General features: G+C 46.1%; 2 protein-coding genes across 3 annotated transcripts; both read left to right on the top strand.

The window, feature by feature from the left end:
- Positions 1–11091: 11091 nt before the first annotated feature.
- LOC132074776 (transmembrane protein 151B-like) lies at positions 11092–14330 on the top strand. Its single transcript, XM_059474794.1, has one exon. The coding sequence runs from the start codon at positions 11119–11121 to the stop codon at positions 12514–12516; it is 1398 nt and encodes a 465-aa protein (XP_059330777.1). The 5' UTR covers positions 11092–11118; the 3' UTR covers positions 12517–14330.
- A 4049-nt stretch (positions 14331–18379) lies between these two features.
- Positions 18380–59706, top strand: TYRO3 (TYRO3 protein tyrosine kinase). 2 transcript variants are annotated; one of them, XM_059474616.1, is made up of 19 exons: positions 18380–18790; positions 22047–22230; positions 24293–24393; positions 28370–28540; positions 31208–31294; positions 35232–35347; positions 38165–38342; positions 38804–38946; positions 40227–40371; positions 44458–44587; positions 45417–45517; positions 46452–46547; positions 48260–48340; positions 49986–50078; positions 50787–50908; positions 51283–51392; positions 52812–52971; positions 54300–54436; positions 57273–59706. In XM_059474616.1, exons 1-19 carry the CDS (start codon positions 18703–18705, stop codon positions 57646–57648), a joined length of 2619 nt encoding a protein of 872 aa, XP_059330599.1. In that variant the 5' UTR covers positions 18380–18702; the 3' UTR covers positions 57649–59706. The 2 variants fall into 2 exon arrangements, with proteins under 2 accessions (XP_059330599.1, XP_059330600.1); XM_059474617.1 differs by lacking the exon at positions 22047–22230.
- Positions 59707–60948: the final 1242 nt, after the last annotated feature.

A 60948-nucleotide genomic window follows, 5' to 3' on the forward strand; every position in this document is an offset into this window, starting at 1 on the left:
ATGTCCCTGCAGTGTAGGACCAGGGGCAAGGGCACCTGCCTGAGCACCTCTGTGCAGCCTGGCTGGCTGTAGGGGGGGGGAAGGGGCTGCCTAGGCATGAGGCAGGCTGCAAAATACCCAGTGACACGGCCAGCTATCACTCATGTCATTCACTTGGCCTTACTAATTCAACAGTGGCTGGGAACTGCATCCTAGGAGCATTCTTGTGGTTGTGTGGTGTTTTTATCAGTTAACTGATAAGCGTTGAGGCAAGCCATTTAGTTATACCTGTGAAATTTACCCCCTGTCTACTGGAAACCACCAATATTCAAGGCAGGGGAGTAGGCAATATGAGCTAAGTACAATGGGTTCTTAAAGCGTAGAAAAAAGAACTGTTCTTGCTCTGAGGCAGCTTGAATCCCAGCTTTCCTTTCCTGATGAACTCATACCCAGTATTGGCATTACTGGGGAAAATCCTCTGCTTCCAAATATGTTTTTTAATTGATACAGAGTCAAAAGCCAGTGGCAGCAACATCAGCAATTTGGGGGGGAAAGCAGTAATTTTGTTAGTGCAGCATTTTCGTGATCTTGTAAAAAGCTGCCACAAAAATAGCCCTGATTTCTATTTTGTAAATCTTGATCATTTTGTTGCTAGGATTCCTTGGCACTGAAGATGCAACTGCACAGTTTTCCTTAGAGCAGAGTGAGGAAGCATCACTTATGGATGTGTTAAGGGCCAAATTCTTCATGACAATCACATATGCACCCTTGTATTGTACTAAGTGTCTTTCCCATCCTGCTGTAATAAGCAGCATATATGTTGGCAGGGATCCAAATGGCTTCTCTTTCTTGGATTTCCTTTATTTCTCCCTGAAGAACTCAGATGTATCCTGCAGGAACTAATCCTGAATCTGACATTTTACAGTACTGTAGACTCCTTCTGTCCTGACTTCTGCTTTCCTCCCCTTCAGATGCTGGCTTGAATTCATGAGGATGATTAGTGTGTGAAACAGCAGACTGTCTTTGTATGGTATTTCAGGGACATCCTAGCATCTGAAATTCAGGTGGATCAGCAAGATTTGTGTCTTTTCATAGTTCTGACTTGTCCTGCAGTAGGCTCTGCTGCAGAAAGGATTTAACGCTACCATTTTGTGCACCTGCCTACCCTGAGGTGTTCCCCCTGACAGCTCCCTTGATGGAAGGAGGAGATTATATCTCCACAGGGATTTAAATCATGAGAAACCAGACAATGCCTGCTCACCACAGGAGGGCACTTGCCTACGCCTGAGCCAGTGATGCTACAAACACGTGGAGTGCATGATGCAGGTTCTTATTTTCAAACCTAGTAACAGCATTTCTGCTGCACACTGACATCATGGCCCTGCCTGCAGGAACTTCTTATTCTCACAGTTTTGTGGCAGACAAGCAAATAGATGTGCAGCAACCAATCTATGTGTTCAAGGGCTGGAGGGAGATTATCTTTGATGCAAAATGGGGTTTTTTTGGTTGCCTTCTATCTCTTGTACTTCCCTTTCCGTGCTACTGGCTCAGCAGGAGCTGGGGGTAATGGGCTTCATGCCGTTCAAGATGGATGGCAGGAGGCGTTTTGTTTCAGGCTCCCCAGGAGGGCATTGATGAGATGCCTGTTGTAATATCTCCCTTTCTCCTGACCAGGCCTTATTACTGATACCCCATGTGGTGCCAGGATTTGGTCACATGGTGGAGGAGCGCTTCTACCTACCATTACACCGGGGCCTGGGTTAGCACAGCCTGTCGGGCTCCTTCTCACTGTAGTAATGAGCATCTGACTTGGGAGTTCATTTAGCCCTGGAAAACAGTGAGAGGTTGCATTTCTCCTGCAATTGTCATCTCCCTGGTCACCCCAGATTTCTTAGGCTGGTTTTTCACTAGGATCAATTAAGGAGCTGGAAGATGATAGCTGCACCCACATCTGTTGTGGCTGCTTGGGGACAGTGGATAGAAATCTCCTTGTTCTTGCATCATCCCTGTCCACTGCAGAAATGGTGAAGCCCTTCTCAGCGCCAGAAGCTGGTCCTGGTGTAAGGGCTCTCCTCAGTTTTGATTAATAGCACAGCCTAGGGCTTGTCTAGCAAGGACTCAGTGGTCCTCTCTGTAGTATATCCTGCCATCAGGAGGTGGAACATCCTCCCCTGCCCTGTCTTGACCAAGATTGAGGAGTCTGTCATAGTTAGAGACAAAATTCTGCTTTCATCCAGACTCTGGTCACCACCTGCTAAAGTGTATGACTTGTGGTTATTGATTACTCTTTCTCTCTCAAGTATCTCATTGGGATATATTAATTACAAGCATAAATCCACAGGGCCAAATTCAGTTATGACTGATGTTCATTTATCCACCATTTTTTCTTCTTTCTTTGCTGATTTTATCTCTTTTTTCTCAGTCCTCTGTCAGTGTTTCCCCCATTCCTTTTCCCCCATGGTCAGGAAGATTATTCTTTCTAAATAAGACGAAAAAAATACAATATTAACTCTTTGCTTACATGAGTAATCAAAAGGAGTGGGGTTGTTTTGTTGTTGAAAACAATCAAGTCACCTTGTAGCCCCAAAGCCAGGTTTTGGCAGAGAGCAGGAGCATGCTGTGATGCCACATCCTGCTGAGACACAGCTGCAGCATCAGCCCTGCAGTATGCTCTCACCTCTGTGGAAATCCCTGGTTCAATTTAGCACAGCCTTGTCCTTCCAGGCTGTGGGGAGGAGAGAGGGGCATAGATCTGTTTCTGGAGAAGTTGCCAGCAGTGAGAACGCAGCCATTCAGGAGTATCTGCTTTCCATGGATGGGCTGGGGGAACTGCTGGCTCAGAGGATGCTTTGGTGCTGTCAGGCTCAGTGCTGCCTCCATTAATCTTCACCCAGGTCCTTTCTCTGGGTGTGATTCCCTCCTGCCCCTGCCCAGGCTGACTGGTCTCTATCCTCACCTGCCAGCACCCTCCTCCTGCCTCAGTGGCACTGGCATTTGGAGCATGTCCTGGCTATCCTTTTCCCTCTTTCACTTCTTCCCACCTTCCGTGTTTCCCCCTCATTTCTCTAATTCCATTCAGGCCACGTCTTTGCTACTCTCTGTTTTCTCTCATTCTTTCATTTTAGACATGATAGCATTTTCCTTCAGCAAATTTGCAGCTCTTGAGGTCAGCCACCAAGGACAAATGCATGTGGGATTTAAAAGAACAGGAAATGCTTTTGACATGATTTCCCCAAAGGAGAATTTTAATGCTTTTGAAATTGGGGAACACAGGTACCTCTCTGTGAACCAGGCACAGACAGTCAAGCTTGGCCCCAAACTGTCCACAAAACAAACAGAATAAACTCGTGCTGTGACAGCATATTTTCTGCTTATACAGCTCATGCTGGAGCTTTCAAGGAGACTGAAGAATAAAGTCTGACAGAAGAGGAAAAAGTCCTTTTGTCAATAAACACATATGAAGAAATAGCAGGGATAAGTCAAAATTATAGATCAAATGTTTAAAGAATGTGACTCCAAGATAATCTGGCATATTTCTTTTAGACATCACAGGCTATTTCTTCCCCTTCTATTGATGTCAATTTGGCAACTTTCCGTTCAAATTTATTGTGCTGGTCGAAATCAGCAGGGGGAAAAAACCAAGGGATTTTTCAGTGTAACTGTAACCATTTGCATGCCATCAGCACTACTGAGGCACCTAGAACAAGAGATGCTTCAAGCCCACGCTGCTACACAGCTGCTTCTGGAGTAAAATTCAGCTACTGCTGAAGGTCACACATAGCAATCTAGGTGATAATGTGCTCTACTGAAGCTTTGGGAGGTTCTCTTAGTATTCTATTCAGAGCTGCTCATGGAATTATTCCTGGCAGTGAACACTGGAAATGTGAGGAGCACCTCAGTGTCCACATAATGCTTACAGCCTTGTTTTTGTGATTGCCACTTAGTTTTGTGAAAACAGTTGTCTTGTATAAGTTAATGGGGTATTTAGCTATTAGACTAGCAGAGTTCTGCAGGAATAATTACCAGATTTGACACTGTTCACTGGAATTAGGCATAAAACCACTGCTGGTAGCATTTACAGTTGGCACAAACATTAGCAGGCAGGTCTATAATGATGAGATGAGCACAATTCTGTTTAGAGATCTCCTTAATTTGATAATTTAGTTACTCAATCCGAAGCCAAATCTGAAGTTACACATTTCAGGGTGGAGAGTACAGCCAACCTTTCAGCTGTCCTAAAAAAGAGTGACTGAAAAAATCCCTGGGAGCCAAATGAGCGAGGGGTTGAGCATGAACTCCTGGGATGTTGCTGGGCAGAAATATCTTAATGCAACCCTTGAAGACAGTAAAAAGGGGGAATGAGTCGAAGTGGAAGGTAATTTTATTTCTTGGTATGATGCCAGAGAAATAAGTGCTGGAGTCCTGTATTTACTTGCAAGGTACAGACTTAAGAAGGATCTCAAGGTGAAGAGAGAGCAGAGCTGAAGAGAGAGCAGAGTACTAGAAAGAGGTAGAGCAGTGAAGTGAAGGACTTGAAGACTTTGGCTCCTTTAAATTGTCAAAAAGAAAGCTGAGAGATGTCATAATGAGAATGGAGAAGTCTCTTCTGGGTGAGAAGGCAGTCATATAAAAAAAGTCTTTCATCACTTGGAGAATGGGCATCCTCCTGCCATGAATGGGGGGCTGAAGCCAGACAAAACTACAAGAGCGATAGAAGTTCATCACCAGAACAAATTTCAAAAGGAATGGCAGATTCTTCATTTCTTTTAGGCTATCAGTTGAAACAGAGTTTTTTTGTGGAAGATGATCTATTACCAGCCACTGGTTTCTGGGCTGTCCATAGGATGGCAGAGTGAAGTTGTGTTGCCTGTGAGACGCAGGAGATGTGAGGAGAAGGCATAGTGAATCCCAGTCCTAAATTTAAATGTAAATTGTGTTGTAATATAAGCTGAACCTTCCTGACCCACCGTAACCTTGCAAAGTTGGTAGGAGAAATTTCTGTGACTACCTGGAAGGACTGAAGAACTGTCTGGTTGTTTATTCTCTAGTAGGAATCCCTGCCACTAGTGAATGGCTGGTGGCTGAGTCCTGCTCAGTCCACACTTGTATCCAGAGGCCAGGGAAAGCAGCAAGCCAACACTGGCAAAACAGAGGCACCAGAGTTTCAGGTTAGGCATTCAAAAACCTGGGCTGGTGGAATCAGTCTGGGCTTCTTTGAGTGTGGCCCTTCCTCCTCCTGCTAAGTGGGGAGCTCCTTTAGAGGAACAGGAAGAGCCAGACCACCTTGGCTTCTGCCTGAGGAATGAATTTGTTCTATGTATCCATCAAGAGAAAGGGGACCTAGAGTCATTAGCACAGTTTGCTTTTCCAGAAATGTGTTGTTCTCATTCTTTAGCATCAGTGTTACATTTTGAAGATAACTTTTAAGGAAAAGTCAGGGTTTGAGGGAAAGTAATTTTTTTTTCATTCTTGGCCACCCCCAGTGCAGTCACTTTCAGGCTGAGTCAGGGTGGTTACCAGGTACAACTTACCTACCAGTGTCCTAAATCTGGTCACTTGTGAGGAGTCAGGGGGTGGGTTAGAGAGCCAAAACCCTGACCACCAGGCCTTTGCTCCTGGCCACCAGAGCACGCTCAGCTCCAGATGTTAAGCAGGGGATGTGCCAGGCTGTGCACACCCCCTTGACTCTCTCTCTCTACCTCTTTACTCTAGGCAAGATTAACAGCCCAAATATGCACCCTCCTGTAGCACAGAGCACGTTTGAATGGTTTTAATTATGGTTGCTGCAGCCAGAACCTGACCTGCCTGCTGTTGAGCCAGGAGGAGCTGGGTGGGTATGCCTGTGCAAAGGAGGCTTCACCTCAGCCCTTGCAAACATGCTTTTGATCTTGGGCATCTGCCATCAGAGGGTGCCTTTGAAGGCAATTGCCCTTTCAGCCACTGCCTGGATGTTTTATCATTTGCAAGCTGAGTTTCTTAAAGAAGAAATAATTGAAATGTTACCAGCCTGGAAACTCCTGTCTCCTACAGGTGTCAGTTGAAATTCCAGTTCTCCATCAACAGGTAGGGATTTCCAGACTGTTTTCCAGTGACTATGGCCACAAATTAAATAGCATCTATCATTGTAGTGTCTCAGAGTGCTCTGCACCACCAGAGAGCAAAGAAACCATATGGAGCTGACTGAGTGGTACACAGCCTTTGCTCTGTCTGAGATTTCTAGAAATGATGGGCCAAAGAAATAAAGCACAGAGCAGCACTGTAGGGCTGACTGACTGCCTGGGGCTAGGGACAGCTCAGGGCAGGCTATCCCTAAGCCTTGTCACCCTCCACAAGGTTCACAACACAGACACCCACAGCCCTCCCCACTCATGCCACCTCTCACTCATGGCATTTTCCTCATTCATGCTGACATCTACTAAAGAATTTGGAAAATATTTTTGGTTACTGTTTTTAAGTGAGGAAGAGTTAAGTGAATTTTGGCATGTGATTATGGATAGTTTCGGTAAGAGTTACCCAGAATTTCCAATCCAGTCAGGTGCAATGAGAAGGGAGGCCTCTGAAAGCAGTTCAGCAGCATGCCAGAGAGTAGCAAGATGTTATTAACAGCATGTGTATTTAATACAGCTTGAAATTCATAAACAGTGATACTGACAGCTCAGCTGTGCTGCTTCGTGGCATTCCATTCATAACAGGGGATTTTTACCATTTGTACTGTCATCAGAGTTGGTTGGGACCTTTTGGGTGAAACACTTGATTTGAAAAATCCATTCCTCTTTGCAATATGTGGTTGTGGAATCACAGAACAGTTTGTGTTGGAAGTGGCATTCAAAGCCCCTGTCGTTCCAGCCCCCTCCCATGGGCAGGGAGATGCTGCACTAGACCAAAGTTGCTCACAGCCTGTCCACCCTGGACTTGAACACTTCCAGTGATGGGGTATCCACAACTCCTCTGGCCAACTTGTGCCTCATTTAATATGTCAGGATGTTTCTCAGGTCAATGCAGGAAGCAAAGCTCAAAGCAAAGCCCACCATAAGCAGAAGAGGGAGGACATCTCTCTTGGTTTGTGTTAGAGAACCAAGCCCTTTAGTTTTAGCTTGCAGACAAAGTGCCTGAAAACTGATCCTCCTTCTATTCTACTCTGTTTGGTTCTGGCTTTCTGCCAGGCTCTCTATCTTTTCTTTCTTCATTTATTTCTTTGAGTTATGTTTCTCTCTTAAGATTTTCCAGGGGTTATGCTTTTATTCCACATGAAAACAACACAGATGCCACAGTATTCCTCAAAGAATGCAACTCCTGTTTGCTGGCTAGCCCAAGTTATCATGGAAATTATTGGTTTCCTTAATCTTTTATTGTACTCATCCAGAAATACAAGCTTGCCCTGTTTCAATCTGAAACACTATGTACAGAAAGGAGAAAATTCCACACAGTACCACAAACATAATTCTTGTAAGAAGGTGGTATGTTAATTAATAAAGTATGAGAGCCACTGGTTTAACATATTAATGAATTTGTTATGCAGAGAGAGATAAAAAGATATATTTCCTTATTAGGTTTTTGAATGTCTGAAGCTTTATTGTAGTTATGTTCTATTTCGTGTCTTTCTTGCAAGTTTCTGATAGTATAATTGTGTTAGATAATTAGTTCAGCAAAGAGAAATAGAGGGTTATAGGCCAGATGAACTTGCTCAGAACTTGAAACAGGCAGGACAGCAGGGGAGGTAGACCCTGGAAGAGAGATCTTTTTATAACTGAGGATCTGCAGAGACTGGGCTTTGCTTAGGAACAACAGCGGGAGCAACACAGTGGGTCAGAAAAGCCAGGTGAAAGAACTTGTGTTTTTTACCAAAGGGTTACGAACATGAGGGCCCTGCTGAACTGGACTAGGTGTGTGAATCAGATGTGGCAGTGGGCTCTATGGCTGCATGTTTTCACTAATGCAAGGAGGGGAGAAGCTGCCTTTTTTGCAGGCTGCTGTGAGAATAGTGGAGAAAATGTGTCTTGGGCTGATCACGCCCTTTCAGTGGGTTTAAGAACCATTTTGAAGTGCCTCCAGAGAATGCATACAGAAATGTCATCTTGAACCTGCAAACCTCTGAGCTACTGCCAACTCAGCTGGGTGCTGCTCTAGGCCTGGTGGAACCAGAGCTATCTCATCCCCCAAAGGGGACATGGCATTTCATGGAGATGAGCACATTAGGAGGCATTTGCCCACTCTGATATGGCCTCTGATAGCCCTAAGCAGCAGGGCTGGTTGAACCACCCCTTGGGCAGAAGCCAGCCTGTGGGTTGCAGGCTGGACCACAGAGAAGTTGTTAGTCAAAGCAAGTGAGATAAAGGGAAGGTGGGGTTGCAGTGCCTTTGGCAAACAGTCATGCCTAACTGGAATGGGACAGCCTGCCTGTGCCCAGGGCCAGGCTGACAGTGCTTCCAACAAGTCATAGAAAAAAATGGGGCTCCTGGAGCTGCATGGACGACTTGAGCACTCTCCTTACATTAAAACTGACTGCTGGGCATTTTTTGGTGGGTCCACTGGCGCTGTTCACTGTGTGAACCATAAGTGTCTTTAAATGAGAGGTACCTGCAGAAGCCTGAATGAGAACACAAATTCATGTCTTAGGATATTGTCCTGCTGTTCTTTCTGCACAGTCTCAGGGCCTGGACTAGAGAGATGTCACCTCAGAAAACCTTCAAGGGAGGAAAAAAAAGGATAGACCTTCATTACACTGTATGTTGTGCATTACTATAGAAGTTGAAAACTCCAATTTCATGTCAAAAAGAGACAAAGAATAAAAGTCAGTAATTTCCAGTGAGTTTTCCATGAGTCAGGAGAGCCTGGGGCTCTGACCTGGTCCAGCGTACAGCTGGAGCAGAAGCCTACAATGGGGCAGTAACCACACTGAGACTGAGCAGTGGGCATTTGATGAGAGTTTCAAGAGCTGAAACTCTCCGTGACTGCACATAGGCTGCACGTGGAGGATTCACTCCCAAAACTTCTCTAGTTATTTTTTAGCTGATTTAGGGACTGCCTGAAGCCACCTTGTAGCTTTCCTCTAAGTTTCATGCAAAAAGCTAAGAAAAACAGCTTATTCTTACCTATACTGAGTTTTTTCACTGCCCTACCTACAGAAGTTATGTACTTTGTACTTTATAACCCACTGAGCTTCTCTACATCTGTTTTACCTGCTGTTAAGAGAATTCAGAAGCCAGAATAAAGCTCAGAATAATTATACTTTATTCTGACACATGTACAAAAGTTTTGGGATAAGAATATAAACTTTTTTACAGATTTCTTCTGAATGCATCAGGAAGAATCAAGGGCCAGATTCTGCCCCAAGTCCCTGCAAGTGTATACTGGTGTAACTTCTTAAAATCAGCAAAATTACTCTGCACTTACACAGTGTCAGATTAAAAGCTATGAAATCAAAACCAAACCCCATGAAATTTAATTTTGCAGTGTTCACAGTAAGTCATAAACCCTCTGTGGTTACTTAGGAGTGGTTTTCTGTCTCAGGGAAAAAGAAAAAGAGAGAAGCAGTATTAAATCTGACCCTAAGGCCCTGCAAAGTTAGATGCTAATGCTTCCATCTTATTGGGAAGACAGCAAACTCCTCTTTCCAGTGGCACCATGCTATTATTTCCTAAGTTACAAGATTCTGCTTCTTAAATTCCTTGCTGGTTCAAGATCACTTACTGAGTCCTAACCACTGTAGATCCAATATAAGCTTTACTTGGGGAGAAATTTGTCTGTGGAGAAAGAAAGAGAAGACATTTCCTGAACCTAGCATCTGTTGGCATCTACAGAGCAGTTTGATGCATTAGAGGTAGGCCCTTGGGAGAAGGAGTGTGCTTCTATTTTTGCATGAAATCAGGCTCGGCAGAGGGCATGATGATGCATGAGTATCAGTGTGTATCTGCTTTCTCACTGTCATTTCCTCACTTAGGCGAGAGGCAGGGGATGGCAGTAACCAAAGGGATGCAAACAGCCCTCCTCATTGCCGACTAGGGCAGTGGGGATCTTTCTTCCTGCACTCTCTACAGACACACAGCTGCCAGCCAGCGGTGTAACTCATGCTGCCGCTGCTCTTTGCAGGGACACCACTCTGCTGGAGCTGCTTGGCTCCATTTGGCATTTTTCTTTATAGCTGAACATTGCATGACAATGCAGCTGATTGACTGCACCAGGCTGGGGTAAGGACTGCAATTGTGCCCTCTCAGGGGACGAAGTGGGAGTACAGGAGTGTGAACCCAGCTCTGCTCCCAGCCTGACTTTTGGGACTTGAAAGAGGGGGGTGTGCTCTTTTAAATATTCACTCATACACCCTTAGCTTCAGCACTGAAGCTTGCAAGTATTTTAGGTCAGAGCTGGTGTAACCAGCCTGAAGCAATGCTGCATCGTGCAGTAATCTTGACCATTTTTTCAACTAAATGTGCTTGAATCTAGTCATTTTCCTGATGGCTCACCTCCAAGAAAATGGTGTCGATCATTTGGTAGGTTTCAGGGCTGGATGTGAGTCAGCTCTGAGTCAGGCAGCAGCTTTAGCTTCGTGAAGTGCTGGTCCTCCTGTGCTGGCACAACCTGTGGGGCCGCAGCTCTGCAACAGACACTGCTCCTGAGCCTCCCCAACAGCAGCACGTGGGAGCCTAAGCATGGGGCACTCACAAAGCAAAGGGGCAATTCCACAGCCCCACATTTTTGGCTGTTCACCTGCTCAGCACTCTTGACCTCTGAAGATGGCAGAGTGTGTAAATGATGCTGGTGGCAGGCAGGGAGAAGGAGATGGGGACCTGTCTTGCTCCCCGCAGAGGTGCCCATCTGACCAGGGTGTGGGCATAGTGTGTCACTGCTGCACAAACAACTTCCCTCCCCAGAGCCAGAAGGAAGCAAGGAAAGAGCTTTGACCAGAGTCCTCTGTCCCTAGCAGGATGTTTCTGTTTCTATTGACATTTTATTAAGTAGGGTGGTGTCCCAGTTCTCAGGGAGTAGAGAGAAAAGCCAGACACAGCCTTGATGGCAAGCAGCCACTGTGTGTGTTGTGCAAAGCAGCGTGACTGACGGGTTCCTCGCTCTCTCTTTGTCTTTCTCTCCCCTTGCACGGTGTGATTGAAGCAACGCCCCGTGAAACAGTCCCTGAGCGCTTGCATGTGCCGAGAGTCCCACTGGAAATGCCTCCTCCTCTCCATCCTAATGTATGGCTGCCTGGGTGCAGTGGCCTGGTGTCAGCTGGCCAGAGTCACCAAGCTCAGCTTTGATAGCTCCTTCAAGGGCAAGTCTATGATCTACCATGACAGCCCATGCTCGGACGGCTATGTTTATATCCCGCTGGCCTTCCTCTCCATGCTGTACGTGGTGTACCTGGTGGAGTGCTGGCACTGCCACGTCAAGAGGGAGCTGCAGTACAAGGCAGACGTGGACAGTGTGTACGAGTGCATCAACCGCATGCAGCAAGCCACTCCATGCATCTGGTGGAAGGCCATCAGCTACCACTTCGTACGGCGAACCCGGCAGGTGACCCGGTACCGCAACGGCGATGCCTACACCACCACGCAGGTCTACCACGAGAGGGTCAACACGCACGTGGCTGAAGCTGAGTTTGACTACTCTCACTGTGGATACAAGGACATCTCCAAAGAACTCCTGGGCTTGGAGAGCTATACAGCCACCAAGCTGAGGTTCACCAAGTGCTTCAGCTTTGCCAACATTGAGTCTGAGAACTCTTACCTGACTCAGAGAGCTCATTTCTTCACAGAGATCGAGGGGCTAGATGACTACATGGAGGTGAGGGAAGGCATGCAGCTCAAAAATGTGGATTTTAAAGAGCTTATGATGGCCTACGGAGACCCAGATCACCTCCCGTGGTACGTGTCCCATTATGCTTTCTGGGTGGCAGCTATCCTGATGATCTCATGGCCACTCAGGGTACTCATAGAGTATCAGACTGCGTATGTCCATTACCACGTGGAGAAGCTGCTGGGCCTGGAGTACACGGCGCCCGTGGCGGCGGAGGAGCCCCTGTACCGGTACCGCATGCCCCGGGACAGCACGCAGGACAGCACCGAGCTGGAGTGGCACATCTGCACCAACCGGCAGCTGATCCCCAGCTACTCGGAGGCCATGCTCATGGACCTGGCCAGCTCCCCGGCCTACAACAGCTACACGGTGTGTCGCTACGGCCAGACGGCCCATGGCTGTGAGCGCTGCAACCGCGCCTCCAGCACCTCCTCCATCTTCTCACGCCACGCTTTCCACAGCTGCAGCGGCAACTCCCGCCTCTCCCTCAACACCAGCCGCTTCTCCCTCTGCCGCGTCCATGGCTCCCACAGGACAGGCCTCTGGAGGAGCCGCAGCAGCAGCATTGCAGAGCGGGGCTGCCAGGACGAGCAGTGCTGCTCCTATTCCAGCCAACTGGCTGTCAACGAGAACCCCCCCACCTACCACGATGCCCGATTCTTCCCTGTCCTGATCGTGCACAGGCCGGAGGGGCAGGACAGGCGGCATTTCTACGTCAGGCGCTCCTCCTGCCTAGAAACCTCTCTGTGACAGAACTCTGTTGTCACTTGGCTCCTCTGCTCTGGGACAGGGATTGCAGAGGTGACACCCGTGGGGAGCCTGCAAGTGTCAGTCTCTACAGCAGGCCAGCAGGACAAGTTTCAGCTCTTCCCCCTGCCATTGAAAGAGGACATAGAGACTCTGACCAACACCTAACCTCATTTTCAAGATTTTCTCCCCCTCCACCTCATCTCCCATGTCTTCATTCCCCATTCCTCTCACTCTTTCACTCCTTACCCTTCCCTTCCTCTGCTCCTTGATTTCCTGCCTCTCCTGCCATCCCACCCTCATTCTTTTCTTTGCATTTCAGTCACAGCATTTGGTTGTTGTGGCTGCTGGAGGATTTTAAATGCTTGTGCTTTGCCAGTACATTTGCCCTCCTGGATGCTTTGCAAGGTAAGAACCTTAGATAAATCAAGGCACAAGGCACACAGCCAGCCAGAGTCAAGTCAGAAGGAGAATTCAGATCTGCAGGTGCTGAGTCACCTCCTGCAAACCCCAAACGAGGTGCTTTTTAAAAAAATTATTTTCCCCAGTCTTTTTTTCCTCTTCTTTTGTCATTCCTTCTGTCCTTTATTCATGCTCTTCTCCTCTCTCTTTATCCTCATCTTCCATTTTTTTCAGTTCTTTCATTCTGCTTTACAGTTCTTCTGGGGTTTTGCCAGTGAGGATATCTTTTGGGGTGTAATTATCTTCCATTGGGCAAAAGTAAGGTTTTCATGGCACAAATGTCACTGACTGCTCACACAGCCACAAATGAAGCCCCTGAGAAGTGCTGAGGGCTTCTTTCAGGAGCAGTGTTGTACACCGATATAGCGAAATGCCCTTTACTCACACTGCCCTGCCTGGTCTGCAGCAGAGATGCTGCTGCATTTCCAGCTGTAGTTTACCTTGTCCAGCTCCACCCCTGATAGCAATCAGCGAGAGCCATAATGTAGATTAGTGCCCTGTTAATGCCACTATTTTTAGGACAGTAGGCCTGGTTTGTGGTTGTTTCATTCCTTCGACTTGAGTGCAGCAGCACAGGCTTGACAAGGGGAGAGGGGCTGGAGAGGGAAAGGTAAATTTGGTATTAACCCTCCCACAGAGAGTCTGGGGCTGTTAGGAAGCTCTTCCACCCACAGTGTCTATTACAGCAGTTGTAGGACTGCCTACATTACCTTTCAGCTTTCTGTGTGCCCTGAGGAGGGCTTTTGGTCTGCAGCCCACTTCACCTTCCCAGGCGAGATGTGGTGGCACCCCAGCCCCAGGCAGAGAGCACAGCTGAGAGCCAGCCCCACTGGCCGCTCCTGCTGGGGCTCCGAGCATTTCCTGCAAGGCTTCCCCTGCAGCAGGTGTAGCACCTTCCAGAACTAGTGCCAGCCTCTCCAAATCCACAGGGTGTCTGGTCCTGACAGAGTGTGCCACTGCAGTCTGGGCTGTGGGCTCTGCCCCCTGGCCTGGCCCCCTCCGAGCCGGGGGCTGCTCTGAGAACCTTGTGGCCACACTGAGGACCCACCAGGGACCTCGCACCTGCCAGACCTCCGTCCCACAAGGGGTGTTGTATGCCGAGCAAGCTCCGTGCCCCTTTGTCACATGGCTGGTGGAGATTATTATCCACTCTGACTCACAGGAAAATGCAATACGATCACAGTACATAGGTCACTTTCAAAACCAGTGTTGTCTCACCCTACCTTACAAGTAGGTAAGAAACTGAGCCCCCAGAGGGGCTGGAAACAAGTGCTTCCTCCCAAGTCCATTTTGTGTGTATCAACATGTAATATGAAATTTGTAAATTCATATTGATATGTGTAGATTATATGTAACTCTGCATACTTATATGGTGATTTCTTATGGCATTGACTGTTGCACCATGTTAAATACATTTTGGTTTTGTTTGATGACTCTGTTTTGATGTGCTGTGTTTATTTCAACTCCAGAAATGGAAACATTGGCAATACCTGGTTAACCTGCTGCAAATGACGGCACCATCAGAAAGGTTTTTAAAATTCTTATGAGTTGATCTTTTTTAATGTAAATACTTCATGTGTGATTTATGTGACATTTTCAGTCTGACAGCTTGGCATTTATCACAAAAGACAGATAACACATATGATGTGTTAGTTTATCACTTCTAAAAAAAAAATAACCATCCCAGACATGTGGAGGAACAATGTTTGGGCTTGGGATGATGATTATGATTGAGCTGGGGCCAAACTGGATAACCTTGAAACTTAGAGAAAAATCCAAATTTAGATCCACCAATTTCCACCTAGTTTCCCTCATCTATACCATGCCACCTGCCACACCCAGGTAGAGCTGGGAGAGTTTGGGAACTAGGAAAGGATCAGGCCAGAACTCAAAGCTCAGACTCATACCTGATATCCTGGTATTCTGAAGACAAAGTAAATGCAGATCTTTAATAGAGTTCCCTGTCCTTCTTTGTATTCACACGGAAAGTTAAAACCAGCACATATGAAAGATGTAAGAGCTGGACGAGGCTGAAACAGAGAGGCTGGAATATTTCAATACAGTTGCTTGGTGAAGAAGGTGGTTGAGAGGAAGACAAGAAAAGATAAGGGAGGAGATGGTAGAATAATATAGATTCAAAGAGAACAGAGTTCAGCTGTATCTAAGAGAATTCCTAAATGAGCAGCATAACTCAGTTATGGCAAGCTTAGCCCAGACAGAGGCAGTATGAGTTTCAGCCTTCTTGTGAGCTGCTGTTGCTGCTGCAGCCACACATGGCTTTAAATACCATACCCAAGGTCCTGGGATGGCCAGTTTTGTCCCACATGTACGCCAAGATGAAGAGTTATATTTGGGGCCTCAGAAGTGGCTACGTTAAACACTATTATTATCTGACATGAACAATCCATTATGATGGGTTGGACAGAGAATGGAGATAGTTTATTCTCAGTTTAGTCCTTCAGTGACCTGAAATGCCATTGCATTATCCAGTAGCTCTCAAGCTGTGTCCTTGTCAAATTTTGGAAAGTCCTCAGGGTTTGTGCTTCCTCAGTCACTGCATTCTGGGCCAACTTTGGGCCATTAATTTGAGAAGCCATCCCTAAGCTGCAAAAGCCTTCATACTCAGGGAGCTTTCTCCCATCACTTGCTGTAGCCTCTGGTGGTGACCAAAAAGCTGGGAGCAGCTCTTGTTCTAGCCTGGGACTAAATATGCTGGCTTCAACAGATCTCCCATTCAGGAAGCACCTGAATATCCATCCTGGGTCTACTACATTGTAGAGCAGAGCTCCTCCTGTACTCCTGCAACCCTTGAATGCCACTTCATCCTTGTTCTTGCCATTGCCACGGCCTCCCAATGCAGGATGAGGGATCTGCCCCCTAGCAATGGAGGGGTTAATGCTGCTTTTCAAATTCCACCTCAGAGGATGGAGCAGACAAGTTCTTGAATCCCAGTGCAAACCAGGCAGCTCTATAGAAAACACCTTGTATAAAACACAAGGATTTTCTATCCAGTTGCAGACTGACTACTTTGACAGTGGAGCAGTGGTATATGCCAGCAGCTTTTGTTGAACTTTTAGGGCTATGGCTTCTTATGTGGAAATGGGGATTTGCTTTCTCACTGGGATAGCCTATTCCAGATGTCCTGTTGGGTCTCAGCAGTTAGAAAAGGCTTAACAGTAGAAGAAGGTGAGGAAGTCCAGCAAATACTTCTCTTCCTTCTACCTTCTCACTTTTCCCTCCCTCCCTCCCTTTTGTCCTTTTTTCTCTTTTTCTTCATCTTCAGAAGTCTCCCAGCACTGGGCATTCACCTCTGGATTATGGTATAATAATAATAGGTATTCAGGCATTTTCTGGAATATACTTACACTTCCCAGCGTGTCTGGTGAGATGTGGCAAAACACTATTGCAGCAGAAGTAAGGAAAGAATGTAATCCAGAGAGCCAACAGCTGTGTTCTGTGTGTGTGAACAGTGAGCACTGTCACTGATGTTACCACCTGAAGAATAAAGCCATGGTGCTAATTCAGTGCCACAAGAGGCCAAGAGAGTTTATTTTTCTCCAGTGCCTAAAAACATTTAAGATTCACCAGTTCCTTTGCTTTCTGCATGGTGATACTCCACTCCTCTGTAAGTTTTCCCACTGCAGTTTGCACTTCAACTGGCAGTGTGCGCAGAATTTCAGTCCAATTTTCATATGGCTCCTCCTGCCTATCACTGTTAACACAAAGTCCTTCTCAGAACAGCTGAAGTCAGATCTTTTGATGGGAAAAATCCTCCTTGGTCTACTGCTTCCAGCAAAGCTTTGCTCTCTTACACCAGCCCTGAATCTGGCCTGTGCCATGCTACAACTGGAGCACTTCCTGAGCCCATGGGACCAGTGTAGTGTAAGCCTCTGTAATTGTAGGGCTGGAAGAAATCCTTAGAAGGAAAACACCATAGAAATATGTCATTATTCTAATGGCCATTTTTTTTTCTCATGAAACAGCTAAGATCTGCAAAAGTAGCTACCTTCTGGAGGGTGCTATTGCCCTAAGTGCAGGCACAGACCATGTAGCTGGATGGATGCCTGGGGGAGAGGCAGCAGCGACAGCAAGTGTGCATGAAGCTTTTAGCGAGCACCAGCACAGAACCTCTCAGCCCAAGAGCTGCAGTGATCCCGGCGATTTCCTGTCCCCAGGTGCAACTAGACTTCCCACAAGCACTCGAATGGATGGCTTTGTCAGTGTCTCCTCCCAGCTACCTCATTGCAGCAGGAGGCACTGGGGAGGGAGTGACATTTCCATTCCAGTAATGAAATCTTCTTGGCATTGCTTCAGTCCCCTAGGAATTCCTATCAGAAATGCAAATTATTTGGGAGGGGGAGTGAAGATTAGAGTTTGGAATGGAATTATATGAGCTAGTTGTGCCTCAGTTTCTCCTTCCCCCTCCTGGGGATGGTGCAGATTCCCTGCGTTCCTCCGTTTAGCCAGGTTTCCACAGCGTTTCGGGTGCTGCTGGGCAAGTGCTGCACGCTGATGGCTGTGGCAGAGCTGAGAGCTGCATCGTGTTGTAACGATATTGCTCCTTATGTCGCCTTTCAACCCAGATTCTCACCGTAACTCCTACGAAAAAGCAGCGCTAGATTTTTAAAAAAACTGTTTGTAAGTGACTTTTCCCACGCCGTTCCACTAACCCTGTGGCAGCAGAGATCTCCCTCCCGAGCTCTCTCCCTATTTTTCCGCTAGTGGAAAAATGGTCAAGGCCGAGCCGATCCTGCCTGAAGGGCGCGGGTGGATCTCCTCACCTTGCCGGTGCTCCTCCACAGCTCAGCTGCCGGGATGGGGTGACCGACATCCGCGGAGCAAGGGGCCGAACGGTGAGGAGAGTGTGGCCGAAGCGAGGAGCTGGAGCGGGCCGGCCGAGGGAGATGGGGCAGGGGGTGCTTGTGCATGAGGCGGGGCTCTGCTCATCCCGGCAGAGCCTCGGCTCGGGGGGGCTGAGTCCCGGTGGTGGCCCTAAGTCCTCCTCCCCTGCAGGGCTGGATGGTGCGCTGGGGCTCCAGAGGGGCCACATGGCTGTAGGGGGATGACCGTGCCCCGGCAGCTCCCGCGGATGTGGGTCATCGCTCCCGGCGCTGTGGAAACCAGGCCGCTCGACGAGCAGCCCTCGGGGGGCGCCGCCTCCACACACCTCCCGACCGCCGCCGCTGCCGCCCCGCCCCGCCCCGTCCCGCCCTCCCGGGGGCTCGGAGCCCCGGTCCCGTCCCGGGGCGGCGGAGCGGGGGCGGCGGGCGCGGTGATTCGCCGCTTCGGGGGCGGTGGGCGCCCGGCTCATGCATATTCATGATGTGATGTCAGAGGGGGAGCACAGCGCGCGGTGACCGCCCGAGAGCGCCATTTCCTGAAGGAGGCGGCGGCGGCGGCTGGGCAGGGACGGACGGACGGACGGACGGAGCGACCCACGGAGTGGCGCCGCGGCGGCCAAACCGGCAGGGGGAGATCGCCCGGCGGCGGCGACCGGAGCGGAGTGGATCTGACCCGACCCCACCGACCCGCGCCGTCGCCCCGCAGCAGGTTCTCCCGAGGCTCGCCCCGGCCGGAGCAAGAAGTTTGAGCGTGCCCGTAGCCTGCCGGGCGAGCCCGGTATCGGGCGGCGACGCGGGGCTGCCGCAGCCGCTGTCGCCGCCTTCACGGGCGGTGGGAGCCCCCCGCGGCGCCGGGAACAGGGGAGAGGATGGTGGTGCGGGAGAGATGGAGCTGAAGCGGAGCATGGCGATCCCGCGGCTCCTCGTGCTGGGACTCTGGGCTGCGGCACTCCGGGACGTCGCTGCCGTGGCAGGTGAGCGGGGCTGACAGCCCGGTGGCGGCGGGGCACTGCCCCCCGAGACCCCGGGTGCGGCGGGAGGGGCTGCGGGGCTCGGCTCCTGCCGCCGGCCGAGTCTCCCCGCGGGCAGCTCCCGCTCCGCCGCCTCTACGAGTGTCGACAGCCCGCTGAGGGTCGCCGGGCAGGAGCGGCCGGGGCGGCTGGTCCGCCCGGTGCGGCGGCCGCGGGGCCTCGGGCAGCCACAGGTGGGGTCGGGGCCGGCGCATTTTGCCCCTCCCGGCCGGGCACGGGCGTCTCCGCCGCGTCTGTGGGACCAGCGACGTGGCGCTCGGGAGCCGGCGGGGAGCCCGAGCTGTGCGAGCCTCGCCTGGCTGCGAGTAGAGCAGCGAGTAATCCTCGCCGGGTTCGCGGAGGCATTGCTCTGGCGTGTGCCTAGCGCGGGCCGTCGCCGAGGAAAGCCGGGCGCTAGCGCATTCCTCAGCGGCTTTTATTGTTGTTTTCCGTCATGAACTCGTTTTCCGAAGTTTCACACCCCGGTCGGCAAGGAAAGCAGCGTGCTGGAGCGTCTCGGCGCCCCGGCCAGCCTCCTCCCGACTTGAGCGGGAGTTGGGGCTCCGCGCTGTGTGTGGAGCGATGTGCGTGCAGTGGCACGGAGCTGGGGAGGCTGTGGCACAGGCTGGATCGCTAGATCAGCGTCCTAAGGAATCTGAGAAGCAAAAAGCCTTTACCCTGCATGCATGAGCAGACGTCTTCCTCTCCACTCCCAACATCACAAAAAACATATTCTGTTCCTAGGAATTAAAATATTCAGAGATAGCAAGTTTAAAAAGCAAACAAACAGATGTGTCATGTATTTTGACAACTAGTGTGTTCACTTGCTGTCAATTCAGACAATTGCTTGATAAGTCATTTAAAACAGTTCTGTTTCCTACCCATACATTTCACAATCTGCAGCTCTTACAGGTAGGCTTGGCGGAACCTATTTGGATGAAATTACTTCTTGCACAGTTGAATCAAGAATGTTGTCAGATGAGAAATAGTGAGTGGGAGAGTAAAACGAGGAATAGGTGGAAATTAAAATTCTTATGTGATTCTTCCTGGTACCTGCAGGAAGAGATGCTGCAGCCAAAACTGCGTTACTGACCTGTGAAGTTATTAAAAATACCTGACCTGTAATTCTTCATTTCGGTTGAAATTGATGGAGGGATTATACTTGGACAATATGTACAACTCTGACTGAACACTTGTACTGTATGTTAATTTCCTACATCATTGATTCCTCTGCTAACTGAAAACCATATAGAATCTCTAACAATATTTCCTGTTTTAATTTATGACTAACTCTTTCAGCAGGGCAGTCTGAAGGATGTTGAGTAGTTTGATTTTCCATGAAGGCACCTGTAATGAAAATGTCTGTCAGTTTCTGCATGTGTAGCAGCCTGGCTATATCAGTTTTCTGTAACACAGAGAGAGCTGCTATGAAGCTTTCATGTATTATTCCAGTGCTTTGAGTGGTGAAAGGGAGGATGCTTTCTGGCATGCACTGGGACATGTAGTTTGTGTCACATTTAAGTAATGCGAGGTTAGATCATCCTCACCCAAGGTGATCAAATCCTTAGCCCAGCAAATGAGCTGTAGCAACTAAACTCAAATGATCAGCTTGCCCATTTTCCAGTGCTCTCCGTGAATTTGTTAAATGAATAACCGCAGATAGAAAGGCAAAAGACTGAGTGTCGGGAAACCAGCTGGGGAATCTCATTAAGGAAAGGAATAAAGCTCTTCTGCCTGTGTTCTGGGTTTTCTCCTAGACTACTGGTACTCATCTGGGTACAGGCTGCTGGTGGCAGAGCTCTGGCTGGTCCCACAGTGCTGGCTCCCCTTCTCCCAGCTGTTACAACCACGCTGTGAGCTCCTCTGCTGCTCCTCTGCCCTGTGAGGTGGTGCCCTCGTGGCTGTGGGAGGGTGGCGTTTTAGCAAGAAGGAAAGTGGCAGATCTGAAATCTGTGTTGGATTGCTGGAAAGGCTGTAACAGAGTTTGAGAGCAACAGGGCTGCTCACTAAGCAGCACTTTCTGACTGGCTCTGTGGGTAGCAAGGCATTCTGTGAGAAGCTGACCAACCAGTGAACTGCGTGAAGTTGTAATGTACTGTGATACGTGGCCAGGCAAGAGTGATGGAGTAATTTTTTTCTGAAGGACGTGGAGTCCACTGCCAGGGCATAGTACTGGACTAAGCTAGACCTGTTCTGGTCTGTCAGTCCTGTGCCACTGCATAGGAAATAGCCACTCTCCCTAACAAAACTAACTTTACATTTATTTTCTACCTTCCTGCTTTCCCACGGTCTCCTTTGATCTTCTGGTTCCTCCTTTATATGCCTGTCTTTCTTAAATGTGCTTAGATAGTTGGCTTCCGTGTCTTCTCATGCTAACAAATTCCATACATTCACTTCTGCTTGAGGGAAACACTCCCGGTCCACCCACACACGTAACAGTGCTCCGGGGCAAATTCTGATCACTTCTGTGTCCATAAACCTGAGCAGCTTCACCAGCTCTGGCCCTGCTGCTTTGGGGTGCCAGTGGTGTAGCTCTGGGTACAGTGGGGTCCTTTGGCTGGACTGAAGGGTCCTCCAGGCGGCTCACTCCGCACACACCCACATCACGCGACAGAAATATCTGTTCTCTACACAGTTCTGCTCCTCAGTGAAGTATGGTGTGGAATAGGCTTTGTTTTCATGGGTTTTGCAAATTGTAGAGAAGCTCTCTGTAAGGCAGGAGAACAGTGTATGCTGAATAACAAAACATAATTGATTCTTTCTCATATCCACGCTCTTTGCAAATGCGTACAAGGGAGCAAGCACGATGTTTTCTAAGCAGCACAAGAACGGCATAGCTTAAATCCAGGCCTGGGGAAAAGAGGGAGGTGTGGCAGCGTGTTGAAGGGATGCAGTTAGCACTGCTGGAACACTGACACGGCGAAGCTCCCGGCATTTCTGTGCGTCTCTGCTTGGGCACTGCTCTGCAGAACATCACCCTGCTGTTACACGAGTTGAAAAAATCCCCATGTACATGCTGAACTACCACTTTTCTCCAGCAACTGTGCTTTCAGTGCTTGCATTTGCTTAGCAGACGTAGTAGAGCAGTGCTGAGACTAACACACTCCTCTGCAGCGTGTGCTGGTAGGGTGCGTAATTCCAGACCACCAACCTAGAGTAATTTGCTGTACTCCAACCCCCCTTCTTCTGGGGGTGGGGCGGAGTAGTATTTTTTTTTTAGGTATGAAATTTACAGGACCTCCAATCAAATTAAAGGTGTCCCAGGGTCAACCCGTGAAACTAAATTGCAGCCTCGAGGGAATGGAAGATCCCGAGATGTTGTGGATCAAGGACGGAGCAGTGGTGCAAAGCGTAGACCAGGTGTACATTCCAGTAGATGAAGAACACTGGATCGGCTTCCTCAGGTACAACAGATGCAGAGAAGGAAGAATATCATGGAAACTATTGCACAGTTTTCTGCTGTCAGCTATATCTCTGCGACTGCAGTGCCCTCAGTGGGGCAAAGTCCTTAGGTCTGCAGTTCACTGTGTGGCAAGGGCATAACTGAGAGCAGAACTGAAGCCACTGAGTGCTGAGATTTTATCCACTAGAACCATATTGGTTTTCTGACTACTGTGGGGACAGGTGCTTTGCTAATGCTTGTGATGCTTGAGACGTGACTTCAAGGTGAAAGGATGGTCTTGCTTTGTTTGTTCATCTTGCTCTGCCATGCAGCAGTATAAATAGGTTTTCTCTCGTACTCATCCTGTTCTCTTACTCTCTCTCTTGAGCTGTCAGTTTGCCTAAAGGGTGAGGATTGTTGATTGAAATGATACTCCCAGGACTACATCCCCTTCCTTTCTTTGGGGAGGAATGTTTGTCCTCTGAACCATCCCTGATTCATTTTGCAATGAATCCTAATTTATTCCTAATACATTTACACTACATGATATCGGTCCTGACCCATTCAGAGGCATGAAACTCTTGTGCAAAGCAGATCTCTATACTTTTATTTCAGCAGAAGAAGGATGTCAGCTAGTTCTGGAAGTACTGAGATAAACAAGACCCAAGGTTCTGCTCTGTCTTTTTTTATGCATTAAAAGAGCTTGTACAGATAAATATACCAACACCACACCACAAGAGCTCAAAACTGTTGACTGACTGAGAATCATTCTTCCCTGAGCTCTGGCTTCATCTCCTGTTACATTTCTTGGATTGACACTGTACAGGGTCTCCAATTCCAGCAACTAAAAGTCTTTGTGTTAAAGCTTGTCTGTAAAAAACATTTTGGTAGGAAAAACATCTGTGCACAGTAAAACTATTGCATAACATTATGTTGTGGAAACAGTTTGTCTTGAAACTATACTGTTTACTTCCCCCCAGTTCCACTAGTTAACTCTGTCCTTCACAATCTCATTCTGATCTCCTTTCTTGCCTCTTGTTTTACTCTGCTGAGAACTCTCTCTGCAGCACCAGAGATAAGTTAGGGTGCTAAATCTGGATGTATCTGAATCTCTCTCTCTTCTTCCTTTCTTCTCCCAAAGAGATCATTTCTACTATCCATGTGTGACTCTCTGCTGTGATCACTGTATTTCAGAACATGGGCAGGACAGCTGATGCCATTTGAAGGTCCAGCTCTGAAAATCGGGCTGTAGTGGGTCCATTGTGTGCATTTCAGCAAACTCTCCCCCCTTTCTGTCTTCCTTCCTGAGACATCCTTGCCCTTCTCCTGGAGGACTGCTAGCCTTAGAAAGGTGGGCATCAGCTCTGCGGGGGATGCCTGCATGGCAGCAGGCGCGAGGCTGCACGGCCTGCGGGGAGCAGGCAGCACTGGTGCCCTGACGGGCTCTCCGAGCCACACTGTTGCCTTTGGCAGCTGACACCTCGTTGCTTTGGTACCAAATTCTGCCCTTGCTCACCATTCACCAGCATAACCCCTCGAAATCACAAACTGGGAGGCCCAAGGAGTTTTGCAGCGTGAGCCGCTCTGGAATCGGGATAGGGCTGAGCACAGTTGAGGCAGGGGGACCCTTTTCTGCCCCATCTGTTCCTGTACAGGCTGTGCCAGTCCTGTTGCCTGAGGCAAAGCAGTCCAGCTCACCAGAGGTTTGCAGTGCAGAGTTTCCTGCTAGCTCAGATGTAGGCCAAGCTGCCGCACTTGAAGGCTAGCTAGAGTCATGATTCAGGATGGAGATGACCTCTTCCTATCCTCAGAGGACACAGATGACTGGTTTTCTGCGAGAATGTTTTGGAGGAAGACTGTCTGCTCTGCAAGGACTTTCTCCACCCACTTTAGAGAGGAGCCTCCCATCTCAGCTGTTTTGCCATGTGCTTTGTGCTGGCTGGCTGTTGATCTCCTCCCCAGAGCTGGCTGTGTCTCAGTGGGTGTTTTCCATGCATCTGGTTTGCAAAACACTGGAGGGTCCTTTGGGGCAAAAACATGCTTTATCCACATAAAATATCGATATGGCTTTTGACTTTTTTCAGCTTGAAATCCGTCGAGCGGACAGATTCTGGGAAGTACTGGTGCCAGGTTGAGAACGGGGGGAAGAAGGAAGAATCACAACAAGTGTGGCTCATAGTGGAAGGTAAGGAGGAGTAGTAGTGCTGGTTTCCTTTCACGGCTGACCCACCAATATGCTCCAGGTCGAAGTGGTGAGAGCAGATTGCTCCAGTGACAGGCTTCTTGGCTCTGAACCATTGCTGCTGACTGCAGGGAAATCGCTACAGAGCAGGAGTAAGAGCTAGGAGAACTGCTTCAAAGGGCAGAGCTGTCCGTTCATTGCCTTCTGGTTTTATTTTGGCATGTTAGGAAACAAGATCTTTTTGTGCAAGCACATTTCTTTCCAGCTTTTAAATCCATTGTTGCTGCCATCTCTAAATAATTCATAGAATGGTGAATAGTTCAAGTTGAGAGGGATCCATGGGGCTCATCTGGTCCAACCCACTTCTCTAAGCAGGGTCACAGTCTGCTTCTGTGTGTCAGCCGAGCAGGTCTTTGTGGGCAAGGTACAGTTTTAACACAGTTGTGAGTTCTGTGAGAAGTGCTGTACATCAGCACTTCATAGCTGTGGCTGCTCTGTGTGGCACTTTTCTGTCCACGGTTGTCTGATAGGAATGGCTTCTACATGGCTGCTAAATATCACCCAAGGTGGTGTGGATTGGTGGCTTCTTACTTTCTCTAGTTTCATTTCCCTTGAGCCATGATTCTGTTTGATCCTCTGTTAGGAGCTAGTAGTCATAGGATGGCTTAATTTTTGGTGAGGAAGTTGACAGGAACAATGCATTTTCAGCAAGAAGTAGTTTTTTGGATGTGTTTGGTAACATTTTGGGGCAGACCTGAATTGACAGTCCTAGACAGGGGGAGCAGGGAGGGTGTTGTGGGAGGTGATGTGGTCGGGGTGTTTTACAGTAAAGGTGTCGCTCACTCAGAGCATGGGAACATTCATAGCAGCTCTCACAAGAGGAGTAACACATTCTGCCTTCCATAAAACCCAGGCTTTTGTCCACCTAAATTTTACAGCTTAAAACACTCTCTTGTGTGGAGTTTCTATTTCTATCCAATTACCATGGTCTGCTCCAGAGGTGGCTGCATTTGCATGGTGGGTGCATTAGGAGTGACTGGGTAGCTCAGCGTGCCAAGCTGAAATAAACACGCTGCCTTTCTGGACTGCACAGGCAAAAAAGCATCTAAGTCACAAAAAACCAGCTGCAGTTAGGTAAGGTGTATTATATTAAGAATGAAGGCCAAAGCTTACAGCTGAAGTGAAAAAAAAATCAACCAGTTGCCTTTATGAGAAAAACAAGTACAACACAAGGTAGTTAAACTTGAACTGGGCATGTAATCATGTGTAAAGGGAGTTGGTGGATATAATTAAAAATTAACAAGTAGTGATAAGGGGTGGAGTTTAAAAAATGTGTCAGCTCTTAGCATAAGAAAGCACCTGGGTTTTCAGACCCACCTTCACTGTTATCTCTGTGTATTTTTTCCCTGGACATGCCAGCTTTGTGTAGCAGTGGCTGCTCTATCGATAACAACTGTCCTCTGACTGAAAGAGGATCTTTACTGTGGTGATTTGCAGCCTTCACTAGGTGCTGACATGCCTCAGTGTGGCACACAAACAAATGTGGACTATTGGTGATCTAACTTAAAGTGAGCTTGACTGCATTTCTATGCTGTGTAATAATATCTGCTTAGGTAGTCTGTATCTGCCAGATTTTCTAGCAATGGTATTTGAACTGTCTTTGTAATAAAAATGTTTGATCTTATGAAACACTTCTTTGAATTTACAAAACCAAAACTGTTTTGAACCTGTTTCCTGATTCAGAAACTAATCTCTGGCCTTGCTGAGAACATGATGGCTGGAGAGGTGATCTCAGAGGCACACTGTGGAGTGTTAAAAAATGGATTGGGTTTCTTACAGAGCTTTCTGTCTTGAAATACACCTCTGACAATGTGGCTGTTCTTGGGGCTGCTAGCCCCCATTGTGGCTACAGTCAGAGACCAAGCCACACCTATATGGGCACACTGCCCTGAATCAATCAACTCTGTCTCAAAACTGTACATAAAAATCAGCCTTAAAGGTTGGATACTGCGTTGGAAGAGGGGAATAGGTGGGATGATTTCCTTGATTTTGTGCTGATTTCCTGACTGCTGACTGCTCAGTGCCTCCATGGGGTGTCTGTGAAAAGGATGTGCTGGCACTCACCTCTTGTACCAGGAACTGGGAGGCAGCAAGCTGCCCAGGTAACATACGGATGGGGCCAGTGCGAGTTCCTCAGCTGGATGAGTCAGTTGCACTCCCTCAACTATGAAAGTTTTTAATTGTGGTCTTGTCTGCTCTGTTTAGCTGCTCCCAAAGTGAGAAAACCTGCTGAGCTGGGCAGGATCTTCCTGAAAGTTTACCTTGGATGTCATGACAAATGGACAGGAGGCAGGGATCCTGCTCACTGGTAGAGAAACGGTGATTATTTTCCCCTCTAATCTTCCTTGGAGAAGGAAGGCAAAGCAGGCAGAGGTGTCACAGCTGGTATCTCAAAAGCTTACTCATTTTTATTGTTTATGTATGAATGCAATAAAAAAATGAAGTAAAATATGTCAGCAAAAACAAGCAGTATGCCATGACAATGGATATACGTGTCCTGAATATTAGCCTTTGCACAGATAGGCACTCTCATTCCTCAAGAGACTTGGGTTTAGACCTGTTTTAATCTGTTTTAATCATTTACTTACTACTCTAAGGGAAGGAGGCAAGGAAGGCACAAAGGAGCTGCAACCTGAAAGATGAAACTGTGACTGGACAGTCAGTGAAAGACTGAGGAAAGCACTTTTGTATGTAGCTTGCAGGAAATGTCAGGCTTCTAAATCCCTATTAGGCATCCGTATTAATTGCCTGCTGGTGGAGGTACTTGGGCCTGTCATCTTTGGCCAGGGACAGACAGTATAATTTCAGCATGTGAATGCACAATGTTGTCAGTTCCTCTGTTTCTGTGAGGCAACAGATCAGCAGCTTCCAGAACACACTTTTTCCAGCTGAGAATGCCTGATTTTGGTTGGGGTAAGTGGTGTTGGTAGAAGCAGTGTTTGACACACAAAGATTTCTGTATAGAAGGGAACTGAACATTTCTCTGGGCCTTCAGCTCTTCCAACAATCACAAGAAGTGACTGGCTGTCCTGCATGGTCAGCACTGCTGCTGATGGCTGCTGAAATTTGTGCTACTGGTTTGGAGCAATGAAACCACAAGAGCTTTGGCATTGCCCATAAGAAGAACCACATCTCTTGATGTGTGGAATTACGCTCAGCTATTGCCATTTAGAGATGACCTAAGGTAGGTAGCCTTGCAGCTGCATTCTGCTCCCCGTGGGCCTAGCCTGATACCTGTTGTACCAACCAGGAGTCTTTCCATGGTGGGGAGGAGGTAATTACTGAGAGAGCTGTGTCCGTGGATAGCCTTCAGCTCTGAAACAAATTACCCCTGGCTCTAAGGCAGCCCGGTTGTCGTGGTGTCACAGTGTGCTGGAAGGCATCTCCATTCAACTAAGCTCCAGAGCGAGCATTGTAAATGCTCCAGTCTCTCACCGCGAGGATTCTTTCCTCATTCATGGCTTTGTTAAAGCCAGCAGTTCAACGCTTTCTCAAGCTTCAGTTTTTAATGCATGGCAAGAGGTATCTGCAGCTGGATTAGCTGTCTTTCAAAGTGGTGTCTGCCACTGCTAAAGTTATTGACTGTTGCCTCTTTAAACTCCATTCTCTCCAGCTGAAAAATTGAGAAAATACTACCACTAAAAGCTGTTTCATAGGGGGGTCTTGAAAGTGGTTTTTCAAAGGCATTGTGGGAAGCAAGCACTCTTTCTCTCTGACTTCCAGGAGTAGTAGTACTTAGGTGTTCGTGCCCTGAGGTGATGAAGCATATCTGACCCTTGGTTTTTGTGGAGGCCTTGGAGGGCGTTGGATTCAGCCTAGCAGCAGTACAGATGGATGTCCAGTGCTGGGCACTGGTGTTAATGGAAATAAACAAGAGGCGGTTGCTCCAGTTATTGTCACTTGTCTGTTGCTTTTCCAGGTGTGCCCTATTTTACTGTGGAACCTGAGGATGTGTCTGTGTCCCCTAATGCTCCATTTCATATGGCCTGTGCTGCTGTTGGTCCCCCTGAACCAGTGACAATTGTCTGGTGGATGGGAGACTCGAGAGTGGGGCTTCCAGACGTCTCCCCCTCCATCTTAAATGTGTCAGGTAAGGCTGCTGCCACTGCCGGGATCACTTGGAGCATCAGAAGAGGAGAACAGCTCTCTTCTGATCGTGCCCTGTGCGTTGGGTAGCCACATAGTGTGGGAATGATGTTTAGCTCTGCATTAAAGGCTGAGTGGTCGTGATCACACATGATCACACACAAGGATTATCTCAAGGAGTGTTTTTGCTGCTGGCTTGAGGCACACAGGCTCTTACAGAGTTTGGGTAGGCCTGGCACTCTTGTTGAAGATGCTGTTGAACAGATGATGCATTGGGTGCCTCTTGTTCCACCTCGTGGAGGGTGTTCATGGTTATATGAAGTGACTCTGTTGGTGCCATTTCTCTTGGAACTCTCCAAGCATTCACATGTAGCAGATGCCATCCCCTCCTTCTGTGCATAGCCCTGCTTTCCCCTCCCTTACCCAACCTAATCTCTGTTCTTGCAGGCTTGCTGGATGCTTTTATCATTAAAATCTGACTGCCTCATGTAATTGATACTTCAAGAGTGATTGTATCAGTGCTGAAATGGGCTGGTTGATACCCTTCAAGACCAAGGTTTGCCCCAGAGCAGAGCTTTCCCCAGCAGAGTCAGCAGAAAAACTCAGGAGCCAGTAGGTGTTAGGGCCTCTTTTCAGACCACTTTCAGAAAAAGGTGATGTTTCTCTACCTAAAACTGACTGCAGCTACCTATTGCAGTTACATCTTAAGTTGCCTCTTAAATTCTTGCAGTTACCTCTTAAAAGTAACTTCATTGTAGTTAGTTGTCCAACAGCCTGCTGTTTTATTATTATCAACTCCCCTGACCAAAAGTTTAACTTGTTATTTAGAAAGAAAATGTTTTAAACTAAGAGTTGTCTCTGGGACCTCTTTATCAGTGTTAATACAGTTACACCCAGGGTGAGTTTTTGTATGTCTTTGACCATCCTTTGAGCTGTCCAGTCCTATTCAGGCTTTCCTTAGAACCTTTTTTATTCACAAATCAAAACATGATTTGTGATTTGAAATGGTTTTAATCATCTGCTCCCTCTCTTAGGTAGCTACCAACGCTGTTTCGAAGTTGGAAGTGAAAACTGCTCCCTTATGATATAATCTGCCTGTTGAAATGGAAACTGAAAAGACAAATAGTCAAGAGGAGAAAGACAATAAAAAAATAAGTCGCCCCTCCTCCACTAACTCATCCCACAGTGCCTCACAAAATATCTGTTGTTTTGGGGCAGTGGCTTGGAAGCCTGAAAAAGACATCTACTCCTAGTGATTCTCCAAATTAATTGCTATTTTATTTATTAAGTGTCTTCAGCACCTTTATTTGCTTCCAGTGTTCTTTGGGATGCCCCTTGGGCACACCTTCTTTCATTGCACTTTGGGGTGTCCCTTGGGCATATCTTGTCTTTGCAACTTGAAACATTAACAGGACACAATCTGCATGGTTGGATTACCAAAGCATGTCAAAAGAGGCAGTTGGTAAGAAAACAAGCATTGCACTCTGAAGAAAATAGTAACAAAATACTTGGCTAGAAAGCAAGCATTTAGAAGGTTCAGCAATGTTGTATTTGGAAAGCAGTGCTGGCATGGTGTTAGGGAACATGCAGTTCCTGGTTTGTGGTGTATTTTGTATTTTCCTCAGGGCAGGGCTGTGTTAGGTTCTGTCTTGGGACAGGCCTGCCACCTCAGGTGCTGCTCTGCTGTGCTGTCTGGCCTTCAGCCTCTTGGCAGCCTCTTCCTCTGGTCCACAGGGATGAGAATAGCACTCCCTGCTCTCTCCCATTTCACCTTCTTTGCAATTCTGTTAGTCTCAGGCTTGGGGGATGAGTCAATGGTCAGAGACACTGTGCAAGCTGCTCTGTGCAGCTCTGAAATTAGTTTCCTTCCTAAATTGTATGCCCACAATGAGCCAATCTTTAACTTTTCTCAGAGTCTTTTAAGGCAACTGAGGGCCAAGCCACGTGACAATAGCTGCTGGACACAGTTCTCCAGGCAGCCTTGCAAATCTATCTCAATTCTGATATATTTGCAATATCTGTGTGTGTCCTGGGACATCGTGCCATGATGCCATGGGATGGATGGCTGGATGGATGGATGGATGGATGCTCACAGAACACATTCTGACTTGTATCACCCCTGGAAAGTGTTTCAGTGCTGATGCAGTAGCATTTAACTCCCGCTTCCTTTGTGTGTCTTCAGAAGTCTGGTGCAAGGTGGGCGACAGGTGGGCATTGACTAGAAATAGGCAGCATCTGACTGAAGGTTTGCCTGGGCTTATAGCCCAGTTGGAAGATGAATGTTGCTCAAGTGTAGGCTGAGACCCAAAGCATTGGGCTTTGTGTGAGCTCACAGTTCAGCACAATCCTTGCTCCAAAGAAGCTCACCAGAATGTGAGAAGCAGACGTCTACTACCTGAGCACTATGAGCTGCTGTCCTGACAGATTCTTCCTTCCTTTTCAGTGCTTTCTGACACTTCCATGAAATCTTTTCTGCATTGCCACACTCCCTCCATTAAAAATGTGTTTAGCACATTAGTTACATTGAAATCTGCATGCCTTTGATTGGCACCCAGCTCACCCCTCCAACTGCCTGGAGCTGGATGTCACAAATAACTGAAATTCTGCTGAAGGTTGAAGCTGGATTATATAGCTATTTGTGTTTCCTTTCCTTTTCTTGGCTGCTCTCCAGGTATTAATCAAAGCACAGTTTTCTCCTGCGAAGCTCACAACGTAAAGGGATTGTCTTCATCTCGGACTGCCACTGTTCAAATTAAAGGTGAGAGACTGGGTGCCAGAGACTGGGCAAGGGCCTCAGATTTGCTCTCTGGGGAGGGAAGGTAGAGCTCCTTAATGTCAGGAGGTGCCTCAAGGCTGCCAGCACCGGCTGGAGCTCTCAGCAGTGGAAACAATGCTTTGTGTTCTAACAGCAGTTCCCACTTCCTATGCAGGGCTGTATGCCAGGCTGTTGAAAATAATCCACATCTGATTCTGGAGTGGAAATGTGATGTCAAATGACAGCTTTTCCTTGAAAAGAAGAGAGCTGGGGTGATTAAGTTTTTTGTGAGAGATGAAGCTGATATAAATTTGTAGCAGGGAAGTCCTTCCTTCTTGGGAATAGATGGGTCTTGTTAGAGCTAAAGAGGCCATTACTTCTGCTTGCTTTTGTTAGCGTCACATTAGATACTGGAAAAAGTCAAGGAAGGTGATCACCAGTGGCCACTAAGGTCTGCTCATCCACACTGGGTTTATGAATTTTATTTTTTTATTTTTGCAATTCTTTGCTCTTTAAAAGCTCATTGAAAACAAATAATTCCTAGCCTGTGCATGACCAGTTGCCAATTGGAAGTCTCCAGGCTGATGTGACATTTCCTCTGTTCCTCCAGGTAACTGAAACAGGGATAATCAGAGCAATCAGCTCTTCCCCTCTTCTTCATGTTGAGATGCTTCTGCATTTGAATTTTTAGTCATGCTTTAATGCACTTTTAATTACGTGATCATCAGTTCCAGGAGAGGCATGGCACAAAAATAATTTGTTCCAAGTGGTAGCTTATTGCTCAGCACAGATACAAGCAATCCTTTATGTACTGTAGTTGTAGTAGCTCATGTTCATTAAAGGACAGATCGAAATCCAGCTGTAACCTACTGCTCCTGGAGTGTGTTTTTGTTCAGGACATTGTGGTTACTGCTATGCCAAGAATGCAGAACGTTGCACTAGTAAGATTTATAACTTAATTTAAAACCATTTGGAGTTGTTGTCTTAAAGGCTTGTCTACACAGCGCAGTTAGCTATTGTAGAATATATCTTCTATGGATATTTTATCCTGGGATAAATTTAGTTCACAAAGCTATTACACTTTAAAAAATCTTGTCAAGCCATAAATTGAAAAAAGAATTAGCATAAACAAGCTTTTGAAGTTTTTCATTTTAATACAGATTATTATTTTTTTAACCATTAATAAGATGAAGAAGTAACGACCTCAGAACTCTCTCATTTCCCAGCAATTATGTTTAGCTGAAAAGTGTTCCTCAGGGATCATCAGCTAATGAATCCACACATCCTATTTATGGGGGTCATATTGCCATCACACACTTGGGTCACACACACATGTTCTAGAGCTGAGAAAGAGCAAGCTTAAGTCACTCAGCTAACATTGCACCAGATATGGCAAGTCCCAAAGACAAAAATTCAGGTTTTGAATAGCAAGTCCAGTGCTGTAGTCATAAAAGTAATGTCTGTAGTACCTCATACATATGTCTAAAAATGTAGTTATAAATTTACCTAAGTGACGGGGCTTTTCTAAATAGAAAAGTTTTGAAGATCTAGTACAGCCCTGTTAAAATTAAAGCAAACCTCCTACACAGCAGAAATAGGGCAGGTCCAAATAATGTTTATTTAGTTCTTGGTCCTGTGAACATGCAGAATTCAATGAAGTTACTTCTGGATGTAGCTGTCTGCGCATGCATGTTCAAGGCCTTCCTCTCTTACACAAACCCATCTGCTGATGAGGACTCTAAATCTTTCTACAATTTATTAAACAATTAGTTTCTTCTGTGTTTCCAGAGACAAATATTTTTGCTAGGACATTGACAAACTGTTAACATTTCTTCCTATTTGCTCCTGTTGTTGTTAATTATCTATTCTCTGTAGTGCCCACAATGTGCTGGGTGTACTCCAAGCAGAAAATTACTGTTATTGTGGCCCACGGTCCCCAGCCATTACAAAGCCCCATTGTTCAGCCACTCTCTAAGCACAGAGGAAGCTAACTCTCTTGTGTTAACACTCAAGGTCCTGTTTTCTGACAGGCTTTTCTCCCCTTTATGTGTGCAGCTAACACTTTTAGGGTTGTATCCCGTGTTTCAGAGCACAACAGGAAACAGCCGCCCACAGTTTTTTCCCAGGAGATGAGGGGGACAATGCATCCAGCCCTTGCCTGCAGTTAGGGGAAGGTGCTGGCAAGCCAGCCCTCCTCAGCCACTGTCTCCTTCACACAGGGAGTGTGTTAGCAACTGATTCTTCTCACTGGTGGCACAGCACATACCTCCTTTGGGCCTGCCATCCTGCGTTGAAAAGTACCCGTTCTGCTAAACCCAAAAGTTACAGGTGTGTCTGCAAAAACTTGAGTTATGGACAATGTTTCAGCAATACCCAGTAAGCAGTAAAAGCAGAATTTTTTCCCCTTAAAGACCCTACAGACCTGAAAATAAAACATCAAAAGAGAATGAAACAAAGATGCAGGAAAGTCTTAAGTTAACTAACTAATAACTCATTGACCAGCTTCCATCCCAGACCCTTGGTCTGCTGCTCCACCCCCCACCCATACACCCTGTTATTGTCTAGGTGCCAGGCTCTGCCCTGAGTCCTGGTAACTGGTTAACCAGACAACAAAGGCTTTTTAGGGTTAATCTGTGTCACCATCTATTTGTCTCCTCCAGGCCCTCTGCAGAGACCTGAGCGTTTGGGCTCTGCATTTCTCTTGCAAGATGGCCCTGTGGATATGCTGAATGCAGCAGTATTGTGGTTGTCCTTGGTGCAGTGAAATACAAAGGTGCTCTGGCAGGGTAGAAGATGCAGCTGGAGAAATCCCGGCTTGGAATTGCTTTTCCATTGCTGCTTTCTGATGGATACAACTCAGGAGGCATGGAAAATTCAATCTGCAGGCAGAGCCTTGTCCTGAGGATGGGTTTCTGAAAGAGGACTCCTGAGGTGTACAATTTGTTGAGGTGCTGCAGGAAAACTCTTACAAGCACCAACGTACAATTTTTTAAAATGAGAAGAAGGTCAGGGGAGAGGTTAGTTTTCATGAAGCTGCTAATTTTGTCAGGAGTGAAGTGCCAGAATGAAAACTCAGAGGTGAAAAAGAGATGGTGACCGGAATGATAGGAATTAACTATGTGGAATTGCAGTGAGAGGAAAGGAGAAGTCAAAGGGAAGCATCAAAGATCCTAAAAGGAAGCCAAGCAGTTTGGTGCTGTGCTGTGGTGGTAGGAAGCATGAGCTTCTGACTAACTGTCCCATCTTGAAATCCTGATTTTGTTCCTGGCCCTGCCCTTAATTTGTGGAGTGGTATCAGCCATGTGTGGCAGTGTGACAGGCACTCCCCTTGGCTTGAATTTCCCCTCTGTAAAACAGAGTTTATTCATCCCAAGCCTGAGGAGGCCGTTTTCAATCCAGGCTCTGTCCCAAGGTGTTTCAGTGGGAGTTTGCAGTGGACATCTGGAGGCAGCACAAAGAGATCTACTGCAAATCCAGCTCCAGGGTATTCAGGTCACTGCAGCAAGCCACCCTCCACCTGGTGCTGGCAGAGCTGGTGTCAAGGGCTGGACTGAGAACCCGAGGTGGGATTTTAAAGCCCTGATTTAGTTCACAAGGTGGGTCCACAGGCAGCTGAGTCATGCCCTGCAATGGAGGGGGAAGGGAAGAGAGCTGAGTAGCAAAGGTGCAAACATCACACACTGGCATTGCTATGAAAGAGATCAACCACTGCCTGTATGCATCTATAGACAGTGATGAATGGCTGACAATAGCTTGTCCAGATGTTAAAATAACAGTTTCATTCACAACAATTCAGGGACACTCTCTAAAGATGTGGTATTTTAGCACATTTCTGTTAGTGATTTCATTGCGTAATTTTTAGCCTCAAGCCTCTTCCATTTCCACGTGAATACCTGCTCAGTTCTGTGTACACTGAAAGGTCTCTTTGTTTCCTTTCCAGCCATGCCTCTCCCGCCTCTCAATGTAACTGTAAGCCAAGTCACCAGCAGCAATGCCAGCGTGATCTGGGTGCCAGGATTTGATGGCCGTGCACCTCTCCATTCTTGCACTCTTCAGGTATGGCCTCTCTGCCTTGTGCCCTGGTCTGCATAAATAATTGGACTCTTCTAGGCCACATTTCCTGGGCTATCGTTTGCTCTGCCAACATTTTAGCCGTGTTCCAATTCTTACTTCACAACCTTAAAACATAAAAACTTAACAGGAGGCAGCTCATAGGTGCCAAAGAGCAGATCATGAACTTCATGCTCAAAAGTTGTGTTAAGGACTGGCCACATTCTCCTGGCCAGCAGGTTATCAGTTGCTTCGTGGCAGCTGCTCCACAGAGGTTATTACACTGCAGCACACATGAGGCACACAGCACTCTGTGGGAAGTGCCCTGGAGCAGCTGTGGCTGCAGGGTGCCCACCCTTCCTGCAAGGAGCAGTGGCCCATGGTAGCTTTTTCCAGGGCACGTGCCTGTGAGTCCCGTGCCAAATCAGGCCTGTGCTGTGGGATGCCAGAAGTGCAGGAATTTGCACATACCGATGAATCCAAAGGATGAGGAGCTTGCAGAGTACAGGATGTGGTACAGGAAAGGGAGGAATGATGGAAGCAGAAGGCTTTTGGATAGAAGATCAGGCCTATTTGCATGTCTCAGAGCAAATTTAAGCCCTGTCTCTAAATTTTGATCGGTTTTCCATTGGCAAAGACCAGTTCTTCCCAGAAAATCAAGCTTGATACTATTCTGTAGCTCTGCTAGGTGCAGAGTACTCCACATCTGTGAAAAACTGGTCTGCTCCTTGAAGTTCCTGAGAACAATGGTATGTGTCCAACCTCAGGCAGAGTTAGTTTCTATCATTGCATACTTAGCTGTAGAATCAGATCAAAGAGCAAGTAGCCCAGTGAGAAAATAAATGGTGATACCCAAAGCAGGCTGTGCAAACACAGCTAGGCACATTCCCCATGGATCTATTTGCCAGGCCTCTATGCTTTCCCTACCTGATTACAGCAGCCTTATGAGCTGGAGTGGAATTTCTATGCAGTGTTGCCAACTATGCAGAGGAGGATTATAAACTTAAGGTATGCTGGAAACAGTCTAGCTAATTTACTTGTAGTCCTCTTTTTATTTGAGGGGAAACCAAAGGTTTCATGCTCTGATGTTTATTATATTTCAGAAGTAAAGGAAATAATAATTTAGTTTCAACTCACTGGCAGAAAGAAGTCCTGAATGCAGCTGGCCCTGGTTTGTGGGTTTTGTTGCTACTTCTGTTCTTTTTTTGCAGTTGAAAATACTTTTCTTCCCCTGTTTTACAATGTCAGTTATCTCGAGCTGGAACAGCCTATTCTCTCTGGCTTGCACGCTGCAATGCTAATCATTCCGGGGTTTAAGTTCTCCCTCACTTTTGGCAGGGGCAGGGCTGGGGGATGGGACATGTGGAAAAGAGGCTGAATCAGAGCAGCCCAGTTTCTGTCAACTCAGCAGTCTCTCACCCCTTTTCTAAGCCTTTTCTGTTCTATTTGGGGAGGACGGAGTTCCTGCATTTGAGTCTGGGAGCGGGATAACTTGGCAATGACCCTGCACTGTCAGAAAACTGCTGTGCTTCCTCTGACTCCCACATTATGAGATTCTGTGTGAGGCATTGACCTACATTTCCATGTGAAAATGCACATGTTCCTGGCTCCTCATGATTGCACTTGTGCTGGGAGTCTCCCAGAAAGAGAAGGGGGATTGGAAGTTTGCTGTGCTGTTCTGGCACTCAGGCATTGCAGCGGGTGCCCCAGGAGCACCGTGTTCAGACAAGCAGATTGCCTCTGGGGACAGGGCAGGGCATGGCAGTGTTTTCTGACTGCTAACACAAGCCGAGTTCCAGGGTGTGAAAGGGGCACATGCACTACCACCAGCTCTTGGGAGTGTTGAACAGAAATACATCATCTAGCAGACAGGGTTTAACAAAATAGTTGTTTTTCCGTGCTGCGGGTGACAGTGATAATGACAACAATATGCTTTTCTAGTCAGGAAATTTGAGATTCTTCCTTTCTACCAGCCAAATAAACCAGTGTGCCAAAAGTGTATGTGAGAGTGAGCAGAAGGGCAGTGAGAAAGGAAGAAAGGCTGCCATATAAAATACATAAAGTCCAAATGACTTTTTTGCTTTTGTCAGTACATCTTGCTTTTACTCTCTGCTTTGCTATTTTGCATGCACTTGAAGAGAAAGTCTGAGCTTGGGAGCTATGCAGTGATTTCTGCTATTGTTAGTGCAAAAGTAGGAGCATTCACTCTGTCTGTGCATTAAAAGCACACAGTGATATCAGATTTAAATTAACATTCATGCTGCTTTAAAGCTCAGATTTGGCAACAAGAAAAAGAAAGATGTAGGAGTGGTAAGAAGTCTTTTTCCAGTTTAATTTGAAACAAGTTAGTTGAACCAAGTTACCTATGTCTACCATACCTCTCATCCACTACAAAATTGAAAATATACAAAGTTCTGGAAAAAAGAGTTGAGCAAAAGGTGACAGCAGGCAACAGGCAAGTTGCTCTACTGGTTTTCATTGCCCAGATTTAAACAAGCCTCAGAAGCTGGCTGCTACCACTCAAAGTGATAAGCACATTTAGTTTTCTTTAAAGGAATAATAATCAGAAAGTGTAACATAGGGAAGGAAATGTTTTAAAATATGGAACCAAATTTTCATCTGGTGGAAAATTTCTGTACTGCCCAAATGATGTCACTTCATGATTCTTAGTTTGACAAGTCCCATTTCAGTATTTTAAGCACTACTGGTGCTGTATCTATTCTTACACATTCCTAAACTGACAATTAAATGAATTCTTATCCATGTGGACATGTTATTCATATTGTTTATGGTAACAGTCATCACATTTCACTCTTGGCACAGGTAGCTGAGTCCCCAGATGGCCAGGAGGTGTCCACTGAAGTGACCCCAGTGCCACCCTTCTCCTACACCGTGCAAGGCCTGAAGCATTCCACCAACTACAGCGTCCGTGTGCAGTGCAGCAATGAGATGGGCAGCTCCCCTTTCACTGACAGGGTTTATTTCCAGACCCTGGAGCTTGGTAAGAAACAGCAGACAAGAACAGGACAGTGGTTCTGAAACTGAAAAAGAGATGATTATAAATGTCATTAACTCCTTGCTGGTTCTGCAGTATGGGAAACATTATGCTGTTAGATTGCTCGTGCATTCCAAGGGTCTCCCAGAGCAAAACAATAATACACAGTCACAAGTGGTAGCAGCAATGATGTGTAATACAGGGCTTTACCCAGCCATGGGGTTTCTGCATGCTGGTCCCATTAGCTCTGTGAGATCCGTGGGATCTTGAGAGAAATGAGAGGTGCTGACCTGTCTTCTCCACTTGAAACCACGCACAGAGTGCTGGTGGTTTGCAGAAGTTGTTCCCTCTCCTCACACCCTCTCTTTTCTGGATGATCTCAGGAAAGAGGGTGAAACTTCCATTTTCAGTGTGGATAGTGCCTTATTTTCCTGCACAAGTGATGGTGTTCTGTTCTCTGCTTTCAGCTCCAAACAGCACCCCTCAAAATATCCATGTTATTCAAAGAGATCCTGGTCTAATTTTGGAGTGGGAAGGTGTGACTCCAGATGTGCTGAAAGAAAATGTCCTGGGATACAGACTGGAATGGATTCAGGATAATGTAACTCAGGTAACAGATTGAGAAGTTACTGAGCCATTGAACACAGAATTACAGAAGGTTTGTACTAAATTTTCTAGGCATTAAGGTCCCTTATCCATACCAGGGGTTTAGTTTACTGACATTGCTTTTGTGTAAATGGATGTATTCTGACATTAGGGAATGCCCCACTATTTGACTTCAAGATATAGGACCATTTCCTCCTTCCTGCCGTATTCAGAATTCCTTCACTTGAATGTTCATCTGCAGGCAGACCAGTTCTCTGCCATTCCTTGCACAAGCAGGACATAGAGAGAATCCATTTGTCTGTCTCTGCCTCTTTCTGGGCTGTCCAGCTCAGACAGTACAGGATGTGGGCTTTCTCTCTCCTGTGACTGGGCCTTGGCTTTCCAAATCCTAGCAGCAAAGGTGTATTTAACAAGTGAATGAGTTGTGCTGTAAATCACAGAAAGAAGGTTGTGGAGTCTTTAGCTTCATTTATAATACTTAGGGAGTTGAAAGGACCCTGACAGGGTAGAAGGCCTTTCATTTATTTGTTGGCATTGACCTTTCCCAGGTATCTATCAGCCTTTGAAGTTCACAGCTTTTCTTATGGTTTCTAACTTCCTAATAGGTGTTTACCCAGTGCTTATTAATGAAGAGCAAGGCTGTAATAGTAGACAGCTAGAGGGAAAAAAGAATTATTTCCTATTTTGTATGACCCATTTCACACTAGGTCAGCGTCATTGACTTGAGTGATGGTATTTTGAGTTCTCATTGAATTTACTCTGTGTCAGTGGTGGCAGCCAAATGTTCACGGGTTTGCTGTATGAAGAAGGTCCATAAAACTACTGAAAATATGTTGACTTTGCCATTGTAAGTGAAAATCGGGGCTGAAATTCAGAAGCCATTCAGGATTTGGTCAGCAAGTTAAAACAAACAGACAGATTCCTCCCTTGGATTAAAACCACCAGATGCTTTACAGTAAACCACAAGAAGGAGGTATATCTTTTAATAGCAGAAAAAAAACCATATTTCTATAGCAACGTGCATGGGAGGACTTCAAAGGAAGAAATTATTAAACCTCCTATCTCCCTTATGCTTTGGGAAACTATTAGCAATTTTTGGGAAGCGAAACCCAAGGCAACAGCCCAAATCTCAGGCAAAACTGAGATAAGGGTCCAGAAGTCACAAATCCCAGCCCTTGTTATAGTGCCAGTGAAGTACATGTTTGGTACCGTTTTGTTTAAAGGTGAAGTTTTACATTAGATGCCTTTTAAAACAGCTCACTGTTTATTGTCATTTGCACTCAGGGGGAGATGATTGTGCAGGACACAAAAGCCAATCTCTCCATGTGGAATCCTCTCAAAGACCTGATTATCAGGGTGTGTGTGCTGAACTCTGCAGGGTGTGGGCCCTGGAGTGACCTCTTCCTGCTTGAAGCCCAGGAGGTCATGGGTAAGTGTCCACTATTTTCTCCCTTCACTTGGGGAGAAAAGTCAGAAATACTGGGACTGCTGTTTTTTCACAGTCTTTTTCTTTCAGTGCTTATTACTTACATGTGGGATTATACAACAGCACACTTCATTAAGGAGACTAGAAATTCAATAATCTTCAAAGAGCTGGTATAAACAAAACAGCTTCTGGCCTCTACTGTGTCTTCTTAGAACCGGGTTTTACTGCTTAGTGCAGAGCAGAAGGGCAGACAAGAGAAAATATGCAAATTAGGCTTTACACAGATTTACACAAGTAAACGTGGCAGAAGACTCCTCCAGTACAGATTGCCTTCTTTGATTTAATTTTATGCCATTCCTGACTAGTTTTAGTGAAGCCTGATTTAACCTGTGGCCACATGGGGGTTCATAATGGTTTTACTGAATGTATAGATGTTAAACCAGTTTAGCTGTCTCCATGGAAAAGCTGAGCTACTGGTAGAAGAGGAAGATGATGGTACAGATGCTGTACCATGCAATCTGGACCATGTGGAAGGGTTTGTTGAGAGCAAAGGACATGCACATGTGGAGTGCACTCCTAGTGCTGAAGGGCAGTTGGGCTCGCCTGGGGTGATTTCCTGGCTGCTTGTGTTTCCCTGTGAGTGGGAAGTGGCAGGCAGGCTATGAAGTAAGACAGGATGTTATACGGGGAGATGGACAGAAGGGAGAAGGGAAAAGCTCCTGTTTGTGAAGGAAACTGTAACAGAACTAAGAGGGAAATGTTCCAAATAAAGATACAGATTGGTGATAAGAAGTCATAGAGGTGTGACCGTACAAAAATTCCACATTCTCCTGAGGTTTTGTTTCCAAGTGGCTGTGGCAGGACAAGATATCTAATTTCTAAGTCTATCTAATATCAAAGTCTCTAATTTCTGATGCTGACCCATCTGCTGCTGCTATCTTCTCACTCTGCATGTCTCTGAGGAATCACATGCACATTGATCTCTCCTGATCCCTCCATGCTGAGGGATGGCAGGGGGACTCAATAGAGGAGTTCCCAAGCAAGCAGGAGATGGGGATACAGGTAGAGCAACCAGTAGAGAACTATATCCTTACTTACAGTAGTGCATTTAGTGCTGGTTTTAGCATGCACATTACTCAGGTCCTTTGGCAGCCCAGTTCCTGTGACAAAGTCAGCACTGAAGGTCAAGTGTGAGCACACAGTCACTGTGGGATCAAAGCCCTCAAATTATTTAAAAGAGATTGAAGGGGTGGGAAGGTTCCGAGCTGAACCTACTGAAGTTGGTCACTAGCTCCATCAATTTGTTTCCTCCTATTTTTTGATTGGGTATTTTCTGTGGCACCCAAATACATACAAAAGTATCTGAAAGAACCAGGGTTTCCTTTGGAAAACAGCCATCACTGGCAAGAAGCCCCAGGGAATGTTTAGGGTTTGCATTTTACAGGCAGCTGGAATGGGGTAATCCTGAAAGCACTATATGTTGTTGCTTGATTGTTTTTATTTACAAACCACTTCAAAAAAAAGCAGCATCGGGAGTGGTGCTTGTTTTGGCCAAATGCTGTCTGGAAGCACATGTATTTCTTCACAAGCATAATAGGCTGGAAGTAAAAGTTCACTGTGGAAACACTGACAGGCCTTAAGCAGCAGAGCTGCAGAAAGACTGCAGTTTTGTTTCAGGCCTGGTAGAAAACATAAGTCGCTTCCTTTCCTAAAATAGCAGCCTGGCACTAGTTGCTTTATGTGAGAAATGCCAGGGGTGGTTTCTGCCCAGCTCCCAGTGCGGCAATAAGGATGACTAAGCTCGTATAAACTTTAAGTCGAATTTGTCATCACAGCAAAGCTAGTGGGAGCTCCACCCTACTTATGCAGAGATCTTGAGTGCTGTTAACAAAGATTGTTTTAATATTTTGAGAAACTTTCTCAGAAGAAACCTCTTTTTCCATAGCAGAGTGAGGAACAGAGTGGTGTAATAGCTTTTTCCTATTTGTAATCTTCACAATTTTAGGCAGAAGACTCTTGGATTATGTTCTTTGCACACTTTTGAAATATGAACTTTCTATGAAATAAAAGGGTTCATCATCCGACGGCTCCTAAATACTCTTCTAGACTCTTCTAATAATACTGAATTCTCTCTGCCGGGTGCAGTCTTAAGGCATGTGCTGGTTGAAAAAGGGGCTGCAGGAGATGGGAGAGAGAGTTGAGAGAGGAGAGGCAACTTGTGGGCTGCAGCCTCCTCTCAAACTCAGTGACACGAGAGGGAAGCAAGGATGTGTGGGGCAGAGCAGGAGAAGCAATGAATTTCAACATTCATTTCTATTTCTGACACATTTGCTATAAACTGTGAGATGGGCTTCTGATTCCCAGCAGTTTAGAAACAGGGAGAATAATTTATTTTAGTTTTATTTTCATCCATACTCCTTTTGGAGGGGGTCCCCAGAAGTTAACCTAAATCCCTGCTCTCTCACCAGACAGAGACTAGAAAAATAAGCCAAGAGAGGTTTGTCTCACCACAGGGAGAAGGAAGCCTTATTGTTAACCATGAGAGAGGACCTTTCTCATCAGTGTTGTTAGCTGTTTCTACCCTGATTGTTAGGCAGAATCACACCAAGTGAATGCCTTGGGAATAGTGGAGAGGGTTGGAGTTAGCTCTATTTTTTTGAGAAAGACAGCTTCTGTTTCTGATCTCTCCCTCCTCATAAACAGCCTTGAAGGCTGGGTTGAAAATTGCAGCAAGAGGGAGTATCATAAGCCCCAGAGCCTGTAAAGCCTTCTGGATGGTAAAAGAAAATGTGAGTCACTGAAGGAGATAAGATGCTGGAAAATAAGTACTGAAGATCTGATAATTTGCTTCAAGTGGAGAAGTACTAGTCTGCTTCCTCCTTTTGTCTACAATTCTGTGTCCTTAAGCTCTACCTATTTATTAACCAATACTACTACTTTAAAAACCTGGATGATAAGGCTCCCAGGACTCTGCCAGCAAGGGTTGTCTGACTGTTTTTCATATGCATCTATGCAGACATCCATCCAAATTCCAGCCCATTAACCTAACATCTCTTTTAAGAACAGTTTTATTTATACTGTCATGACTTATATCAGGATTACTTACAACATCAAAGATGATTCTTCCTTGCCTTCAGGTAAAGGGCAATCAGCTGCTGAGGGTGAGCAAGTGAGCATGAAGATGAAGGAGGTGCTCAGGGACATGGTAGCTTTTCTTGTTAGCTCTTAAACATTTTGGAATGAGGGCCATCCTAGATTTTAATAAATCCATTCAAATTCACATTTAATCCTTAGTAATTGTATTTGGAGAAGAAATCTCTCAGGGAGTTGGATTAATTTATCGTTTTTTGCCAGGCATACATAATATTCTTTTTATTCAGAACTGTATTGCTTATCTTCCTTGCCTGACAGCTTGCTCAGCTTGGCATTGTCTCCATTTCTTCTGTAGACATTTTGTAGTCAAAAGTATACATATTCTGGGAGCAAATATTCTTTTCTTTGGGGAGAGACATTGAGAAGCTGCAACCACCAAACAACATTGTAAAGTTACAGCTAATACCAAGTCCCTCAGGATGCTTCTTTTTGTGGGAAGGGTTAGAGGAAAAATGTAAATATTTTTAACCATATTGCCATGAGGCAATTGTCCTTCTCTGTTGTCTTTCAAAATGTTGCTTGGCTGACATTCAGGTAGTGCTGTGTTACCTGGTCAAGGTTCTGGTCTGTCTCAAACAGGACAGGGTGAAACCCACACACAGAATGATCATGCTGAGGAACCTTCTTGTCCTGAGGCTCCAGTTTGAAGCGCCCCAGATCATGAGCTCATGTGAAATAATATAATCTGCTGCAGCACCTGTAACATTCTCAAGGCTCAAAGCCAATAGTTTCTGACAACTAGATGGTTCTGCTCTGCCTTTGCTGTGAGAAGAAGCTCGTTTGCCTGATGATTTGGCTGTTTATGCCGAATTCCAGTATACAAAGATCCACCAGGTCCAGCAGCATGGCTTTCCCATTTAAAATCTAAAGGAGAAATTGGTCTGTTTAACATTAGCAGTCTTCTGTTTCCTGACTGGTGTTTTCTCCATCATCTAGGTGGCCAGAGACAACCTCCTTATGGGACATCCTGGGTTCCTGTGGCACTGGGCATTCTCACAGCTCTGGTCACAGCTGTTGCTCTGGCTCTTATTCTCCTTCGAAAAAGAAGAAAGGAAACTCGGTTTGGGTAAGGGAGTTTCTCCTTGTGCTGATTAGAGAGATCTCTGCTTTCTCTTCTGTTGTGGTTTCTGACTCAATTATTTTTCAAAAAAGCATTGTGGATGGAGTACTTTTGGCAGTTTCTTTGAGTAACTGTATTGGTTGTTTTTCTGTTGGAATTTTTTGGGGGGTTTGTTGTTACTGTTTTTTTCCCATAGTTTTGGGGTGCCTGCCTTTTCTTCAAAATGACAGCACCAAAAATACAGTAGAAAAAATGTTAATAGCAATGCCTTATTAGACTATACAAATATAAACTCTATGAAGGTAATTCTTAGCACTGCTGCTTAAGAGAAAAGATCCACAGACGAAATATCTGTATTCTTATGGTCTGAGCCCTTTATCCCATGCTGGTTTTCAGTCTATCAGCTGATTGTAACTTCCTGTAACTTCCTGACTGCCCAGAACCTCTGGATCCCCAGTAAAGTTTCCTTTCCATCACCTCTGACTCTTGGCTGTGGTTTGCTCCCTACTGCAAGCAATTTTCCCTCTCTTTCCAGTCTCCCAGACCTCCCTGTCGCAGCAGCATCTCTGCTCCTATGACTCCTGCAACCAACCCCAACCTGCAGCTTCTCCCAGGCACTTGGGAGGAGTGATTTCCCTGTTTTGGAAGGCTGTAGGTGCATCAGCAAAGCAGCGTAAACCCATTGTTTCTCCTCTCCAGATACACCCTCTTTAACAAAGCAGTCTGCAGAATTTATATGGCAAGGGGGGAGAAACCATCCGTACTGTTCAACACACCCTTTTAGAATTGAATGACCCATGTAATCATGGTCCTGTGTGTCTTTTCTGCCTTCTAGCCATGCCTTTGGCAGTGTGGTTGGCAGAGGGGATCCAGCAGTCCATTTCAGAGCTGCCAGGTCTTTCAACAGGGAGGGCCCAGAGCTCATTGAAGCAACATGTAAGTAAAATGACCTGAGTGATTCTTCCCGGGAAGCTGTGTTCATGCATTTACAATGCTCTCTCTGTTTTCACTGAAACTGATGTTTCTTGATAAAAAACATGGGATTAATTTACAATGAGGCTTAGACACTGTGAATTGCAGAGGTGAAAGGCCAGAATGGTTGTTTCCATACCAATTACATAGCACTTGCTAATTACAGCTACAGTCATTATGTATATTAATGCAAGACATAAATTCACCACTCCCTTGCCCCAGTTTCACAATACAAGGACTCCTTCAACTGGAATATAATCCAGTGGTGAGATAAATATGGCTGAACAATATTAGCAGGACTTTTTAAATTCAGTATGCTGAGCTGTGCTACAAGCATGAACCAATCAATCAGTCTTGGAAAGCAGGAATTAGTAACTTATCAAAGAGGAGATTGAGTTCCAGGAATGGTCAGATGATCCATTAAGGTGATCCATTTATGTCTCCTGGTTCAGGAAGGGCATGGCTCTCTGTGGCAGCACTACTTATCTGGGGTAGGATTATGCTCCAGTCAGTAATTAAAATAGTGCAGCTCCATCAGGTAAAATTAAGTTGTGTGAACCAGTGTCTATCAGTGGCCCTTCAGATTGGATTTTGTCTTCTCAGCATTCTTTACATTATTTCTGTATTCCTATTGTTCTTGGAGTGTTTAAGGGTGGTATTATCACACCCTCTCCCCTTAAATACTGTAAGTACATTTTCTGATGGTTGAAAGTTACTGGCCACTTGTCTGAGGTGAGGCTAGAGGACATGGAAAGGAATTCTGCCCTTTTCCCTGCTTACAGTGTGGGAATCAGATTGGAGATGGAGATTAGAACAGATGACTCTTAATGTTGTGACAGAATATTTAAATATCCCTTATTTGATGCTTCATTTGTTTTGTTGTTTGGTTTTTTTCCAGTGGAGAGTGTAGGGATCAGTGATGAGTTGAAGACAAAACTAAAAGATGTCTTAATCCAAGAACAGCAGTTCACCTTGGGAAGAATGTTGGGCAAGGGTAAGAACCAAAACTGAACAAGGCTTTACATTGAAAATCCCACTTGTGTTAATTTAACTATTGAGTAGGAAGAAGCAATTACAAGCAGCCTGTTTTCTCTCCAGCTTGTAGATGGAAATTTAAATGGAACTATCCCTTCCGCTGGGATAAAACATTTCAGGGGTTTAGCATAACTAAGAGGATATTGCCTAAGCCATTCCTGTAATATGGCTCTACACAATCATGGACTGCAGCCTATGCTCAGCTTTCCAAAGCAGTGTTAATTCACTAGTGATGTGAACTTCTTACAGAAATTTAAACAAAGGAATATTCAGTTAACATTCCCCTTTTCCTTTTTCTTTATAAGACTAGTTTTATTGCAGGGTTTTTTGACTCTTTCCCACAGGGAACATTCTTCCCCTCCATCCCTCCTAGAACAAATGTGTTTCTTTCAGAGCAGGAAGATGACCTTCCTGCAGAAGTGGTCTCAGAGGGCTTAACAATGCTAAGTAATCAAACAGCTGTGTCATCTGTTTGTGAGTGTTAGCTCTTGGCCAGTTTCTGGGGTCCTACTTCAACCCTCTTGGGCTGCTCCCATGACAGGTAAACTGAAATTGGCTGCAGAGGGGCCCCAGGGCATGGCCTTGGTGTGGGGATGCCAGCTGGCAAGACCTGGTCTGTGTGGTCAGCCCCACTGCCACAAGCCCAGGTCACATGTTATAAGATGACATAATTGCATTATCTTGGGCTCTGCTGACTCTATAGCTCCATAGTATGGGAGCAGCACAAAATACCTTTGTTCCTTCCCATTTTCCTGATCTGTGGTCAGATCCACTGCTCATGGTTTTTGTGAAGTAAGCACATGCCATAGAGTAGTGAAGGACACTGGTGAAATGCCAGTGGGAAGATAATGCTTCTGGGGTAGGTGTCCTGAGTGCCATATTTTGCTTTCTTCTTTTCAGTGTCAGAGTTTCTCATACTAATGCACTGTGGGTGGGATAAGCAGTTACAAAATTAGGGAGAGCAAATCTAGAGCCAGATCTAATGCAAAGAGGCTGTTAGGCTGTGGTATAAAGCCTCTTTAGGCTAAATATTTGAAAGAGGTTTTGGCCTGTTGCATTTCCTCTTAACTCATTAGAGAGCACACTTGGGCAAAATACTGCCTTCTGTGAATCAACATATCACTCACACACAAGTAGATGCTCTGTTTTCTCTGGTCTCCTGTGATTCATAGAAGTAATTCTCTGAGTTCTGTGAGATAAGGCTGACTGTGTCTCAAATGGTTGAGCCCTGGCACTATCACTCAGCTCTGATGGCTGTCAATACTAAGAGCTTCTTCAGCCATCCCATCCCCTTACTGCTCCAGCAAAGAGCCTCCTCTCTGAACAGAACCTCACTCAGACTCATCCCTCATGATTTGGCTTCCCCAGAAATGTCTGCCCAGCCTAAACTCTGTCTCTGCATCATCTGTCTAGTCAGGAATTGCTTTTTTCCCTTCTCATTTTCCTTTGCCTTCTGGACTGCCAGCACAGTGAGCTCTGTCTACTGGTAGTGATGTCTCTTCTAGACACACATGTGCTGAAAGCTGCTGTCTGGAACTGCAGAATGAAAAACAGAGCATTTCTTATGGGTACTCAGCTTCTTTGCCAGTGACCCCTGAAGTGAACCTGCTGTGAATCATACTTTCTTCACAAGAAGCTGTTCCCTCACTGCCTACTCTGATAATTTTGCAGGAGAGTTTGGGTCAGTTCGAGAGGCACTACTGAAGCTCGATGATGGCTCTTTCCAGAAAGTGGCAGTGAAGATGCTGAAAGGTATGTGGGAGCAGGGCTACCTGAATTACTCAAGAAAAGAGAGCTTGGAAAGATTAAATGTTGTCTGTCCTATTCTCAGCAAATATCCCCTGGTGCTCTTTATTTCTCTCTGAGCTTCCCCCTCAGCCAGTCTACCCGTGTTGTCTCCCATCCCTTTCATGTCAGTCTTGTTGTAGTGGAAGGTCTTCAGGAAAGGACCTATAGCACCTAATTGCTTCTACAGCACACAGCATGTGTTGAACGCCACCAAAACCACTCCATCATGTAGCACAGACAGTTCAGACAGGTCTGCTTTGCCCTGATAATTCAGCAGTGAAAGAACAGTATTCCTGCAAGCACATAGTCTGGAATAAACAGAAGAGTGTCTGGGCTGAATGCAGTGACAAGCTAGCTCATCTCAGTCAGCACATTTGACTGAGCAGCCCAGCTCCCTTCAGATTTGCCATTTGGTGAGTGTACATAACAAGGGCAACTAACAGGCAGAAGTCTGTAACAAGAAAAGCAATTAAGAGATAGGTATAAATCAAAGGAAATGTGCGTATATCTGTGTTTATATATGTTAACCTACGTTATTTGATCCCTTTTGCCTGTAAGGCAGAAATTAACTGTGACTGACTGAAAGCAAACTCACTTATCTGTGGAGCCCAGTTTGCTGTCACAGAATAACAGCTTGTACTAAATACACTTAGTATCATCTAGTGTAACTTGTATCATTTTATCCAGCTTCAACAATAATTCTAATCAGCTTGCAAGCTTTTGTGTAGTCAGAATGTCTCCCTTCAGGCATCTAACTAAGGAACAATCTGTCAGCCTCCAGAGGTACCTTCCTTTCTTCATTGACTGTAAAAAGGGAATCTCCTTTTGTCTTTTGAATTATATTGAAATTACTTGCCTAAAGTAGATAATGTGAACACTCCCCTACAGGTCTGAGTCTGATCTTGCAGCAGGACTGGAGGACTCTTGCTAAATTCAGCAGCAGCAGTGGTGGGAGTAGTCGACTGGGATACTTCTTGATTATATTGATATATTTCCATAAATCTGGAGTCATAGCAATGAGAAATAATTTACTTCAGAATTTTGCTGATATACATCACTGCTGAATTTGGTCCAAGCTGTCCAGTAGTGTGGTTATTTAAGAAATCTTAGCTCTAGTGCCTTTCAAGACTCAATCATGCTAAGAGACATAAAGGCATTTATCTTTCATGACTTCCTTGTCACAGATTAATTGGGCCCTGTTGTGCCAGTCACAGGCTCTGCCATCTCCTCAGTTTCAACATTTTCTTTCATTCGCAATGACGTCTCCTCTCCCTGACATTTGTCGTTTAGGTTCTTTTACCTAATTAATTCTTACATCTTTAACCCTCACACGGTTTGCGCAGCTTCCAAGGAAAGTTCTTACTCAGAAAAGAGCTGCTAACCAGTGGTTCTTTACCAAGAACCAATTTACCAGGTGTCCCTGATATGTGCTTACTGCTGCCCATCCCAGGAGAGAGTGTCAGGCTCTGCTTTGTTGTAAAATGGCTTATCTAGCTATAGATCTGAGGAGATGTGCTGAGCCACAAAGAACAAGCTTTTGACAATCACTATTTGTAATGCACCTTGGAGCCACCTACAAAGAAAGAAAACTCACAGTCTCTTTTTCCAGCTGACATCTTCACCTCTACGGACATTGAGGAGTTCCTGCGAGAGGCTGCCTGCATGAAGGAGTTTGACCACCCTCACGTCACCAAGCTGATTGGTAAGGCAGCGCTGCTGCTCGTGCCACAGAGCTCCTCCTGCTCCTGCATGATCCCACACAGCCCCACTCTCCCCAGCAGTGCTGCTGCAGCCTCCTCTGTGCTGCCTGGAGTGCTGTGCAGGTCGGCACTGCTCCTTCCCAGGGGCTTGGAGTGTGTGCAATGCTCCCCACACCTGCCCTCACACACCAGCAACAGCCATCTCCTATTTAAGCTGGTTCTTTGGCTCCTGCAAATGCATCAGGGAGACTTTGGCTGGCTGAGATGTGTCTGAACTGCTGTGAAATGTGAACAGGTGGGCAGGTAGGCTATAAATAGGAGGAAGATTGTGGCTTTCCAAAATACTGAGTAAGAAGCAAGACATTCATGGGTAGACACTTCGGAATGCAGGTATTTTCCATAATGTGGAGATTGCTCTGCAGAGCCTGGGCTTGGGGCTGTCTGGTCTGGAGTGATCCTAGAAGCATTTATAGTTGGTCCTGCAAGAAGAGCTGAGAGGCTCTAGGCTCTTAGTACAGCCTCTGGAGCAAACAGGGTTAGAGGCATCTTACCACCTGGCATAAAGCCACAGACGCTTGGAGCATGGAATCTACCCACCAAAACTGCGCATTTTCCTCCAGATCTGTAAGAGGAAGGCACAGCAGCCTGTAAGATTCCTCCTGGGAATAATCTATTTGCTAACAGCCCTTTGCTGTGTGTGTCCTCACCAGGAGTCAGCCTACGAAGCCGTCCCAAGGGCCGTCTCCCAATTCCCATGGTGATCCTGCCCTTCATGAAGCATGGAGACCTCCATGCTTTTCTGCTGATGTCAAGGATTGGGGAAAACCCATTTGTAAGTCTGTCTTACTGTAGAATTCCTTCTGGGAGGTTAGGGATGTTAGGGATTTTCAGAGAATGTATTTGGAGCAGCTCCCAAAGGCACTGGCAGGTGGTTGGATTTTAATACCAGGGGAAGTTGTGAGACGTTGTCTTAAAGTATTTAATTCCATGCATGCTGGGGACCAGCTCCTCCATCCCATCCCATCCCATCCCATCCCATCCCATCCCATCCCATCCCATCCCATCCCATCCCATCCCATCCCATCCCATCCCATCCCCTCCCTGTATTACCCATCCCTGCTCTGTAAAGTGGCAGCAAACTTTGCATTTTTGTCATATGTGCTTGAAAGCCTTTGGGAATAGAACTTAAACTGTTATTTCTTACAGAACTTGCCTGTTCAGACACTCCTCAAGTTCATGATTGACATTGCCAGTGGGATGGAGTACTTAAGCTCAAAAAATTTCATACACAGGGACCTTGCAGCTCGGAACTGCATGTAAGTGATTAATGAGTTTTTAATGAAAAGAAAGACCAGAGTGGGTGAGGGAGGGATAAAAAACCTTTTGCATGACAGAAGTGTCAGGGGTCCTGCCTAAGAATGCTGATGCTTGTGTTAAGTGACAACAGACATAGGGGAGCCATAGTCATTGTGGTGGCGTGTGTGGTGGTGCTGCTGGGAGCAGGGAGCAACTCCCACTGATCTTTCAAACAGGCCCTTTTTATAATGAACTTTTCTATCGTTGGTTTGCAGATAGAGTTTCACAGAGTTGATTACAGTATGTGTTTGTAATTAGCCACTCCAGTGGTTGTGTGTCAGCAAAGGCTATTTGTTCCACAATGTCAAGCAAACAGCAGGAGGGAATGGGTTTTGCTGTATTAGGAGAAAAGAACTTCCACAGTATGATGAAGTCTGTATTTCTGGTATCTATTTTGAGGACTTGATTATCACAATATAAGAACTGTAGTTTCCTTGAAAGCTTGTGGAGAATGCCTCTAAAAATATTTGCATGGCGAACACACCATATGATCCCACTTCACTGTTCTTGACACCAAACTACCTTGACTGCTTTGAAGGAAAGAAAAGTCCTTTTTTTATCCTTTCCACTCTGCTTCTTCCCTGAGAATGGAGTATGGAACAGCTCAACAGGACAGCAGTACTCTGTCTCTGAACAAAACCACAACAACCAATAAAATCCACAATGAGACACAGATTTCCAATGTCCAGATGTACAGGCAAAGAGCCTGATAGTTATGATGAAAAATGATGGGTTAGCCTGCTTTGGCATTTATGAGAAACCCAGACTGATTTTCTATTTTCGTAGACATCCTCCAGAGGAAGCTGAATGGCTATTTCAGCACATCTTCTGGAGAAGTAGTGAGTTCTTTATGAGGCCTGGGAGCATGAAGTTTGTGGCCTTTACTTGGACTGTCTGCCAGCATGTATAGGTTTAAGTGGGTGACAGAGCAATTCAGACCATTAACCAGGCTTGGAGAGATGTTGCAGATCTAGCAGTTCAAGCAGTTCTAACAGGCAGTCTAGGCAATCACCCTATGATTTTTGTGATTTCCAGTATGGGGTGCAGGCCTTGGTGATAGCAGTGAGCATTGCAGATGTCCTCTGATAATCTTGGAAACAGAAGGTATCTGAGTTTGCTTTGTGTAAGAGTCTAGACCATCTGAGCCTAGCCACTTCCTTACTTCCTTAGTCATGATTAGTTCCCTGTTAGTCTGAAGGAACTAGTTTGAGACTACTAAGCTATTTCACATTGGTCACCAAGTAGATGAAATCATTCTCCTTCTGTGTAATACTTGGTGAGCTGTATACCTTTTTTTATTTTTTGTTTTTTTGGGTTTTTTTTGTCTGAGGTAGCCAATAAATGCTTTCCTTTCCTTATCTGTGAAAACTTTCCCATAGGTTGGATGAGAACATGAACGTGAGTGTCGCAGACTTTGGACTTTCTAAGAAAATCTACAGTGGAGACTACTACCGCCAGGGCTGTGCCTCCAAGCTGCCAGTGAAGTGGCTGGCTCTGGAAAGCCTGGCAGATAATCTGTACACAACGCACAGCGATGTGGTGAGGTTTGCTCTGGTGTACTGGGGACCACTTGTATTCCTGCTGGAGTGGAGAAGTCCCACTGAGGGTGGGAAAAGGCCCTGGTGATAGGAAAGAGAGTTTACCTTGTGTTTGAGGGATGATGTCAGAACTTAAGGCTAAAAATATATGAGTGTTTAATGGAGAAGACATCAACCCTTTTCTTCTTGTCCTTTTGTCCTTTATTTTTCAGTGTTTTTCCCCATCCTCTTCTTCTTTCCCCTTCTCCTCTTCCTTTTCCTCTCTTTATGCAGTTTTCTCTCTCTTATTCTCTCTTATTTTCCTTTCTCTTCTGCCTGACAGTTTGAAGGTGACATTTGAAATGTGTGTGACCCACACACTTAGGCACAAGTGCAGCAAAGGTGCTCTGTGCTGCAGAAGGCATTGGTGGAGCTCTGTAGATCTGAATACGTCAGTGCTTACACTCCCCATATCTTTGCCCCTGGGGAGCAAGGCTAAACCCATTCATCTGAAATTGTTACTTATTTTCCTTTTGGGATTTTTTTTTCTGGTACCATCTTCGCTCTTCCTTGCTGTCTTTTGATCTATTTTCACACTAGTTTTGTCCTTCAGTCCTGTGGTCTTGCCTTTCCAGTTGTCCCTGTCACGGTGTCCTTGAAGAGATAACCAAGAGTGCCTTGTAATGTGGCTGCTGTGTTGCCCAGCCATTGCTGCATCCACTGTACACTGGGTTTAGTGATTGGTGATCACTAGTTCAGCCAGTTTACAACAAGCATTGGACAGGGGTTTGCTTATGAAAATAATAACTTTTTGCACCTCACAAACCTTGCAGTTTAGTTGAAAAGTACAAGTATGGCTGTGCAGTGTAGAGCAGAAATGAATGTGAGCCGTAAGGGGGGGTTTGTTCTTGCCCTGCTTATTGGCTAAACTCTGCTTTCCCTTGTGTCTGTACATTACTAGAAACTCAGAATCTGGTGAAATGAATTAAGAAACTGATTTGTGAGCCCCAAACCAAAATATTCTTCTATCTGGGAATCAAAAAATTGATACCACATACCTTAAAGAACATAAGTAGGAAAGGTCTGCAGGTGGAAGACAGGAGTAGCTCCAAATCTTCCCCTGCTCCACTGCAGGATGGGGCTGGACAGGGTCTTCAGTTGTCTCCTAAGATGATGTGCCAGCACCAGAAGCATCTGGTGGGTCATTTCTGTTTTGTGGCTAGAATTTGGATAGTCCTTGCATCACTGTTTCTCAGATGACATTACCCAGCACAGCCTGAGCATACTGAAAGCAAGCCCAGCGAGCAGGGAACGGTCTGTTCACTTGTTCTGTGTGCTGTTCTCTTTCAGTGGGCGTTTGGGGTGACCATGTGGGAGATTGTGACCCGAGGGCAAACCCCTTATGCTGGCATTGAGAATGCAGAAATCTACAACTACCTCATCAGTGGCAACAGGCTGAAGCAGCCCCCGGAGTGCCTGGAAGATGTGTGAGTACTTCCTCACCCTGCTGACATGATTTTTTGAGGAATTTGGCATGCTGGAAGGAAACAGAGGCAGCTGGCTGGGATGCTGATCTGAATCTCTCCACTTTCCAGTACACAGAGCCATTCACTAGAAAGTCCCTGGGTTAGCTACTAGATATTCTTTGCTGGCAGAGCTCCCAGGAACCTGTGGTAACTACACAAGCAGCTAACTTGGCTCAATGGTTTCAACAGGGTCAACATTAGCAGTTCTTGGCTTTGTGGAACTGCAATTGTGTTTCCAGAATCACTGAACCCTGGCTTCTCAGGCCAACATCTGAGCAAAGGGATGAGTTCCATGGCACACCCTGAAAGATGAATAGAGAGGCAGTCTAGCAAGACTACAAGGAAACTGGATTGCAGAGGCAGTGGCCTGCATGTGTCGTTCAAAGCTTGGCCCAATTTTCAAATTTTGATCTACTACTCTCAGAAATAGCAGGCTGAAAGAGAAGAGAGCAGGTGGGACAAACTAAGGTTGTGTAGATCAGTGTCCCACCTTAAATTACATCTAGGAACAAATCCAGGACAATCTTGAAGATTCTGGTTGCAGACCAGAATCTTTTTTCAGACTTACAGGAAGGACCTAGATAGTCCACAGGGCAGCAGGCAGCCACATGCTGCAGCCTGTGCTCCTGCCTTAATCCTGCTGCCAAGGGTCCACTCGTGGCCAGCAGGTCACAGGAAATGTTTGCCTAGGAACCCTTCTTCCATGGGTGGTGGTTGGAGATTCCTGGTGTCCTCACATGGGGCTGGGATCCCCCAGGGAGTGTCACCATAATTTATCCCAAAGTAAAACTTGCCTTGCCTGGACAAGATGAAATCATTTCACCGAGGGCCCAAGCAAGACTCTGTGTGTTGTGCCCAAAGCAAGATATAACTATAAGCACTGATTTTAGTAGTCTTAGACCTCTTTCCTCCCTCTTCCCTCCTGCTCTGATAGTGGATTATTTAATGTAGTTGCTTTCACCTTTTCCTTTTTTCCTACATAGGGAATAATCTGTACTCGTGTTACTAAAGGTGAACACTTTCGTCTTCTCAGCAGTTCAGTTTTTATTGAATATAAACATAAACAGTTATATCACTGCTTAAATTGATTACACATCATGGCTGCTCTGAGGAGCTTTGGTTCCAAGTTCTGGAGCTTATGGCTGTAAGATGTTAGAGATGCAGAAAGTAGAGAAGATACTCACAAACCTACTAGATAGGCACTGGAGAAAAATCCATCAAAAACTATTAAAAAAATACAACCATTCTTTTGTGAGGTGCTTGAGCTACAGGTTATTGAGACCTGAGAGAATATACCAGAAAAGTCTCACTACATGCTCACCCTCAGCTTACATGCTTTCCCCAAGTGTTGCTACTGGACTTTGTCAGGCACAGGGTACTGGGGCAAAGGGACCTTTGAGCTGATTCAGTACAGCCAATCTTTTTCTACCTTTCCTTCAAATGAATTATTCAATGGATAGCAAAGGTAAAAGCAAGTATTTAATTTGGTTGCACAGAAGTGGAAGTTTCTGTTTTATCTGCAGCATTTATAGTCGTTTCTACTGTTTGTGAGGGATGTAAATCAGGATTAAGACAACTGAACCATAGAAGCTTTCTGTAAAAGTAGTGTGAGATCAGAAACAGTCTTGTAAGTCTGATCACAAGGAATACAAAAAGTAAAATAAAACCCATCATGAAATGCTTTTTTTCCCAGTAAAGGCCACATCAGATTTTTTTTCCATTTACAAGTTCAACTGAGGTTCATTTGTATGCAGTGTTTTTCAGTGCCAGCACTGTGCTTTGTTCCCGTTCCCTGCAAAACTGGCAACAATAACAGCATAGGAATGCAGCTGCCAGTCTTGTGGGTGATGCACAAAGAGGGGCAGGACAATGGCTCCGGCCGTGCTCCAGCACAGCCCTGCGGCCGCGGCCCAGCCGGCGGGAGCGCGGCCAGCGCCGACAACCGAGCTGTGAGCTCAGGGCACTGAGCTCTCTCCCCTTGCCCAAGCACGGGCCTGCAGAGCCAGGGACTGTCAGCTCATGCTGGCCCTGGGGCACCAGAGCTGAGCTAGCTGGCATTTCACTGTAGGAGGAAGGCTGCAGGACGGGACCTGGTAAAGGCCCTGTCTTCTGCACTGGAGTGGCACCTTTGTAGTTGAAGGCCATTTCAGCATCCCTCTTCCAACACTCAAGCTGTTGCCCATTCTTTAACAGCCCTCTAAACAAACCCAGGGTGCCTTTTTCCAGTCCTGTTGACAACCTGTCAGGCAGCAGCAGCACACTTCCGTTACTCTGGGAGCCTAATTAACATGGCATGAAAGAAAGGATACTCTGGAAATATGCAGAATGCACCTCCTGCAATTTGATCTTTGTTTTCTTCCTGTGATTTATCTGCTCTTGAACTAGAATTTGGAGGGACAGCTTCAAGCTGTGGCAGAGGTTGTGAGGGTGCTTTTTGTGAATAAATTCAAAAACTATTACTAGGTGATGTTACACTCAAAGTCCTATTCTAGCTCCCTAGAGACAGCAGAACAAGGGTTTTACCAGGAAATTCAGCATACTTTGACAGGGCTTTTGGGTTTTTGATACCATCTAAATAACATTTTTGACCAAAGGGAGAATGCCCTTAAAAATGAGAAGAAACAAGAAATTACACCCATAATGGCCATCCATGCTGTATCACCTGTGCAAGGCCAAAGCTGACAGTTTTTCGGGCAAGTGTCTGTGTTTTTTAGGCTTCACTGCCCAGAGCCCCTCTTCAGAGGTGCAGAGCATGGCTGCTTCACTTCTCAATGCTCTTGTCTCCCTTATTTTGCAGCTATGATCTCATGTGCAGATGTTGGCATCCTGAGCCCAAGCTACGGCCCAGCTTTGGAGTACTCCGCTCCCAGCTGGAAATGATTCGCGGGAGGATGTCCACACTTTCTTCCAGTCAAGATCCTCTCTATGTCAACATTGGGAAGGACAAAGAGGCATCTGCAAGTGAGCCTGCCCTGCACGCCTCCTTTGGAAACATGGATGCTGAGGAGACTGTTGCTGGGGCAGCTGCTGCTGTCACAAGTGACTATCGCTATATCATGAGCCCCTTGTGCCTTGGAGATGATGCTGAGGGTGAAAGGCATCCAGATGGACAAGAAGGGGAGGACAAAAGCCTTCTGTATGAGCTAGAGACAGAAGGAGAGAAGAGTTGCTAGCCTGTACATAGCAGTGACACCCTGCTTCCCTGGGACTGGATGTGTGCAGCGTGGTGCTGTCTCCTGGGGCTCTGATGCCAGATCTGGAAGAGCTTTGAATAGCACTGGCCAGGGCTCTGTAGCTTTCACCACCCGTATGGGCTGCAGTGGCAAGTAGCTTGGAAGAACTGCAACCCCAACAACCCCTTGGATATAGGGAGGGAGGCAGTAGGGTTACAGGTTGACCACATCCTGCTGAAAGGAGTTCAGAGCTAAGGCAGCAGTTGGAGTCTGTGCTCTGCTTCTTCTCACTGAGTGCTGGAGCAGAGCTGAATACACCTTCTGTTCAGTCAGTGCTTGCTCTTGTGTAGATGTTGTCTTCAATCCTGGCTGCGTGACTTTGAGACTGGTACCCCTGAAAACTCTGGTGGGTATTTATATTGTCATTCAGGACAAGAGGGCAAAATTCCCCTCGTGCTCACTCAGCAGTACTGCCTAGACTGTTGCCTACCTCAGTGGTTCTCAAACTGATCAGCGGATCTACTCCTACCCAGCACTGAATTTGAACATCTGGCTCATTTCATGCAGTGACATTTGCTGCTTCCTCAGTCCAGGGCTCTTTTAAGAGTTTCAGACATTTTGGTGAGCAAAGAGATTAGAAAAAAAAAAAAAAGAAAATCCAGCATTCCTCTTGTCCCCATGTATCTTTTTTTTATGTCTTTCTTTTTCTTCTATTTGATGCCAGTTCAGGCCTGACTAGACTTGCAGGTGACATTAAAATGCAAAGGGAGGGAGAGCAGCTGGCTTGTGTGAGGGCAGAATCCAACTTCAAAGGAATGGAAAGGAAGCAGTGTAGAGAGGACTTTACAGCAGTATGGGGAAACTGTTAATTAATGCTAAGTTCTGCCCTCCAGGAGAGGAAGAAGACTGAGATACAGAATGATGATTTGCTCAGTTTCAGCAGGATCAGGATTCAGCATTTGCTTCAAAGTTGGATTATTTCTATCATTCTCTTTATTAGCCCTATATCTTCTTCAAATAATGAAGAACTGTAGCTGCTACAGTGACATGTGAAATCAATTTCAGGAAGATGTGTGTTGAGGGGAGGGATCAACTGAAAGATTTCTTTCTGAAGAGAGAGGCCTCGTGATGAAAAAGCTTGAGAACCACTGGCCTTCCTATTTAGGAGGATTTTTGGCATGCTGTAAAAGTCACATAAAACATGGAATATTATCACTGCAGCCTTCCAGACAGGGCAAAATTAATGGGTTTGCTCTTTGGGTTTTGTTTTGTTTCCCAATCAGCATGTCTGACTCACTGTAACTGCAAGTGCTTGTGTGGTTTTTAATAATTTAATATTTTACTGTAAATCAGCATTTGTTTTGTGCAGTGGTTCCCAGCCAGGAAGTGCAGTTACATCTTACTCTACTTATCCTAAATATTTGCTAGATCTTAATTTCTTTTATTTTCACTGTGCTGAAAACTTGGCAGTATTTCTTAGGATTCCACATTGCACTTCCTCAAACTAATACCACAAATGTCAGCATTTACTGAGTTGGCAAAGGTGGGACCAAAAAGTCAAATGAGATTGCAGACTTGGTATCAGAACAATCCACCCTTCAATACCCAGTATTTGCTTATTGTAAAGTCGGGGTCTAAATATAAAATTCAGGTCAAGCCTCAGCCCTTATGAGAACTCTTCCTAGGGAAGGGGAATTTCAGCCTGAGACTTGAGCATGGGCCCTTTCTGTTAAGTTTCCGACTGAACAGAGATGTCCCAGAGGTGTCTCCAGAAATTCAGTATGGTTTCTCAGTCACAGATACAAATGCTACCATCTTACACCCCAGGCAGTACAGGGTTTTCTCTTCACTTAGCTGGAATGCTGTAAATGCAGGTGAGAAGATAACACCTAACAAAGGGTAACAAAAACCTGTGCAGTGCACTTTTGCAGTGAGGGCAGAAGGCTATGCTCCCTGCAGCTGCCTAGGAAGTGCAGATGTACATATAGTCTCTAACTCTGGGAAGCATGTCTTTAGTTTTTATGCATTTTTTAATAATAAAACCTGTACTGTGTTTGAGTACCAGCCTCTTAACTGTAGCAGAATGTGTGATGATGCTCACTAACTGTGTGGGGTCATAGCCCAGCGGAAAGTCATCTTTCTTCCCTCACCAAGCATGACTGAGCTACTTCTTGGGGGCAGAGAACACGTTTGACCTGCCCAGGTTGCAGTTACCCTGCGTTGCTCCAGCCTTGAGATTGTGAAGGCCAAAATCTGATGGGCAGGGGCCAGTGGTTCCATGCAGAGAGGCTCTGCAGCCACCACTTTGCAGGAACCTGGGGAAGAGCCCTTTCTGGGACGTGGCGCTTCCCACCCAGGAATGCAGGACCTGTGCATCAGTTGCTCCCTGAAAATTGTCACGTGCGCCCGTCCAGCTACTGGCAGTGCTCTCGGTGGAAAAGAGGTTTGGAGGAGGCGGGTAGAATTCAGCTCCTGACTCAAGTGTTCCAAGCACAACATAAAAGAGCCCCTGGATTTCCAACTTGCAGAGAAGAAAAGGCGTACCTCACGCTTTTATTCTTCACAAGCAAACAGCACGCTGCACGCCCTCTGCCTGCAGCTCACACAGAGAGGAAGAGTGATGGGAAATGGCACAAGCACTCACCCCCCATCTGCAATGCAGGAAAAACGACTTCCAAAGCATGAAGCAGCTGATTTAGTTAATATTTTAAGTTTCCAGTGCCCAGTTATGTCCCTTAGATCTGTTTCAAGTGATGATTTAATCCTTTTGCATAAAAGCTTGGAGAGACCAGGTACAAATGAGGCTGTATTGTGGGTGGGAGAGGCAACACCAGAAGAACTAGTGAAAAAAGAGGGAGGGAAGGAGATTTTAAAATGGGGACAGATGGGATGAGCTGTCAAGAGGGAGTCAGAAAGCAGAAATGTGAAATTTTATACATGACATACCAGAACAGAGATGGCATTGCCTCAGCTGGGACCAAGCAGGTGTCTGAGGTGGGGGCTGGCTGTGTGTTTTGGTAAAGGATGAGGTGCTCTCTCTGGTCCAGCCCAGGTGCCCTGCAGTATTTTGCTCTCAAATCACAAAGAGGCTGTGCAGAGCTGGCCTGGCCCTGCATCTGCTTGGAGACAGCATTGTGATCCTGACCCCAGGGAAGCTCCAGCCTAACAGCTCTTATTTAGGCACCAGCCTGGCACACTGTTTTCATAATTAAACAAAATGTTTCTCCCACAGCCACCGTCTTTTTCCAGCACCCAGTACAACACTGCAGTCGCTCCCATCTTCCCAAGCAGCAGCCCTTG

This window comes from Ammospiza nelsoni, chromosome 6, assembly GCF_027579445.1.
Source record: "Ammospiza nelsoni isolate bAmmNel1 chromosome 6, bAmmNel1.pri, whole genome shotgun sequence".
Taxonomy (NCBI): Eukaryota; Metazoa; Chordata; class Aves; order Passeriformes; family Passerellidae; genus Ammospiza; species Ammospiza nelsoni.

Bases quoted from the DNA above. Each gene is read 5' to 3' on its own strand.
- LOC132074776 (XM_059474794.1), top strand. From the start codon at position 11,119: ATGTGCCGAGAGTCCCACTGGAAATGCCTCCTCCTCTCCATCCTAATG.
- TYRO3 (XM_059474616.1), top strand. From the start codon at position 18,703: ATGGAGCTGAAGCGGAGCATGGCGATCCCGCGGCTCCTCGTGCTGGGA. The intron at 46,548-48,259 runs GTAAGAACCAAA...ATAATTTTGCAG, and splicing joins GGGAAGAATGTTGGGCAAGG to GAGAGTTTGGGTCAGTTCGA. The intron at 50,909-51,282 runs GTAAGTCTGTCT...TATTTCTTACAG, and splicing joins GGATTGGGGAAAACCCATTT to AACTTGCCTGTTCAGACACT.